This window comes from Nelumbo nucifera, chromosome 3, assembly GCF_055504915.1.
Source record: "Nelumbo nucifera cultivar China Antique chromosome 3, China Antique-T2T, whole genome shotgun sequence".
NCBI classification, from domain to species: Eukaryota; Viridiplantae; Streptophyta; class Magnoliopsida; order Proteales; family Nelumbonaceae; genus Nelumbo; species Nelumbo nucifera.
The window spans coordinates 20682661-20754749 of NC_142651.1; the positions used below are offsets into that span (position 1 = coordinate 20682661).

General features: G+C 40.3%; 2 protein-coding genes and 1 long non-coding RNA gene across 4 annotated transcripts; 1 reads left to right on the top strand and 2 right to left on the bottom strand.

The window, feature by feature from the left end:
* Positions 1–3468: 3468 nt before the first annotated feature.
* LOC104600911 (putative isoprenylcysteine alpha-carbonyl methylesterase ICMEL1) lies at positions 3469–29158 on the top strand. 2 transcript variants are annotated; one of them, XM_088901565.1, is made up of 12 exons: positions 3927–4065; positions 6437–6691; positions 7369–7440; positions 7627–7696; positions 7827–7907; positions 9245–9319; positions 17118–17219; positions 17300–17440; positions 25785–25850; positions 25939–26082; positions 27412–27502; positions 28654–29158. In XM_088901565.1, exons 2-12 carry the CDS (start codon positions 6649–6651, stop codon positions 28813–28815), a joined length of 1047 nt encoding a protein of 348 aa, XP_088757691.1. In that variant the 5' UTR covers positions 3927–4065; positions 6437–6648; the 3' UTR covers positions 28816–29158. The 2 variants fall into 2 exon arrangements, with proteins under 2 accessions (XP_010262382.1, XP_088757691.1); XM_010264080.3 differs by lacking the exon at positions 6437–6691 and having other exon boundaries at positions 3469–4065; positions 7364–7440.
* Positions 29159–37521: 8363 nt separating this feature from the next.
* LOC104600928 (uncharacterized) lies at positions 37522–39879 on the bottom strand. The gene is made up of 2 exons (XR_735794.3): positions 39681–39879; positions 37522–37759 (listed from the first exon to the last, which is right to left on the bottom strand). It is a non-coding gene; the product is annotated as an uncharacterized LOC104600928 (long non-coding RNA).
* A 3130-nt stretch (positions 39880–43009) lies between these two features.
* LOC104600934 (ABC transporter G family member 21-like) lies at positions 43010–47809 on the bottom strand. Its single transcript, XM_010264108.3, has 5 exons — positions 47463–47809; positions 46569–47370; positions 45717–45908; positions 44535–44713; positions 43010–43879 (listed from the first exon to the last, which is right to left on the bottom strand). The coding sequence occupies exons 1-5, from the start codon at positions 47694–47696 to the stop codon at positions 43229–43231; spliced, it is 2058 nt and encodes a 685-aa protein (XP_010262410.1). The 5' UTR covers positions 47697–47809; the 3' UTR covers positions 43010–43228.
* Between the last annotated feature and the right edge of the window lie 24280 nt (positions 47810–72089).

Sequence of the window (72089 nt, forward strand, 5' to 3'; positions counted from 1 at the left end):
TTACAGACAGCTCGCCACCCAAACAGCTTAGCACTTACAGGCAACACGCCACCATGTAGCACTTACAGGTAGCTCGCCACCAGGCAGCTCGCTTCTTAGTCAGACCGACCACTGCATGACAACCCCGAGGAGCTCACCACCGTACCCCGCATTTTACGGGATTGACTTGTAACAGCTATATTAGCTCACCCACTCCCCAATTCAGGCGGAGATGGGCAACCTTACCGGTTGGTGGCATTATCCCCACCTAACACGAAAGCGGATCCCATCACAGCGAGGATCTAGGAATTGCTCCACCAAACCCGCAAGGACTCTAGTATATAAAGACCTCACCCCTAGGGGCGAAGGTATGATGGGTGGGTAATCTTTGCTCTCTAGCTCTCTAATTCTCTGATATCATCATCAAGCTCTCTACTGCGTGCTAACTTAAGCATCGAAGTGTCCTTGCCGGGTAAGCCACCCTGGGTTCTCTGATTTAGTTCTTGCAGGCAACCAGTTCCCGCTGTCTACAAAGATGAGCCGATCATCTCCTGTAGGGAGGATGGGTTCCTCAGTTCCCGCCGTCTACAAAGATGAGTAGATCATCTCCTGTAGGGAGCAACTGGGTTGCACTACACTAGGGAGCTCCACTTTAGCCTCTGAGTCATCAGCCATCTGGGAGCAGATGGGATGATGAGGTACTTAGCCCAAAAAGTAAATGATACGTGACCAGAAATCATTACATCAGATGTGATGAGATCCACTCAACTCACTCAGGGGGTGTTACAAGTATATAACTTTATTAAATTTACAGGGTGTGTGGCTATATATGTAGGCAGTCAATTGGAATGAATTTGCTACAATTCAATCCAATCCAATTCAATTATATGGACCAGGTCCAATCTAATCTGATGAATACTCTGAACCATTTTGGACTAGTCCAATTCAATATCTGGACCGTCCAGTCTATTCAGATTGGTTTTAATATAGGTTGGTTCCTACCCAAACCTAGTCCATTGATTAGTTTAATCCAATGCAATCCAATATAAATCCATTACCGATGAACTGGGTCCAACCAATCAAATAAATACTTTGAACCATTAAGTTTAGATTAGTCCAATTTGATGTCTTATTGGTCTATCCAATCCATCCGAATTGAATTTGACTTGGATGGTGCCCAACCCAAAACTTTGGGTCCATTGATACCCCTCAAGTCTCTAACTATATGAAATTATGAATTGGGCTTTTATGGTAAAAAGTGTAAGACAAACAACTTTGCCCGCACTCTAGCATTTGGCATAGAGCTCGGGCCGGGCTTTTACTCATCATTAATGGAAATACGCTAGGCCCGATTCCGAGCCCGGCCCGACCAATGGGCCTATAACTTGGACCCGAGCCCGGCCCTGATAAAAAGCCCGAAGCCCGAAGCCTGACCTAATAAAAAAAATTATATTTTTCCCTATTCAAATTAGAATTAAAAACTCAGATGGTTTTTTTCCTATTTAAATGAACAATGGGCCTACAAGATGGTTTTTTTCCCTTTCTTTTACGTTTTAAAACACAATTTTACATTCTTAAATCAAAAAGTTTATTCAAATGGACATAATCACATAACCCTTTTTAAGTCTAATTTTAGGTCAGGCCGGGCTAGACTCGGGCTAGGCTATTTTGACAAAACCCGAGCCCAGCTCAAATTTATTGTGGGCCAAGCTTTTTGGCCCGAGTTTAAGCCCGCGGGCCTAAAAACATGTTCAAGCCCGTCAGGGTCTAATTTGGCATAATGCCATGTAGAAATCTTATCCTCGTTTTTTTTTTGCCTTTTATCCTCAGTGTGATTTTAATATCATATTTTGTTGAAAGAGTCTTAATTTTATATATTAAATTATATCTTTTCGTAGAAGTAAGAGAAAACTATAGACTGTGGGAAAGATTTAAGAAAGTGACATATACCTAAACAGAAAAAAAAAGATTAATGTTGTAGAGAATGTTTGTGGAAGAAGGTTTACGTGATTTAATTATGAAAATATTAAATCTGAAAGACAGAAAGAGATTGTCATTATTGTATATCGGGCTGGTCTCTTATGAGTTTTATGTATGGAGAACATTGGCACGATTAGTTATGACTTATGTAGTCCATTTTATGAGTTCACATCTGTACCCCACAAGGGGGCGCCCCACAATGCCCCATAGAACATCTCCACCTTGTATTGAGAATATTTTCCGATAATAAATAGGGAGATGATGAGACATCATTGGAAGATGTGTTGTGGGGCATAAATGTGAACTCCCATTTTATACCTTTGTATTCACAGCAGATTGGTGATAGGAGATGCAATGGGAGTTCACATCATGTAGGGCACCCCACAATGCCCTACAACACATCTCCTGTACTTGTCATTGGAAGATGTTCCCAGTACAAGGTCGGGATATGCTGTAAGACGCTGATGTGAACTCATGCAATGGTTCCCTACGATCTCTCATGACACATTGGGATCCTTAGGAACACAAATGTGTGAATCAGATTACGTGACTAATTACAAGTGAACACAAATGTGTGAATCAGGTTACGTGAGTAATCACAAGTGAACACAAACGCGTGAACCACGCTACATTGACTAACCACAAGTGAACACCTAGTGTTTTAACACGCAAGCATTTGCAGGAGATCTATGCCTATCCATAGGGCAGGATTGTTCCAACATGATCTGTGTTACGGGACTGGATCTGCTCTTCACACCTGGCACCTCACACGTACATCCTATCATGCATTGGAAATATCTTCTGTACTTATTAGTTATTATTCACGAGAGATGTTCTAAATGTACGGTGAATGTGCCTGTGAGACGCCCATTTGTGAGAAGCAGATCCCGTACTAACCTCTTGGTGAGATGTGTGGACACAGGTGTTGTTGGTACACTTTTTTATTGGTGTGAGCAGATCCCACTCCCTATCCATGTCTCATGACAATTCCGTCCCCTTGAAACAGCAACATTTAACTGAATAAACCGGTACAGTTACAGTTCACAACTTCTCATGGATTGTATGTGTGTATTTATGGATATGATTAACACACGTGTGGGAGAAGATCTCAGTGCTTTTAGGGTCGTGCAGGGTTTTGTGGGGGAGGGAATATGGGCTCATGCTTAATGAGTTATGGCCCCAAAATCCTTGTACCAAAAAAATAAAAATAAAACGTGGGGCCACGTACATTCACACAGATTCATAGAACCAATGAGAAAATTTACAACGCATATTTCTATAATTCTGGCCAAAAACTCTAAAAAATTTTCCATTTTCTCTGAAAAAGAAAAGAGAAGCTAAAGCTGGCTAACAGGTGGCACCAAATGGATGGATCACTTGGTCCTCCCCATGGCCAATCAAGTGCTCCAATTCCCCTCTCTTTCTCTCTCTCATTGACATTGACTCTCCAATCAAATTCAAAGAAATGGATATGTCAGCCAATTTGACAATTAGTTGTTGTAATCTTGTACGATGTCATAGTTGCCCAGTTCTCTCTTTGATCAGTATTCTCCAATGTTAGTATATGCTCAAACGATCACACCCACGAAACAAGGAGGAAGCAAATACTGTCGAACAAGCAAAGCAACAGAACAACGAAACAAACTTTGCCTTCCTTCTGATCAACTACTTATACCCACCTCCTCTATCCGTCCTCACCCCTCTTTATCTCCCTATGCAATCTCAGATCCTTCCTGTATTTCATTCCTCCTCCTCCTCTTCTTCTCCAGTTTCTCCAACTATGCCAGCGACGGCGACGACGGCAACAATGGTTTTAAGAGGAGAGGATGATCCAAGCCGTTTCCATTTCTCCTCGTCTCCCTCATTTGAAAATGGCAAAGATGTTGACAAGAGACACTTTCTTCCTCGGGTTTCTACCTATACAGGTAATAGCATCAATAGCCAACAAAAGCAACAGCAACAAAGGAGGCGTAGAAGTGCCAGCGAAACATCTCTTCCTTTTCTTTTAACCGAGCGACAACAGTCGTTCAGGGAGGACGTCAGCCAAGCTGCTTCCAATACTTTCTTGCTCACTCGCCTTAGTTTCAAGCTCTTGCGTTATTTGGGGTACTACTGCTTTCTCTTATTCGTTACTCTGATATGTTTATCTTTAATTCCCCCGCCTCCGCCCTTTTTCTTTGATAAAATTTTGATTTCGATATTGAATACCCATGTTTTTTTTTAATTACTGAATCTAATAGGAATTATTTTTCGATTTGTGTACATTTTTTTCTTGATGATTGTCGTATTGGGTCGCTGGAGAGAGCATAATTTTAAATCCACATCTTGTCTAATGCTCTAGATGGTCTCCTCAGAAAAGCATGTTAATTTATACCTTTGATTGATTGGAAGATTGGTTTTCATTAAATGGAATAGTGGGTATACACCTGATTTACGATTGGGATAGGCAAATCAAATTTATAACTGGAGTCGTGATTATGTTTGTTGCATTGGCTTGCTTCCTGAGAAATGTGTCGTACTTTGCCTGTTGGTTCAAGAATTCCAGGCTATAGGAATCTTCATTCAGTGTTTCAAGTTAGATGCCGTTGATGAAATACTTGGTGAATCAGTTTGGGGATTGATTTAGCGGTTTGGATAATATGGACGGAAAGAAACAAAAGACTGTTTGAAAATAAGTTTGTTGCAGAGGAAAATTTATGTAAAGGATTTTGGGGTAGGAACACATAGACTATTCAGGAATAGACCATATAGCTCTTTTTGTATCTATGCACACAGGGTATACATTTTAGAAGATGTACAGTTTTTGATTGGGCACTGCACAGCTCCTTGTTGTGCAGATCTGGATTGCGTTTTGTCTAATATAATACTTTACCTTTCTCTGACAAGATCTGTCCTTGTGCTGGATACAAGTAATATATTGTTAGTGCGGGTTAACATGAGCTCCTCATCTTTTAGTGAGTTGAGAGCACTGTGGGTTCTCCTAAGTCCTAAGGCATGGGTGTCAGAAAGTGGCACTCCTAAGGTAATAACTTCCAACCTAAGGATTATCATGAATTCAATTAGTCATTTCTTATACCTCCAACTCTACACCCTTGTAGGATTCATTAAAGAAAACAATGCTTGCTTGCTACTGGAAGGAAGAATGTCATAGAGATATACCATACACAGTTGGAAGGGGTAAATAGGTTATCAACTGGCATTCATTCTCAATGAATGAAACCTTTTCTTTTGATCAATAACAAGTAATCAATTATAAAAATATATAGTAAGATGCACAGTTCTGTGCCAAATACCCCTCAAAGGTGAGCAAGGTTTAGCTGAATGCTTTGGCTGTTCAGCGGGCTGTGGAACCAATGATAAGGTTCCACGCTAGTAATAAAATACATGGGCCCGAACCTTTCACAGTGGGGCCCATGAATTTATTACTGGTGTGAAACCTCATCATTGGTTCCACAGCCCGCTGAACAGCCAAAGCGTTCAGCTAATCCAAATTCCTCAAAGGTAGCTAGCATTGGTTAGTTGCATTACCAATATCTTGCTTTAAGTTACAGGTTCCCACCCTGTGGAATTGAACCTTAATACATTTGGCTTCTAGTTGCTCCTTGTTTTGCAAGTCCATCTGCAACCACTATTATCTGATCTTGGAGGCTTTCTAAAATAAAAATTGTTCTCAAAAACACCGCTAGCTAGCTAGCTAGCTTTACTTATTGAAAAAGATCTACCGCAGCACTGCTTGCTTTGGGATTTCCCTTAAAATATTATCTATACTTCAGTGAACTACTTCGTTATTTTTTTAACCAGCATTATGGTTACTTGTGAATCCCCTTCAACAAAAATGTCCATGTAGTGCAGTGATTAATCAGCTTTAACCCATGTAGAACAGTCCATATCTTCAGGACCTAATAGCATCACCAACACCAGCCTGGCCTGTGTATCAAGCTAGGATGTTTCCCTCCTAGTTTCTCAAAACATTGCCATCTCCTGAGATTCCTGGATTCCCTAATCAGAAGTTCAACTTGGTCATATTTGGGATTGGGAGGAGTCGAAGGTGATAACTGAGGACTCCTTAATGAACATGAGCCAGCCAATTGTTGCCAATTTCTTAATAATGCCATCCCTTGTAAAGGCCGCAAGTCTTAGCCCAATCAGCCACCTTGATCATGAAATTCTCTATAGTGGCCTCTATGTTTTGATACTTGTCCTTAAAGCGTCCAGCATTCTTCTCTTCCCAAATACACCATAAGATTTTTTTTTTTGAATTTTGATAGATGGTAAATAAATTTATTAAAAGAGAGGGAAGGATTCCCTAAAAAAGTCTGTACAGAGAATATACAAAAAGAAGTATTGTTTTTACAACCAAAGCAGCAGACTGTAATATCAAGGATCCTGTATAGTGCAAAACTTTGCATATTTGCATTTTTATTCCTAAATCTTGATTTCCACTTTACATATTTGTATTTGTACTCTTCCCAAACAGGCCCAATTTACCAAATGATTCTCTGCTCTAGATACTATTTTCTCCCTGGGGCTGCTTTTCCTTTCAAAAATCTGCAGTTTCTCTCCCACCAAAGTCTCCACCAGATAGCAAATGCACCATAAGATTTCTGCCCTTCTTTAATCAATAAATGACGCTTCCTCCTGGCAAAGTTGACAATGCAGTGACATGGCCATGAACTTGGAGAGGCCTATATGTGGCATCATTTGCAGTTCTCAACTTGGAATTCTTTTCTAGGTATTTATGTCCTTTTGGGACAGTATTATGGAAAAAACTGAGTTTGAACAAGAATTTAATATTTGATGTCATCGTGGAATATCTCTCCCTTGGATGTTGAATTGTAAGATAAATTGTTTCTTGATTCCTCTTGGACATAACTCTGATAATTGGAACTAATTTCAGGACCCTGTGGAGGTATTGCTGATCTGTAACATTAACATTGCCGATTTGCAGATCTCCTTGTGATTTCTTTCATTTCATATTCTTTTCCAAGTTTACTGGGACTTGTGACCTAAGGGAAGAATTTAGTAGTTTGTTATTTGGCCATGAATCCCAGTTACTTTTTTGTTCCAACTTTGTCTTGATAGTCGATAAATTTTCTTACCAATGAGAAAACCTTGAAATGGAATTATTGTCTGCTCATCATATGGGAGCATGACCAATCCTGCCTGTTCGCAATGCACTATTTAGTGGTAACTAAGATAATTAAATCTCTCCAGATGTACTTTAGAGAGTAGATAATAAGAGATTGACTTTTTAGGGATTTGATTTCTTGAAAGAGAGAAAATCTCTGAAATATATTATAGTGTTTTTTTCACCAACATAAAGTAGTTTTCTAATTTCTATAACTTGAAATTCTGTTTAAGTTGTGATTGTTGTTTGATATTCTGATCACTTATTTTTGTTCAGGGTAGGCTACCGGTGGATTGTAAGATTTCTTGCCCTTGGTTGTTATGCAATGCTACTTATTCCTGGTTTCATTCAAGGTGTGTTTTTTATGAGGCTCGGTTGCCTTGACATTTTTCATTCATCAGTGTTGGTCACTAGCAGCTTTTCTGGTCCCTATAATTGGTCATTGAATATTTTTTTTTTATGAAAATTAGACCTTATGTGGGTCATAGTTCTTGTGTAGGATTTGCCTTTGTATATCTAATGTGTTTAGTTGTTGGCAGTTGGATATTACTATTTCTTCTCAAGTCAGGTCCGTAGAGGTATTGTTTATGGAGATCAACCAAGAAATAGGTATCCTTTATTTCTCTGGTTTATGTTTATTTTCTGGTTTATTGGATGCAATAACTTATATGTGCTTTTATATTTAAAGGATCCTGTCATAGATTGCTCACAAGTCATAATGCCGTTTCTTTTTCTGCAGGCTTGATCTGTATTTACCTAAAAATAGCAATGGGCCAAAACCAGTTGTGGCATTTGTAACAGGTGGAGCCTGGATTATTGGGTTAGTGCTTTTTAAAGCATGTATACCCTCTCTCTCTCTTTTTTTTTTGGTTTTTAGGAGGTATTAGGGTAGCAATTATCAAAGATTTATTGAGCAGTTAATGACTAAATCCTAGAATGGAGTCAGAGCATGGAGTGAAACGGAATGATTGCAGTGCTAAGGTGGAAACGTCCAAAAACTTTGAGCATGAGTGGACTGTGTACCCATGTGTCTATGGATATATGCAACTTATTATTTATAACATGCAACTGATTGGTAAAATTTTAGAAGAAGAATAATGTCAATATTAAAATTATAATAATTTGGAAGTATATATTAGTCATCTAGCATTTTATTTTTGGTTTGCTATTTTATTTCTAGGCTTATCTTCATTTTAATTTGGTTTAGTGCTGGTGGTCCCTTGTTAATGATCCTTATCTTCCACAAGAGGATGGCTCCAGATGTAACTTGATCCGAAGAGAAAACCTTGTTAATTATGAGCTTAAGAATCAAGACCAGCAATCTTGTCTTGTTATACTCACTAATAGTGGGTTGAGCAATGCTGGGCCTTCAAGTCCCTAAAGGCTTCCAATTTCCAAATACAAGAGAGTTTAGATTATTTTATTCAGTGATAGAGTGTGATAATGGTAATGAATGCTAATTGCAAAGGGGGAATTGGTGATGCCATGAATTGGGCTCTCAACTGTAGAAACAATCAAGAAATTGGATATCAGGATTTTGTTTGTGTGATTTTTCATGAATAGTTTTAAAGTTTTAAACCCATGATTTGGATGTTCTACATGTCTTTCTTTACAAGGTCTCTTGAAGTTGAGACCTCTATCTCACTCAAGTAAAATGACGTATGTTCAAACAGGGGCACAATATTATATGCTGTTTCAACTTGGAGGTAGATAAGGTCTTACTGATGTGTTTAGTGTCAACTTTTTCTTTGCCAAAAGAACCATTTTCTGCCCTATTTTGTGCCCAACCAAATGAAACTGTATATCTAGTATACAGATCTTCCAAAATTGCAGTTCCTTTCATGCAATGAAATGATTTTAATGGGAAGGCGCATATTGATAGTCTTTAGACAATTGGTGAAAGTTTATTGAATATAGGCCTTTAAGAAATCCTACAAAATATATTTTAACTTGATAAGTTTTGAGTGATAGTTATAGGATGCAGCATAATTATACAAATCTGAGACAACTAATTCCAGAAGCTTCTATGTTGTCCACAAGGAACTTTCCAACTTAATATTTGATTATTTACTCGGTAGTTTGTATCATATCATTCTCTTGCATCATCTAAAGTTCATTTATTCCTTGTTAAATTGTTATGGCATTTCATTGGTGCAGGTATAAAGCATGGGGTTCTCTTTTAGGAAAACAGTTATCAGAAAGAGACATTATGGTGGCATGCATAGATTACAGGTAATTTGTTTTAATTGAAATGACAAAATTGAGTAACGACTTGTTGCATGTTAGCCACTTTTGGATGGATTACATATACTGGACACAGCACATTCACCAATATAGTAGCACAGATCTGGTGGAAACTGTAAATTATCATCTCTAGAAACATAATGGGAAAGCAGCAGAAAAAATCTCCCTGTTGGTTTGTTCCATACATCTAGTGTTAAAAGTCTGTTATTTTTTAAGTTTAGTACCACGGGGGTACTATTGTACTTTCCACTCTTTTATTTTGTTTTATGTCGCCCTAGTATAAATACAAAAAGCCGGTGCCGCCAGCGGTACCTTTTGACTCTAAATCTCTCCTCTCCTCTCTCCTCTCTCTTCCCTCTTCCTTTCCTCTTCTCTTCTGGATAACATGGTATCAGAGCGGGACTATCAGATCTGAAAGGAGAGATCGAGCAAGCTTTTTTCCTATCTTCTCTCTTCGTTAGCTACTGTTTGTTTTATTGAAGATCCAGAATACAACATCGAACTGAAGTAACTTCTCTCCCTTCCTCCTTTTTCTTTTTTTCTGGTCGTGTACCAGGACAGAACCTGTAGTAGGTTCACTTGTTTGATGTGAGGTGATCAGCACCTCTTTCTTTCCTTTTTTTGTGGGATCAGCCGATCCCTGTGATGTACCGTAGGTTGGTGATGACCTTTATATGCTGCGACAACAGCCTTGTGATGGATTTGTAGGTCAGGGGATGACAGCGGCCATATCTGATTTGTAGGTCAAGAGATAACCTGTATGTGCTGCGACAGCAGCCATATCTGATTTATTGCAGGCCAGTGATGACCTGTTAGTTCTGTAATAGCAACTGTTTTTTTCTTTCTTGTGTGATTGAAGAGCTGAGTTTCAAAAAGAAAAGGAGGGGAGTGGTTGTCACTAGTCTCCTGGTGCAAAATGTTTTTTTTTGGGGTGTTAGACTGCTCTTTTTTAAGGTTTTTTGTGCCTACTTTGAGTGTGATAAGAAGCTGTGATCATGAATGGTGAAGATTCTGCCACATCTGGTGTTTCCTCAATGCAGAATGGAATGAGTGGGGGTATGGATTTATCCTTCCCTATGGCTGTCATTGAACGGGATGGTAGAATCCATCGTATGGACGCCAAAAAGGTTGCGGAATGGGTGGGCGAATTTCAAAATTTTCTACCTACCTTCCAATTGGGAATCGCATTCCCTGTTTTAGAATCAAGATTCAAGGATCCTACTTGAACCAGAACCGAACCAGATCTGAACCAAAAGAGGAGGGAGTGATTATACCTGATCCAGAGAAATAATATCTCCCAAAGTTGGTGTTCACGCCCAAAGAAGATACCAAGATCTGCTCCTGCTGAAGATGATACAACAACTGTGGAACAGAACCAGCAGAGTGCGTTCTACACACTGAATCCTTCAGAAGAATCCCTTGGAAGACAATGAGCACCAAACTGAATCAGCCTTTCAGTAAAGACTAATATCAAGAACTCTTTCTTGATCTTTCTCTGACAGAGAAATCGAACTGCAGTAGATGGTGGCGGCTGCAACAGCAGGAAGCTAGAGAAGAAGGTGGCGAACTGCTTTTCTTCTCTAGGGTTTCTAAGATCCTGTCTCAAAACTGCAGGGTGTGTTGTGTGTTCCCTAGGGTTCGAATTCTTGTTATTCGAATAGGGTTTCCTCCAGTTGCTTATTGATTAAGAAAAATCTCCTGATCATATCAGGAGTTGCCCTTATCCAAATCTGTGTTTGGATTAGGACTCTTCTTAATCTTATCTACATATTAGATAAGCTTTTGGGCTCATCCTAATCTCAGATCCGCCCTCTAATAATGACTGATCAAATCAGCCCAGTTCGAAATGGGCTTTAGGCCCAATAAGAATCAAGTGCTCAAATGTCTTCCAAACTGTTGCCCAGTTGGGCTTCTTTGTATGGCGTGGGACCCAAGCATTGATCTACACACCAACCACATGGGTTCGGCCTAGCCTCTGTTACAAGGCCTGGCCGAATTCACTGGTGAGCCCAGTGAACCCCTTGAGCCCATCACATGGGCCCAACACTTACATTAAGTGGTCCCTGGGCCAAGCCATCTTATAAAAACCCAGGGACTGTGGGCAGGTGCAAGATTAGCCCATCAGGTATCATCCCAAATGGCCTTACACTTAACCTCTCAGCCCATAATGATCAAGCACTGCCCGACAAGAGAGGACCTCTCCCTCGGCTGCAAGGAACAGTGCTGCACTCTCTACTTACATGGATCCTGGGAATTAAAACCATTTGCAAATATTTGAAACCATACTTGGGTATATATCATATATATAAATTTTGCAAAACAAAATTCCAACGATTGAAATCAACTGCCGGTAGTTTGGTTTCCATCAGAGAGAGTGCATCCCCGATCATTACCTTTGTCCGACAAAGGGGCTGATCCCGTCACTATGATCACCCACTCAGATGAATTCTCAAACTGTCCCAACATATCCAGGTTTTGACCCCTGCTAAGGATCTCACTGATTGGCATATCAAAGACAGCCCAATCCGACACCTAGTGCAGTACCATAATCGGGTCTAGGGGTCAGGTGTAACTTTCCAGTTTTGCCCATCAATCTCCAAGGTCCAGGGCAATACTGGAAATCTGGTTCGGTTCAAGGGTTCAAGTACACTGCATGTGCCTTGGGTCTCACCCTGGCGGCTGAGACAAGCCACCCCAACAGTTGGCAGCACACCAGCGTCAGCCTTGGCAGGATAAATCTCCCCAGACTTATCCAACGGCTGTGAACATTTAAAACCAACACAAGTCTCATTAAGTGTCCAATTTTAGGGTCTTACACAGAAGTATACCACACAACATGAATCAAACATGTACTTCATTTATTTACATTAAATATCAAAAGTACATCAGAAATGATTGAAGCTAAGGGCATACAAAAACTGTCCAACAGTCATACCCCTGGATGGCTTAAATTATTTAAAATGGTCGAGAGGGATCAGGGATCTATAAATGGGAAAATTAAAGAACTTAATTTTGGGAGTGTTAAGTATGACAAATGGAACTAGGAAAACAACATGGTTATGTCATGGCTGTTAGTGTCTATGCAATCTCAGGTGATAAGGAACTTTATGTGGGCTGAAACGGCTTATGAGATTTGGGAATATGCAAAATCAACCTATTCTGAATTGTGCCACTATGCAAAAATCTATCAGTTACAAGCGGAATCATCCACTTGTAAACAGGGGGAGAGGAATCTTTCTATGTACTATTCAGACTTGACCTCCGTCCGGAAGGAGTTAGATCACTATTAGAGTGTGGACTTGAAGTGTGATGAAAATGCAAAAGTGTACAAGAAACTTGTTTCCCAACAACGAGTATTTGCATTTTTCCATGGCTTGAACACTGTCTGAATCCATCAGAGTCTAGATCCTAGGCAGCAAGGATCTTCCATCTGTCCGGGAGGTTTATGCATTAGTACAGTCAAAGGAAAGTAGAAGAAATTTGATGAATAGTTCTAGAGGGTATGCAGTTGTGTTGGCAGTGAAAGGGAATGTTGCTACTGGTGGGGGAAATCTCTTTAAGAAGGGGGACTTTCAAAAAAGGGTGGATGACAAAGACAAAATTTGGTGCACCCATTGCTAGAAACCTCGATACACCCGTTATACATGCTGGGAGCTTTATGGAAAGCCAAAATCGGCTCAGGAATTGAGTAAGAAGCAAGGTTCAGATCTGAATAAAAGTTAGGACAGCAAGGCCCAAGAAAGCTCACTATAGCAAACATGGATACTCAGGAGAATCAGCTCCCTACTACTACTATGACTCAAACACACACCTCTGGACCCAAGGGAGGATATTATTAATTCCTTCCGTGACCATTCGGAACTCTATGGTAGGGCAATTTGTCAGATGGATGCTCCTCCTCCCTCAACTTCATTTGTGTCCACATCAGGTAATCCTGCCACAACTTTTCACGTATCATCTCATTCCATTGACTCTCCTTGGATAATTGATTCTAGAGCATCAAGACATATGACTGGTAAGTCCACTTATTTTCAGACCTATCACCTCCTCTCTGGAAGAAACAAGGTGAGACTAGCCAATGGTTCATACTCTACCATAGTTGGTCAATGAACCATTTCTCTTCTCTTTGGTCTCACCCTGTCTAATGTTTTACATGTTTTAAAATTCCCTATTAGTTCTCTATTAGTAGTATCACTAATTCTCTAAACTGTTTAGTGACCTTTTTCCCTTCTTTTTGTGTGATCCAGGATTTGGCCTTGGGGAAGACGATTGGTAGAGGACGTGTGGTGGATGGGCTCTACATGCTGGAGAATAAGGCTGGTCTTACAGTCACAGAGTCTAAGATTCAGTCTAGTAAGAGTCAGGTCTATTTATGGCACAGTCATCTTGGTCATTTATCTTTTGAGTCCTTAAAAATGGTGTTTCCAGAGTTGTTTAAGTTAGTGTCAGTGTCAGAGTTTACATGTCAAATTTGTCCATTGAGTAAGCATTATAGAACCCATTTTTCTTCAGAGAATAATAAATCTGAATTTCCTTTCCATATTGTTCATTCTGATGTTTGGGGCCCTATTACTTTACCATCTAAGAGTGGCTACAAGTATTTTATTATCTTTGTTGATGATTACTCCAAATACACATGGGTGTATCCCATGCGAACCAAGGATGAAGTACCAAAAATTATCCAAGATTTCCACCAAATGATCTTCACCCAATTTCAAACTGAAATCCTAAGTTTTTCAATCCGATAATGCCAAAGAATATTTTCATAATGATCTCACAGAGTTCTTTTCTTTGTGTAGATCACTCCATTGTAGCCCATGTGCCTGAACACCACAACAAAATGGTGTTGTTGAAAGAAAGAACCGACACCTTCTTGAAGTGGCTCGAGGGTTACTACTTCATATGAATGTCCCGAAACGCTGTCCTTTGAGCTACTTATCTCATTAATCGTATGCCCTCTCGCTGGTTAGAGTGCAAAGCCCCACATCAACTTCTTTTTCCTAAGGCTCCTCTTCTTTCTATTCCTCCTCGTGTGTTTGGTTGCCATTGTTTTGTTCAAAACCTATCACCTACTCGTGGAAAATTGGATCCTCGTTCTATTCCTTGCATCTTCTTGGGGTACTCCACCACTCAGAAGGGATACCGATGCTTTGATCCCGTCTCTCGGAGGTATTATGTTTCTATGGATGTCTCTTTCTTTGAGAGTGAGCCTTTCCTCCCTGTTTCTCCTCAGGGGGAGTGTACGAATGAGGAAAAACCGGTTCAACTCCCTCCTCTTCCCGATCCTCCTCCCTTTCATATTTTCTTTTGTCGTCACAAAGGCTAGCCGTGTTCAAGAGTTGTGGAGCACCTAGAAGCTATACCACCAATGCCATCAGACTCTCCGGGGGTGGATCCTACCCAACTAAGTACCTTGGTTCCTATTGATGTTCCTGACCCTATTGCTAATGACCTTGACCTTCTTATTGCTCACTAGAAGGATGTTAGGTCTTGCACCACTAAACATCCCATTTTCCATTTTGTTTCCTATGAGAACATTTCACCTTCCTTTCGGGCCTTCCTTTCTTCCATTGACAGTGTTCCTATTCCTAAGAATGTGGTAGAAGCTCTATTGGTGCCTGAATGGACAGATTCTATGAAGGAAGAAATTAATGCTTTGCATAAAAATGGCACGTATGAATTGGTAGGTCTTCTTGAGGAGAAGGAACTAGTTGGATGTAAATGGATTTTCCTAGTAAAACATAGGACTGATGGCACTGTGGAACGGTATAAAGCTTGTTTAGTGGAAAAAGGGTTTACACAAGTGTATGGAGTGGATTATGCAGAAACTTTTGCACTTGTTGCTAAGATGAACTCCATTAGAGTCTTTGTTTTAGTTGCTAATCTTGATTGGGACCTCAACTAGATATCGAGAATGCCTTTCTACATGGTGACTTTAAAGAGGAAGTGTACATGGTACAACCCCCTGGTTTCTGAGCTCAAGGTAAATGAACAAAAAGTTTGCAGGTTAAAAAAATCATTATATGGTTTGAAACAATCACCAAGAGCCTGGTTTAGCAGTTTTCATGTAGCTGTTCAACAAAGAGGATACAATTAGTGTCAATCTGATCACACATTATTTGTGAAAAGAGGGGAAGGAAAAATTGCAGCCCTGATAGTATATGTTGATGATATAGTTATCACTGGTGATTGGAAAGATGAAATTCAAAAGCTGAAGAGATTTCTTGCTACCCAGTTTGAAGTGAAAGATCTAGGTCCTTTAAGGTACTTCCTTGGGATTGAAGTTGTCCACTCACAAAAGGGTATCTTCATTTCCTAGAGGAAGTATGTTCTAGATTTACTCCAAGATACAAGAAAATTGGGAGTGAAGCCTGTTGATTCTCCTATTGATCCTAATCACAAATTAGGTGACTGTCAAGGTGAATTCATCAAGGATGTGAAACAATTTCAAAGACTTGTAGGAAGATTGTTATATCTTTCTATGACCCAACCAGACATTGCTTATGCAGTGGGTGTTTTTAGCCAATTCATGCATGCCCCTAAGACTACTCACCTTGAAGCAATTAAAAGAGTTCCTCAGATATCTTAAGAAGTTTCCAGGTGCAGGTTTATTGTTTCAAAAGCATGGACATTTGAAGGTTGAAGTGTGTACCGATGCAGATTGGGCAGGATCCCTGAGTTATAGGAAGTCGACCAACGACTATTGTACCTTTGTAGGAGGGAACCTAGTTACCTGGAGAAGCAAAAAGTAGAATGTAGTGGCTAGGTCTAGTGCTGAAGCTGAATATAGGGCAATGTCTCATAGGGTGGCTGAAATTATGTGGCTAAAAAATTTGTTGAGTGAGTTGGGATTTACAGTTGATGGACCTATGACCCTATACTGTGATAACAAAGCAGCCATAAACATTGCTGCTAATCCAGTGCTGCATGATAGAACTAAACACATCGAAGTCGACAAACATTTTATAAGAGAAAAGGTTGTCACAGGTGAAGTGTGTACCCCCTATGTCAGTTTTGAAAACCAAATTGCAGACATTTTCACAAAAGTGTTACATCACTTGCGACATCATGATTTATGTGACAAGTTGGGCATAATTGACATCTATGTCCCAACTTGAGGGGGAGTGTTAAAAGTCTGTTAAAGCTGGTGTCGCCAGTAGTACCTGTTGACTCTCAATCTCTCTTCTCTCCTCTCTCTTCCCTCTTCCTTTCTTCTTCTCTTCTGGATAACATCTAGAATTCTATGTTCTACCAGTATTAGAAAACCCAAGAGTATCCACAATTTTCCAAATCCTGGAATTCTATATTCCACCACCTGATGACCATTTTGCATTGTGTGATCTGTATTTGTTTGATATACCTACAAATCATCAGTATTTTGATCACATGGGTGACTGTATGCTACTTCCAACCCCAAGAAAATGGTTTTGTTTTTTTTTGAACTTCAAGATGTATATAGGGAGCATCTTGGTCCTTATCTTTTGATAAGAGTAGGTCTGCTATGACAGCCTCCAATGGTGCTGCCTACAAAAGAGTAAATGCTGTACTTAAATTAAACGTGCTCATTCTATACACATGCAATTTCCTAAACATATTCACAAAACACAATGAAGAAAGAATGAATATAAGTCTTTATTGTATTTTATTTGGGTGGTGTCTTAAATACTTGTCCCTTTTCATTGTTAGTATCCATGCATATAACTGTGCAATGTTACAATTCTTATGCTGCATGTACATGACATCAACCTACCCATATCTAGAAATCTCATGGTTTCTATGTCCACAGAAATTTTCCTCAGGGGACTATTAGTGACATGGTGGCAGATGCTTCTCAAGGGATCTCATTTGTGTGCAATAATATTTCTGAATATGGAGGTGACCTCAATAGGTAAAACACTCTCATGCTTTATCATGTGAATTTCCTTCTCACTGAATGCCACATTATCTTATTTATGTGCTACCATGTAGGATTTATTTAATGGGGCAATCAGCTGGTGCACATATTGCTTCTTGTGCCCTCCTGGAGCAAGCAATAAAAGAAGCTGGTGAAGGAGAGAGCACATCCTGGAGTGTTTCGCAGATAAAAGCTTATTTCGGTTTGTCTGGAGGGTAAATATTCACTGATGTTCTTGCCATTAATCTCTGTGTTTGTCGGTGTTGGTTTTCTGATGCAAGTTACTTCCTAATTATTGTAAACTTGTAAGTCTCCCTTTGATCCATTTACCCCATTTTCTTTCTTTTTCTTTTCAAATCATTGAACAAAAACTGTACAACCTGAGTTGACAAAGTACAGACCTCTCATTTTGCACAAGGACCTGTATCAGACAGAACCAACATGGGTATGGGAACTCACATATGTCAAATTCACAAAATTTGTATCCCTTTTCCAATGTGGTTTTGATGTATTGGCTACATATCCACTTAATTGGATGTGCACCTAGTAGAAATTACCAATGGTTATCATTAAAGATATGGTTGCAATTAACAGTTGAAGCTTGAGCATGTTTCGATTACTGACAAGGAATTTCCTTTTAACATCATGTAGTGGATTTTCAGCCTGCTGTTTCATTTTAGGGTTTTAAATTGCCATGCTATAAGTTCATTTGTTGCATTTTTTTGGTTGTTTAGATTTCATTTTTTTCTTCTGATATCAATAATTGAATGTATCAAGTTGAACATAACTTGTGTGAATGATTGGAAATTAAATTCTTATTGTCCAGTGCATGATATGCCCAAAATTTCATACCAATTTTTAGACCAGATCAGGCTTATTTGAGTTCCCTTATAACAACGTTTTTGGGGTCATACTATCTGAATCCTAGTCACAATTCACATGCTCTCACCTGGCACTTGCACCAGAACTCATGCAACTTATCTTAAAAACGAATAATAGTTGTTGCTCTGTTCTTAAATTGTTTAGACAAACATTGAATGTGGCAAATAGGTGACTAGGATCATCAGACAAAAATTATTTGCAAACAATATCTCAACTAGAACCCATTTAATTGTAGATCTTGCTCCTGCGTGTTCTCCTGTATATGGTATATGACTGAAAGAATACTCAAATATCCCTTTGTATGCTGAACTCATGTAGAAGTATTTCTCTTTCATTCAGTAGACGATCAAGACTACAATCAGCTTTGAACCCTAATAGATTTCAGATTAGGAAAAATAGAAGAAAAGTAAGAGAAAGAAAGAAAAGAGAGGAGAAGAACTGGAGAACACAAAGGTTTGAAAGAAGGGACAGATTCTGATAGATCTGCCACCGCCACTCTCTTAGTATTTATAGGTTATGTTCAGTACATAGGGGAAAAGGACAGATCTGCCCTTAGTACTTACATGACAAATAAAGCAAATAAAACTGAAATAAATAACAACTAAAATAACAAACTGACACTACCATGACTGAAACAAATAATTACACATACTGTCCTACGAACACAGTGGGGACCACAGTTGTGGGGCCCACATCAGTGTTCTCTACACATTCAATAATTGAATTCTAGTTTGTGGGTTAGAGCATTTGAGAATGTTCTAATCTTTGCTTTTAATTTTGCTAAGGTTCAAAATATTGATACACTTGTCACCTAACACAACCATGCATATCGGGTGTTTCGGCTACATCAAAATATTTTTTTTTAATTTTTTCACTCTCATATTTTCAAAGGGAACCAAATTAATGTCATTTAACATTTGAAAACATAAGTTTTTTAAAATAAAAAAAACCTTAAAACATGCATGCCTGTGACTTGCCAATACAATATGATATGCCCCATATCAAGCATATCATATCAAAATTTTGAACCTTGGGTTTTGTTGCTTTGTTGACAATCACAGTCCAAAGACCTAACAATAATGCTTTGAAGTAGTCATATCCATTGGTATGTAATATTACCATAGTTTTCAAGGCGCCAAGGCGAGGCTGGGCGTCAGGGGGGTGCCTAGGCGATGAACTTTTTTATATAGAAAAAATAGATCCTAGGGTAGTTACCTAGGTACCATAGCCATATTTCCTTAATAATAATTTTCATAATAAAAGTATAGAGTTCATGTTAAAGTATAGAAAATCAACATATTCATGAGAAGAAAAAAAAAGAAGAAAAAGAAAATTCAAAAAATATAGGGTCTGAACCCTTATTTTTGTTATAGTAGTAGTAGTCAATCTAGACTACAATCAGTCTTGAATTAAAAGAGAAAAATGATGAAAAATTGAAGAGAAGAAGAAGAGAAGAGAGGAAGAAAAGAAGTACACGAAAAGAGTTTCAGAAAAGAGAGAGAAGGTCATAATTTCTGCCAACCCTCTCTTAGTATTTATAACTATTGGCTAACTGTAAAAGGGCTGAATTGCCCTTATTGCTTACAAGCTGCATGCTGGAAGTGATATACGAAAGACACACTTCTTGAGATGAAACCTTTTCTCTGACAAAATGTCGGTCTGCTTCAATATGCTTAGTTCTATCATGCTGTACCGGATTATGAGCTATATTAATAGCAGCCTGATTATCACAATACAGCATTAAGGGCTTCTCATAAGCAATACCCAACTCCTCAAATTGTGATTTCAACCATAGGATTTCAGCCACACTATTAGCCATGGACTTGTATTCAACTTTTGCACTAGAATGATAAACAACACTTTGCTTCTTACTCCTCCAGGAGACCAGGTTACCTCCTACAAAAGCACAATATCCAGAGGTAGACCTTCTATCATCAATACTCCCAGCCCAATCAACATCTGTATAAACCTCTATCTTCATGTGATTGTTATTCTTGAATAGTATACCTCTACCTGGGCACCTCTTCAAATATGCTAATATCCTCTCAACTGCAAGTAAGTGAGTAGTCCTTGGAGAGTGCATATACTGACTGGCAACGCTGACCGCATAACTGATGTCCGGTTGTGTGAGACAAAGATAAAGAAGTTTTCCAACTAACCGCTGGAACATAGCTTTTTCTTCAAGTGGCTCTTCACCCTTTGCATTGATCTTGTGATTCTGTTCAATAGGTGTATCTGCAGGCTTAACACCTAACTTTCCAGTTTCTTCCAACAAATCTAGAACATACTTTATTTGGGAAACAAAAATCCCATGTTTAGATCTAGCTACCTCAATACCCAAGAAGTATCGTAGCTCTCCCAGATCTTTCACCTCAAATTTTTGATGGAGTTGTTTGAGAGACTCAATCTCACCATTATCATTCCCTGTCACTACAATATCATCCACATATACAGCAAGCAAGGTCAAGGAAGAGTCCACTCTCTTAATGAACAATGTATGGTCTGACTGGGCCTGTACATAGCCGAACCTTTCAAGGGCTTGTCTGAATCTATCAAACCAAGATCTAGGGGACTGTTTGAGTCCATACAAAGCTTTATTCAACCGACAAACCTTCTTTCCTGTGTTTGCATCATAAAATCCAAGAAGCAACTGCATGTAGACTTCTTCCTGCAAGTCTCCATTGAGGAAGACATTTTTAACATCCATCTGGAAAAAGGGCCAAGAGTAACTAGCTGCAAGGGATAATAAAACTCTAATAGTGGTCATCTTTGCTATTGGAGCAAAAGTCTCCAAGTAGTCTATACCATAAGTCTGAGTAAATCCCTTTGCAACTAACCGAGCCTTATACCTTTCAATGGGACCATCAACATTATGTTTCACAGTAAATATCCATCTACATCCAACCGGTTTCTTCCCTTTAGGCTGGTCAACTAGCTCCTAAGTATTATTCCTCATAAGAGCATCCATTTCAACCTTCATTGCATCTTTCCACTCAGGAACTGACAAGGCCTCCTGCACTGTTTTGGGGATAGGAATATCAACAATAGATGTGAGGAAGGACCTGTAAGAGGGGGACAAGTGATCATAGGACAAGAATTGGGAAATGCAGTGGGCTGTGGATGTGGTGCAACGCCGTTTGCCTTTACGGACTGCAATGGGGAGGTCAAGGTCATCCAAAGGAGGTAAGGGCTCAACAGTGGAAGGTATCTCAGTGGAACCTGGATGTGATAAAGGAACTGTAGTACTTGGATCTGGATCCGCAAAAGGAACTGGGGCTGGCCTGGAATGCTGATGACCGAAATCAACCTGCCTCCACTGCCCGTGATAGACTCTCAAATCCCGGCACCTCTGGCACCCCTCCCCATTACATCTCTCATCACTCAATGGAACAGGTAAAGGAGCTTCTGATGAGTTAACCCCACACTCACTACTCTCCCCTTGAGGAAACCCTAGGATAGTAGAGTACATCCTCGAAGAAAGTAACATCCATAGAGACAAATCTTTTCCCAGAAGTGGGTTCATAGCAGCAATATCCCTTTTGAGTTTGTGCATAACTGAGAAAAATACATTTGGAGGCCTTAGGATCAAATTTGGAACAATGAGGTCCAAGGATCTGAACAAAGCAAATACAACCAAAGGTTTTAAGGGGAACAGTAAACAAGTCTTTATCAAGGTATAAGAGGGTAAATGGAGGCTTCATGTCAAGAACCCGTGAAGGAACTTGGTTAATGAGATACACTGCTGTAAGAATAGCATCTCCCCATAAACGAATAGACACATTGGAGTTAAACATGATGCTTCTAGCCACCTCCAATATGTGCCTATTCTTCCTCTCAACAACCTCATTCTGCTGTGGTGTATGAGGACAAGTACTTTGGTGGATAATCCCATGGTCAAGCAAATAGGAGGCTAATTGGTTGGCAAGTATTCTTTCGCATTATCGGATCTAAAGATTTTGATTTTGACCCCAAATTGGGTTAAAATCATCTGATGAAAGATCTGGGTCAAAGTAGGAACCTCATCTCGAGAACGCATAAGATAAACCCTATAGTCATCAACAAACAACAAGAAAGATCTGTACCCCCCCCCCCCCATAGCAGTGATGTGATAAGGACCTCAAACATCGATATGCACAATATCAAAAGGATTATTACTTCTTTTATTACTCAATGAATAAGATGTTCTACAATGTTTTGCAAGCTCACAACTCTCACATCTCAAATTGGACATCTGAACAGACTCAAATAAATCAGGAAACAAACTCTTCAAAGACCGAAAAGATAAATGGCCCAACCGATTATGCCAAAGCATAACGTGACTAATAGACTGAGAAACAAAAGACTTCCTATATTCACTATCTTCTCAATGTGAACTCTCTCCAAGCAGATAAATCCCATTCGTCTCACGGCCAGTCCCAATCACCTTCCTTGTCTCTAAGTCCTGAAAAACACATCGGTCAGGGAAAAATGTTACTGAACAATTCTGATGTTTTGTAATGCTACTGACTGAAAGCAAATTAGTATTAAGCTTAGGAACATGCAGAACTGAAGATAAGGATATGGCATTAGACAACTTGATGTCTCCCTTGCTAGAAATGGGAACAAGGGAACCATCAGCAATGGGCACCTTATCTCTGCCAGAAGATAAGTGATAGGTAGTGAACAGTGATGGAAAGCCAGTCATATGGTCAGATGCACCTAAGTCTATTACCCAACAATGTTCAGTGTTACCTGGAGTTGAAGCATGATAAGCTGAGGCCTGAGTACCTGAATGAGCAAAAGCTGATGTGGGAGTTGATGGTGGCTGAGATGATTGAGCTGAATTGCCAACTTCCTTTTCCAATTAAGTCAGGGCAGCCCGGACAGCAGCTAGGGTGTCTAAGGGTGTGCCTTTTGTACCTGATGAGGAGGCACAATCAGTATTAACGACCATATTAGCATTACCCCTTTTGTTCCTGAGTTTTGTTGAGACTAAATGAGGGTGCAACTTCCAACAGGTGTCTTTAGTATGCTTGGGTTTCTTGCAATGTTCACATACTAGATCCCGCTTGTCTTCCTTCTTTATATCCCTCTCCGTATCACCCCCAGACTTAGGTTTGACTGTTGCCAAGGCTGGTGGGAAGGGCTGATGTTGCATCATAACCTTTCTCCTAGTCTCTTCACTGTGCACTAAGGAGTAGGCTTGTGATAGTGTCACACTGTCTCTTGTTAGTAGTTGCTGTCTCACAATATCATACTCAGGATTCAGACCAGCTAGGAACTCAAAAACCCTATTAGTCTCAACCTGCTTTCTATGAGTCTGTGCATCCTTCTGGCTTTCCCACTCAAGTGTTTCTAGGTGGTCAATTTCACGCCACAAAGATTTCAGTGTAGAGAAGTAAACCGAGATTGGTTTCTCTCCTTGCTTAAGGTTGTTAACCTCACATTTCAGTTCACAAGCCATAGCAACATTAAGGGGTTGGGAGTAGGTCTCTTTCATGACATCCCAGATTTTCTTAGCTGTTTTCACCCACAAATAGTTCCGGCTGATATGTGGTTGCATAGAGTTGCACAACCAAGTCATAACCAGATAGTTCTCCTGAACCCATTTGGTATAGGTTTGGTCCTCCTTAGTTGGTTCTTTCACATCTCCCAACAAGTAGCTCAGTTTTCCCCTACCCCCAATGGCCATCATGGCCGATTGAGCCCATTCTAGGTAGTTTGATCCATCAAACTTAACTATTGTAATCTGAAAAGTATTCTCATATATGTTACAAGAATTGCTAGTTCCAAAAACACCTTCCTCTTGACTCTTGAACTCCATTCTTGATTAAGAATTAATAAAAAAACCTTTTTTTAATTACTGTAATAGGAGAAACAACACCCAAACAACTGATAACAGCTGGCCTAGGTCTTCCAAAGAACATAGAAAACGGAATTCTGAATGAAACCAGTTCAAATTCTGATCTGAAACAAATAACAATTCTGAATTTCAGGGTTTTCTCTCAAAACCCTAAAGAAAACACAAAAAATTCTGAAGTCGCACCTCTCAGACTAAACCAAGATGATCTTTTCTGAACAGAATCACAAGAAAAAGCTTACTTTATGAAAAAATCTTTGGCCGCCACCTTTTGGTTGATGCAAAACCCTAATCTTGAGGATCCGAAGCTTCTTCTGATTCTTCCTGACTACTGGAACTCTCCCCAGACTTCTACAATCTCTTTAGCAGCAGTCGCACACTAACAGTAACCTCCAAGAATAAGCCGATCCTCCTTCCTTGTTGAAAAACTTCCAAACCTAGGAGGTTCTCATGCAGTCGGCCTAATCAGATTAGCATAAGAGCTCCTAGGTTGGCTCTGATGCCAAGTAGTCGATCTAGACTACAATCAGTCTTGAATTAAAAGAGAAAAAAGATGAAAAATTGAAGAGAAGAAGAAGAGAAGAGAGGAAGAAAAGAAGTACACGAAGAGAGTTTCAGAAAAGAGAGAGGTCATAATTTCTACCAACCCTCTCTTAGTATTTATAACTATTGGCCAACTGTAAAAGGGATGAATTGCCCTTATTGCTTACATGGCAAATAGAATAAGAAAGAACTAACTGAAATAACTACCAACTAACACTGCCATATCTAACAGAGATGTTGCTGCCTTACGAACACTGTGGGGACCACATCAGTGTTCTTTACAGTAGTAGTAGAAAATGTGTTGATTAGCAAAGAACACTGATGTGGTTTCTCTCCTTGCTTAAGGTTGTTAACCTCACATTTCAGTTCACAAGCCATAGCAACACTGTGGGGACCTCACATTTGCGATGAACTTCGGACATCAGTGTTCTCTATTGTGATTCTATGGTTCTGTAATGGTTTTGGGTTCATCGCAACTCTATACGCGTCCGAAGTTCATCGCGGATCCGCACGCGTCTTTATAGATCATTGTAGATTCATGCATGTCTAAGCTCTATTGCAAGTTTATGTATGTCTAAGGTTTACGCGGATTCGCGCTAAACGATGTTCATCGCAACTAGTTTTGAGTATGAGTTCATCGTAATCACAAAAATGCGATGGGCTTACCGCAAATGTGCAATGGGTTATGGATTCATCGCAGGCATCCATGTAGCGTTGGTTTGACACCCTCTATACTTTGATGGTCTTAGCGACCACTATGTACCTACAACAACATTTAGCAATGTTTGTATTGATTAAATCCTAACAAATAAGAAAATAATAAAAACAAATTAGTATATAAACACACAAAATGAGTCTTTTAGTTTAATACTGCCTATTTTATAATTATAATGTCAAAAAATAAAGAATAAAAAGGTATTTTACAATACATAGTACAAAACTGCTAGGTGATTAGGCGAGGCGAGCCTCAAAGGGTACCTTGTCGCCTAGGCGTTGCCTTGACAACTATGAATATTACTAATGGTTCTAGTACATTACAAACAAATAATTGATCCTCAATTGTTCAAACATGCATGACATGTTTATGAGAGAATGCTACTTGGTGCATAAATCTGGATGATCTAAAGGGTGCCATGTTCTTGTAATGTAGTTCTTCTTCCTCAATATGTAATTCTAGATACACTTTTTGAATATTTGTCAACAACATTCAGTGCCCACTATTTTCTTAGTTATCATTTGTTTATAATCACTTATTATATTTATATTTTTTTTTTTCTTTTCATGTTTTTTAACAGCTATAATTTATTTGATCTTGTTGATCACTTCCATACACGAGGACTTTACCGTTCCATCTTCCTACGGTACTGACTTTCTATTTTTCTAGTTGATATTTGTGCAATTATGGTAAGCTGATCTCATAGAAATTATGGTTTTGAAATGCCATTACAGCATAATGGAAGGGGAACAATCCTTACGACGAGTTTCACCTGAAGTAATGGTGCAGGACCCAAGCCTTAAAACTGCAGTTTCTCTCCTTCCTTGTATTATCCTTTTCCATGGGACTGCAGATTATTCCATTCCATCAGATTCCAGGTTATTAATATCCTGAAATTAACTTCTTGATATTGTCAAAATAGTTTGATGTTAATTTCACATATGATTAACTGTTTATTCAGGTTTGTAGGTTACATGGCTGCTGTTCCCATGAATATGTTATTTCCTGTCATTCCTGTTGCTATTGATTAATACCCCTATTCTAAGTTTTTCTGACTTATTTCAACTTGAAGACTATTAAAGGGAAACTGAAGCATCTTTTTGAAGAATGAAAAAATACACTAGTTCATGTACAACAAGAAGCTATAGATATGGTAGATTGAACACGCAAAATGAAAACTGCTAAAACAAAAATAAAGATCACCCAAACATGAATAGAGCATGAAAAAGAAGTAAGATTTGGGTGTCATATCCCTGAATCTGTTAATCACAGATAGACAAGAATGCATTGTTCTGCTGCCTTCTAAGCGTCATCTTCTCTGAGAAATGTTCTCAAATATAGACACATTTTTTGCAGGCCAAATTGGTCATTTAATTGCAAAGGGAAGGATTCTCCAGTTAACCTTGCCTCTTTTACTTAAACAATTAATTTTGCCTTTCCTATAATGGATTGTGGATGGAGAGAAACCAACTAATATGTAGTGGATTCAAAAAAATATTATTTGAAAGTGGAGCTTAAAGGGAATTGCATAAATAGATGTTCTGATCAGAGAAGTTTCCATACCTTCTCAACAATTTGACTCTTGTAAGGTACTTAACCAAGACTGTTCTCCACACCATAAACAACACCTTAAAGAAACAGGATGCCCCCAAATCTCCTTGTGGAGAAAAGAATCAGAACCCAAAGAATTCAACTATTAGAAGAAAGGTATCAAGAAAAATTCTGATTTGTCCTACATCCATATTCTTGAATCAGCAGATCCTGGTGGAGGTGGGTAGTGGGCACCCTGTGCTTTTTATAGAAACTCATTATTGTTACTGATTTCCAGTCATTAGAAGTTTTGCCATGCATATAACCAATAAAATAGATAATGGTTTACTTTTGAGCCAATTGTCTTCCAATATTCTAGGTAGAGTTTAAGTTGATCGTGATTGCTTGGTGAATACAGCTTGCATGCTTTACCATTGGAATGTTCAATACATGTCCAACCAAAAAAGATAGTTCCAGCATGTCATTATGCATTTTAGAAGGAAAAAGTAATGTAATTGCCTCATATCTTAGTCTGTAACAGTAGGCATTTCGATGTTGACTGTTTTGAGTGGCATTTGGACATTAAAATAATTAGATATCTTTAGTTTTTCTTCATTTTGACAGACACAAAGTGATTCACATGCTAATACCAGATAATATCATGTTCCTCCATGCAGTAAATCCTTTGCAGAATCTCTTCGGAGAGCCGGATGTCAAGCTGAAGTAATTTTGTATGAAGGAAAAACACACACAGATGTGTTTCTTCAGGTCAGGATAAATACCAGTTTTTGCCCCTATATTGCTGAACTGAAATTTTAGTTTCAAAATGTTATTGGAGCACTCTTATATCTTGTGCTGCTTAAGGTGATTCTGTAACTTTGTAGATTAAATGATAGGAAGTTTTCTGACCTTAGTAGTTCATATTATAATAGGGCAAATAAATGTCATATGAGATAATCAAAGAGATACTCAATTTTGGTTTAAGCTTCATGAGAAATTAACTGCCAAAGAACTTAATGAGATAATCATAGGGGAAACATCTATGATCAAAGGAAGCTTCTGGCACTCAACCTGCCAAAGAGAATCAATTTTGGTTTAAGCTCCATGGGAAAATAACTGCATATATTGCAGAATGTTGCTTGGTGGAATGGTAAAATCTTGGGCTGACAAGCATGAGAGCGGGTTCATGTCTGAGAACAGGCACTTTGTGCAAGTAAATGATGAAGGTAAGGTCTTTATCCAAGGATCCTGGATAGTCAGGGCTAGCATTGGGTAATGACCCTTTGCATTGTCTTGTAGCATTCAAGTTTTTTCTCTTTTATCAACAAGTCAAGTGGCTTCAGTCTGAACTAAACTTGTACTATTAAAAACTTAATGGTATTAGCAGTGCATATCTTTGCAACATTTGCTTGCTACATTTCTCTCCTTCACATCAAGATTCAAGTGTCCAAAAGTTTCACCCAGCTTCTCTGAGTTAGGGAGTGAACCATATCATTAATTGAACTTGACCATAAAATTGGAAAGGGAAATCCCTGATGGATATAGTTTAAACAATCATACTAGATTGTTGTATTACTATTCTTCCAATAGTTTAAGGACTTGACTGAACTGCTAGCTGTTTCTGAATGGCTATAGTCCAGACTGTAGTATGGCAGAAGCACCCATTTCTGAAGGTGCAAAACATAATTGGGCTATTTCTCGAAGTCCGAGGGGATAACCAAATCAGCAGTGCTTTTCTTTGATTGTCCTATTTTGGCCGTGTGCTTGGTAGTAGCAGTCAGATACAAGTGAAAACCTCCATTTACAAGACGGGTGCACTAGAGTAGATACTTGCTATCATGAAGTTTCCATATTTCTTTTCATGCAAAAGGAAAAGATGTTTTGGTAAAATTAAGTTCCTTGAACTTGTGTGTATGCAGGATCCCATGAGAGGTGGTAAAGATCAATTACTTGAGGATGTAGTTGCTGTCATTCATGCAGGTGATGGAGAAGCCATCGCTAAAGATGCAGCTGCACCTCCAAGGAGACGCCTTGTTCCTGAATGCATGTTGCAGTTGGCTCGTAGGGTCAGCCCCTTCTAAGAATTTCAGTTTCAAGATTGATTGCAAAATTCTGACACATTGGCCCATAATTGTATTGTTCTACTTTTAGTTTCTCTCCATCTTTGTACATAGTGCTAGATGATTTATAGCGTCTACGGATATATTTATTCTTTGACTTATTACCATTTTGTCTGGTTACTCTTCATAAAAAATGTTATGTACAAGAAATGTGGAATTAGCTTAGGCTGGTCCTCACTACCTATTACCTAATCCCTTTACATTTCAAGCATTTTACAAATCTCCCCGATAGTGAGACCCCAAAACATTTGTTCTCTATGTCTTGCAAGTGAATCAGCAAAGGTGTTGGCTTTCTTGGTATCCATTTTACTCTAATATAACTTATCTCCCTTTCTATGATACTTAATTCTCTTAATATGTGACTGCAATGCCAAGTCCCTTCACTGTTTTCCTAATCCACCTTACAATGTTTTGAGAATCTCCTTCACCAATGTTATTCAATTCAAGTCTTGTATACAGCCTCAGCCCTAGTGGCTAGTAGAACTGCCAACATTGTCTGGTTACTTATTTTGTGGTTGACTGGTTATCACATGTGCAGAATGGGGTATGCTGTAGAGAGTGAGCTTGATTGAACCGATTAGGAACTTTTTTCTATTGCCAGGGAATAGACCCTTTAGTCTGGTCGTTTGGAAATTGCTAAATGACCTAAGAAAGATCAGCCCATGTGGCAACATTGTCAGAGGCCGAAGGGGCCCCACGTGTAGGGTTGTGTCAATGGACTGGATATTGGTCCAATCCAATCTGGTCCAGTACGAGTCTATTACAAATGGATCAAGTCCAATCTTACAATCCAATGCTTACTTTGGACCAATCAGGACTTGTCCAACTCAATGTCTGGACTGTCCAAACCGTTCAAATTGGTTTAGTTTAGATTGGGTCCAACCCAAACCTGGTCCATTAACACCCATACTCTTATCTTATGTCAATGAACCAAATATTGCTCCAATCCAACCCAGTCCAATATAAATCCATTACAAATGGACCAGGCCCAATCTAATCCAATAAATAATTTGGACCGTTAAATCTAGACTGGTCCAATTCAATATGTCTTATTGGTGGTCCCTTCAAATTGATTTTGATTGGCATGGGTCCAACCCAAACTCAGTCCATTGACACCCCTACCCAAGTATTTTACCTTGGACCTTACAAGGGCTATTCATCAGACAAGTTTCAGCCAAAAAATGGATTAAGGACCGTATTTTCCAACGTTGATAATGCTGCAACATCAGGTTCTTGGTTCTGTGGTGTGAAGAGTGCCGTCTACAATTGATGCGTTGATTTAGCCAAAATAAAAAATAATCCAAATATGCTATTTCGTCTCCTTTTCTTTTTTCTTGATAATTGATTTTTCATCTCTTAAAATTAAAAATTCCTCCTTTTCATGGTGGCTCTTTGCATTTGGTCTTCAACCCAGATGACTGTCCACACGAGATTCCGTAACGGTGTAGCCATATGCCATCATATTGATGCAGGTTCTTTGAAGTGTGGACAATGGCTATTTCCGAGGTCTTGTCTAAATATAAGAGGTCAACACTTAAGAGTTAAAGACCAAATCCATCACTTCTTATCCAGGATTTGTACATTAATTTGCTCAACAACTCACCGTCTCACCAGTCCCCCCCAACAACCAGCCATAAATGGGGAGATTGCATGAATCTTTTGGCTACCAAAGTTATAAGCAACGTGTGAAAGTAGGTTGATATGGACTCGGAATGAATGGCGTTTTCAGAGTCAACATGTCCTAGAGGATAGAGCTGACAAAAGCTCCAACCATAAATAGTGCTGAAGATTAATGGTTTTCTCATCTCACCAGCATTAATTTCTTAGTCCTTAGCTGTGAGAACTGATAGGAACAGGAAGAAGATGCTTCAGAAGGTTGCCATCACCATCTGCATTCTCTTATTTTCGCTTCTTTTAGTCCCCTCGGAGATAGCTGCTCGGGAATTAGCAGAAGCGCCCACAGTGACTAAAACTGAGCACAGTTCTTTTGTGGGTCATGCGTCCCTCCACTCCAGTGAGTAGCAGTCATCAACTCAAAATGGTTTGCTTAATTTTGATTGCTCGTCATACAGATATGGTAGTGTTTTTTGGTGAAAGTGGATCTTAATACACCCTCCATGTTTGGTGCAGAAGAGGAAAGACACAAACACAGGCATGCTGATCACAGCCACGGAACTACCCAAGCTGCTCCTCCAGTACCAGTAGTAATCTATGGCCCGGGTGATCCCGTTGGTCGCCGATGAAGACTGGGAGTTTTGAGTTATGGGGTTCATGAGAATGTGGCTGTTTTCGATCCCATGGATCAATTGGTTTGTATTTGAATAAGATGTAAAGCAACTATGATGATGTAGAAAGACTTTGTATTGACCATTAATAATATATGATGAGGTCAAGAGAAATTTCTAATGTGAAACGTTCAGGTTTGGAAGTATGTTCATCGTTCGGTGGGCTAGCTAATAAATACCAAACAGCATGACTACTGTGTGTTCAATTCTTGTATTCTTGGCTTAATTCATAAGACAGAAATTAAGTTGGATATATACATATATGTTCACAAGGGTTCCGCGTTATTGGGCGGAGAAAATTCAAGAGTTGCATGAAGGAAATGAAGAATACCAGTAAACCAAGTCTTTAGGCAACTCTCGCAACTTCTTCAAATGGAAGTCTTTTCGATCCACTGGTCCCGTCTTTCTTTGTCTACATTGAAACAATTCCAGGAGTTGCATATACACGTTGTTTACCAAATATTGTAGCGTATTGACCATAAAGCCCATAGTCGTATTGGTTCCCCCGAAATAGAAGAGATGGGCACTGCAGTAACTTTACTATTGGACAAGGACGTAAGTCTTCGGACTGTAGGTCATTATGGGCTAGAATTTGATCATTGGGCCCACTGAAGACTAAACCAACCAAACCCGTTTTCCTTTTACCAAGAAAGACACAATGAGAAATAACAAGCGAGTCAAGTTTGATCCATCACTGCGATTGAATAATCAAGGTTATATTTTATATTTGGCTTGAAAGTTGAGGGAAAGTTCTTCATGAAAATCCCTGATGTTTATTAATTATTTTAAAGACTGATACAAAGTTTCTGGACAACGTGAATGTGGGTTTTCAGTTTGATATATACTTGTCAATGAGTCTACCTGATTAACGAGGAGATGGAGTTGAAAGCATACCAAAGCACACAGTACACAAACAGACCCTCTAACCGTGTCTGTATAAATAGGGGTGATGGCTTTAACCCTCTTACCATCTCATCATCTTATTAACTTTCTCTGCAACAAAATGGTTCAGAAGGTTTCTCTTGTCATTTGCATCCTACTATTCTCTGCTGTTTTCATTCCATCCCAAGTAGCAGCAGCAGCTAGGGAATTGGCTGAAGCACCCACAGTCAAGAAAACTGAACACAGCACCCCTGTTGTAGTTCATGCATCTCCTTACTCCAGTGAGTATTAGTCATCACTTCAAATTTCTCAGTTTGAATTTAACATGCAATATGCAACTGCTGGTATAATGTTTTATATACTGATTCATTTGACAAACAACATTCTTAATATACTCATTCCATTATATATGTTGTTGCAGAAGAGAAGAGCCACAACCATGGACACGCCGATAACGGTCATCGAACGGTCGAAGCCCCTCCGGTCACGGTCTATTATCCGGGTGACCCCATTAGGGTTTAACCACTTCAGAAGGTAGAGAAGCTTGTAATGGAATAATGTACTTGGTGCCCGCAGGCATGGTCCTGGGCTTAGAATAATTGTTGATTTGGAGGGTATTATGAGGCTGCAATATGGTTTGTATTAATGCTGTGTAGAAAAAGTAGTACTACATGTTACTGAATATATGGATTTTTTATCATCAGTCAGCTTGTATTTGGAACAAGATGTGGAGTAAGAAGTTTGTGTTAATTTTTTATGAGCTAGACTGCTAGAGGCAGCGATCAAATATATAAATCTTCAATCAATTAATTTGAAACAGCGGATGAGAAACTTTGTTTTTTTTTTTGGGCAAAAGAGAGGATGAGAAACTTGATTCCCTACAATTGCATAGCGTATGGCATTGATTATTTAGTTCTGTTCGATCAGTTCAGCTGCAGTTACCAAACGGCCCCCTCAGCGGATTCCTAACTTTGCCTAGTCAAGGTTTTAAATATTGACAGGCACCATAAACATGTTTTGCCTATTGCGTGAAATATCCCTCTGATAGAGTTCTGTCAATTAGTTTTTCAAATATAACATTGAAGTCCTCTGTTTGTTCCAATAGATTCTTGTAGATATTCAAATGAAATGCTAGAGGTTTCTTTCTTTCTAATAGATATAGATTTATGGTTTCATTTGTTTTTTCTTGATTTATTAGAGAAAGGAATGGATATTTTTTATATTCTAAGATGAAGAAATACATTCATATCAGTGAAATATTAATGAATCAAGAGTTAAAAAAAAAAAAAAACTTTTTTTTCTATGCCGGTGGAATGGTTTTTGTTATTTTAGCTGGTTTTGTTTGGAGAAAATGGAGGTACTTCTTGTCAATTAGGGTCTAAGAGAAAAGGGCAATGACAAAAAAATAAGGAAAGTTCAAGTGGGTATTTTGATAATTTAATACATCCCATCGTCTGATTTAACGGTTAGGGGGTATTTGTTGCAAAGTGAAAGTTTAATGGGGTCTTTGTCACAAATGAACGTTCAATGGGGGTAGTTTTCACTGACCCTATAGTACAAGGGGGTATTTGTAATTTTCCCTTTCTAACTTTTTTAGCCTGATTTTCTTTTCTTCATGATAGACATGTTAGGAGGGGGTTCAACTATGATGCAAGAAAGACATGATACTGAAAAACTTATGACCAATCAACCAACACCGTAAAATTAGTAACCAATCAGATAGGTTTTCATCAGAATTCATAGGGGGTTTTCATTGTTCAAAGAGTGTCATGTCTTTCTGAGATTATAGGTTTTTTCTTACTTATTTGGCATAGTAATATTTATATATTTATGGAATTTACAATTACTTGATATTGAGGAGTATAAGTTTTTCCTCTTTGCAACAAAACCTCTTTCACAAATTGTGTTTTTTCTTTCTACACTTTATTTTTTGTCTCTATCTACATTTTTCTGTAATTTTGTCATAATTGTTGTATTTTTAGTGTTTCTGTATTTTTATAATTTTTGTCTTTTCTTCTTTGTTGTATTTTCTGCAATTTCCTCTTTTTATTTTATTTTATTTGTGTATTTTTCTTCATTTCTTTTCACTGTATTTCTTGCATTGTTTTCAAAATTAGACCGGACCGGACAGTCGAATCAGAAAAACCGGGAGTTCTGTTTTCCTCCAAAACCGCTTTTTCCCTCAAAACCATTGATTTTGGTCAGGAAACCGCTGAACCGGCTGGTTAACCGTTCAAACTGTTTTAACCGTTTTTCAATATTTTAATTTTTTTTTTGTCAGAATGGGCCGGCCATTCAGGTCAAACGGTCGGACCATTCGAACCGGTAACCGGACCCTTGGCTGATTCGGTCACCAATTCGTTTTTAAAAACCACGATTTCTTGTATTTCCTGCATGTTCCTACTTTTCCTTCAATTTTTGTTTTTTTTATCAAATTTCTATAAAATGGTCTTATAAAATGATATAAGGGGATTTTATGGCTTTAGAAATATTCAAACATACACATAGCAGTCACATAAGAATCTTTTCTAAAGTTAATTGACACAATGCCAATGGTGGGGGCAAAGTGCTGAAATTTAAAAGTTCAAGGTGGGTCTCTATTGCAACCACTAAAGTCGGAGGAGGCAGTCTGTAATTCATCCAAAATTTTATTATTTATTATTTAATAAGTATTTATTTGTTATTGACTTGACTCGGTTGACCCAAGGAGTCAAGTCTTTTTTTGATTTCCTCGTGGATTCAGCATTCTGTCCACGATGCTGCCTTTGTTGAAAACCTTCATTGGCCATCAAGTAGGATTTGAAATGTGTCATTGGCTATTAGTATGATTTGGAAATGACTAGAAAAGGTTCAAATAGGCGGGTCACATCTTATCTGGTGGAGGTCCTCTTGCCATCAGATTGGAATCTAGCAGCACATCCACACTCCACTTTGTATTATCATATAACATGCCTCAACTAATGACACTAGCCATAAGTTCATCTCCATGGTTGGGGACCCTGGTCAAATATGGGGGATAGAACTTTGAAAGCTTGTAAGGCACCAAGTAAAGACTGAAATCTATCTATATATCTTGATGATAGAATTAATATATCATCATTCAATTTCCTAACTTAATTACCACCAGTCCCACCACCACCCTAGCTCTCATCTCTATATAAATTAACCAGTCACAGAACCATAACAATATGGCTATCAAAGGCAAAGCTTCTCTTACCATTTTCTTCCTCTTGCTTTCCATTGTTTTCGTTCCCATGGAGGTCGCCGCCGCCGCCGCCGCTCGGAAATTAGCCGAGACTGCTAACACCGGCAGTGAGTCGTCTACTCTCTGGCCTATATTTTCTGGTTGTTTTTTGGTTACAAAGTGGGGTCTGTGGTTCAGTACTGGAGAGCCCAGTTTTGTTCAGAATTTGATTATTAATCTGTAAGTTTTATGAAGAGGAATTAAAGAAGATAAAAGTAGAAAGTTTGTCATCGTTGTTAAAGAGAAGATTCAGAGGCTGTACAGCACAGTGAATGGCGCATCGATCAATTTAAGCTGATCTACGTGAAGCTAGTTTGGTGAATCTGTACCAAACCAGATGATTAACAGATTCATGCAGCTAAAGCTCGATGGAAGAAATTTCCATTATCTTATGCGAGTCAAATGTATGCCAATTTGTGGAAGCTACCCAATTAATTTTGATTTTTAGTCAATCTCTATACAATTCTAACGTGTGAATGACAAATTTTGGAAGCTAGCCACCCAATTTTGATTTAGTCAAATTGCTTCTGAAATATGTACAGATTCACAATTTTCATTGCTTTTCTTTCTTTGAATTGAATCTTAAGGTGGTTATCCAGGGAGAGAGAGAGAGGGGTTGGGAGGGGAAAGTATCTGATGCGACTGTGGTCGCATGCTACCCACAACGAAGTGAATTCAAAATTAAAGCACCACCCTTGGAAAGTAAATTCAAGACCAACTGGGCAACTGACTTTAACCTTTGTGGATTTGTGTACCCTTAACTTTGCACATTGAAGAGAAAGAAAGAACTTGGCACAGAAAAATAAATAATAAGAGTAGAGACCATCCAGAAGATCTATGTAGACCCTTAAAATGTAAAATTGAAGTTAACAAGAAATGATCGAATCCCCCCCCCCCCCTTTTTTTTTCTTTTTCTTGATTTTTTGCTTTCTTAATATTTTGATTTTTTTCCTTATTTTATTTTTTCATCATCATCTCGTTTTTCTGTTCTCTTAGCTTTTACTGTTCTGACTCTTTTATCTTGTCATGCTCTTTAGGCACTAGATAGTTACATAGAAATTGTACAAGTAATAATAAATATATAATTTAAATCTTGTTAATAAGCTATTTCTAATAAATAAATGCAATTTTCAATATCTAAAAAGAAATCATTTGATAACAAAACAAAGCAAATAAATCAATTTATAATTTGATAGTTTAATAAAATCAAGATTACTATAAATTAGTTTGAGTGAATTTCATATCTTAATTAGTTTTAAAGGGGAGTCTTCATTAACTACTTACATACTTTTCTTTGGTCCAGGTTATATCAGGTTTGAGATGTAGTTAGATCCACCCATCTAGGGTTTAAAACAGATCGGATCTTGATCAACTCGAATTAGAATCTGATCCTATTTTGCTAGATTTGATCTCTATTAGATTTTTGGATCGGATTGAATCGATATATATATATCTGTGTGTGTGTGTATTTTTATAAATTAATTTTGTAATATAAATATATTTATATTTAATTTATAATTTGATTTGTAAAAAAGCATGCATATTCCCATTTTTCTGCTTAATTATAAATAATGTTTGTTTTTTTTCCTTTATATAAACTCTTTTTTTTCATGTTAATAATTTGTTAAATTTTACAGACCTATTGGTAATTATATCAGATTGGATCAGATTCAGATATCTAATGTCCTAAAAGAATTCAAATTTGAATTAGCCTTTTGTAAGATCCATCAGATCATCGGATAGATCCGGATCGAATATAGGATTTTGGATTTACATTGTGAGATCGGATTCAGATATATCCCGTTTTGAATTCAATTAATCCAATCCATTTTCATCCCTACCCATCTACACTTAGGGATGGGTTGGGTTTGGGCTGGGTTGGCCGCTCTAAACCTGACCCAACCAGCAACTTCCCACTACTCCCCATACAAGAGTGATCAAATATTTAGGGTGTCAACGGTCGGGTTCGGTATGTGTTTAGCTTAATCCAAACCTGACCGGATGCAACTTCAACCCAAACCCGACCCAACCTGTTTCACATATAGTAGAGTTGTACTCAACCAAGCCCATATAAACAAAGATTTCAAGGCTGCAATATGAAAATGGCTCGGGTCCAGCGCTGGTCCACTCTGACCCAAATCCCGAATAATTCAACCCTAACCTGATAAGATCGGGCTAATGCGGATTTACCACTTAACCCGACCCACTATTTGACATTATTAGATGAATTCAGTAATAGCAGGTAGAAATTAGAAATGTCCAAATAATAGCTCACTCTTTAAGTATATGCTTCTTTTTTTATTTCATTAGGCTGAGCCTAATAAGCAAAGTACATGGAAATACAGGATCCAACTTTCACACTAATATATTTAATAAGGAGGGACGGCCATAACTCCTCATTTGGTGATGAACACTCTTCATATTCAGCACTCTAGCCATTCTTATAAGTTCATCCCTCTAGTTAATTCTTTGCTGCAGGTTTGGCACTTTTTGCCTACAAAATCATCAAATAGCAAAGCCATAAATATGTAAACAGGATCATCCAAAAAAAAAAAAATGTAGACAGGGTCTTGTGAGAAGGGATAATTCTTAACATGATCCACCAACCCGGCCCAGTTTTCTGTTCTCAAGTTTGGGTTCTTAGAGTCTTGTGTACTGGACTATCCAAACTGGTTCCAAATTCAGCCTTTGTTCAACTTCAATCCTGGGCTGATTGACCCGCTATGGACTATGGAGCTGAACCAACACATTTTGCCAATACACAGACTCCATAACTTTTGGGTAAGAGCTGTAAAGGGGTTGGATTTGGAGTACAAATAATATTTCATTTGTGAAACATGGTGTCAAATCACAGATGAAAACATATTCTTCAAGCTAGAAAAATAATACTTTTTTTTTTTATTTTCAGTTTTAGAAAAACAATACTTTTTTTTTTTTAATTTTCAGTTTTGAGAACCGATTTGTTTTTAAACAGGATAATTTTGATTTGCCTTTTCTTTTTGAAAACCCACAACAAGAAAGACAATTCAGGAGAACACCCCCACCCTCAAAGTTTTCACTGTAAAATAGGTGAAAATAATGGCAGAAATATTTTGCCTGAAAATTTTAAGTCCACCTTATTGAGGAACAAACAGACCCTAGCTAGAACCCATCAAAAAACAGAGCCCTAGTGAAAAATACAATACTTGAAATAACATTTCTAGCAAACATATGTTAATTAGTTTCAAATAAAACCAACATATGCTAGTTATAAGATCCGATTGTAAAAATATATCGTGTTTTTGAGATCCAAATCTTGGATCGGATTATAGATTCATAATTAGACTAATAAAGTTTCTAAGGAGGTTTAGAGAGCACTTCCCTCAAAGGGTATGTTTGTTTCTAAAGAAATTAAAGAGAAAAACAGAAAGTTGAGGGAAAGTTCTTAACAAGATTTGTGAAATTCCTCATGTTCTAAGCAAGATTTGTGAAATTTCTCATGTTCTTAACAAGATTTGTGAAATTCCTCATGTACTTTTAGAGGTATAAATCAGGTCATGCCATCCAGACATGATTTTGAACCGGCCTAGCATGACCTTGACACAATGGATTGTGAGTCATGTCAGGCATGACATGATCATTTGGGCCGTGCTCAGCCTAGGATTTCAGATCCATGGGCCGGTACGGTATGACATGACTGAACAGGCCATGTCACCCGCGGCCCGCATGCCAGCATGGCCTATATAAATATTTATATATTATATATTATATATATAATATGTATATGTATATATTATATAATAGATTAATATATATATTATTTTCAATTTTATTGTATTATTTCATTTTATTATTATATATATAAACAATTGTATATATCAAAATTCATATAAAATAAAATTTTAAGATCATTTTTTTGTATATATTTTTTATTTGTTAAAATTTTTATTATTTTTTTAAAAAATTAAAAAACATGGCTTGGCCCGGTCTGGCCCAAGGCTCGGCCCACAAACCAGCCCGGCCCATGGCACGGAACGGGCCCACATGAGCTCAGGCCGTGGTCCATGCCGGGCTGATTCCCCAAAATATGCCAAGGGAGAAAAGCACGGCCTGACTCAGCCCGCGGGTCGTAACGTACTGCCCAGCACAGCCCAATTTACACCTCTAGGTACTTTCCTCAACTTCCTGTTTCTCTCTTCCTGTCAAACCAAACACAACCCAAGTAACGACTGGAACTATAAAGACCAGAACCATCCCAGACTCCCAGTTTGAACCAGATGACCTAAGCTGCTATTACAGTCTTCTGTCTCAAGTCTCAAAAAGAAGTTAGCGTAGATTAACAGCAAAACAAAGAAAAAGAATACAACTACATCAGCAATCTGAAGACTAAAGTCACAACCATCATAGCCATGCATTGCATGCACGTATGTATATACCTTCTTCTTAGGCTCCCGAGGCTTCTGCTCTGCCTTCTTCGGGGCCGGCTTGGAGGCCGGAGCTTTGGGTGCACCCTCATTAGTCTTTACAGGAGGTCTCTCAGCCTTCATCGATGCCATTCTTCTCAAGGGTCAAGCGCACAACACACTCTTACACAATCAGGAGTGGAGAAGGTTGGCTACCTTGTTGGCCTCGAGTATTGCCTTCTCCAGGCCAAGCTCTATTTATGGTTGCCTACACCGTTATGACATGGAATTAGAATCTCTAACAAGAAAGATGATTAGAAAAGGATGGGACGAAAGAGAATGGAATAATATGAAATGGAGGGAAGATGAATGGTATGGTATAAGATGCTCCATTCACATCTCCTCAGAAAGCCAATCTTAACTCTTAAGGCATCTATAGTGATGTCTGTGTAGATAGATATCTCTACGGATAGATCTTCCTGCGAGAATGCATTAATTGCAGGATCTGTTTATTCGAGTCCAAAGCTGGACCATGCATCAGAAGACCCACAATCAATCAATGGCATGCTTATCCTGAATATTTACTAAATAATTACACCTGCAATCAATCAATGGAGAATCTAAACAATATGCTCAACCAGGTCTAACCTCAGTTTGATTTACTTAAACCTTACACTACTCAAGTCTTCCAGGTAAGGTTAGCAGAGGCTATACTGGATGATTATATCAGAAGACCCACAATAAAGTTAAGCAAATAAACTTGCTTAGTCATCTAGGAATTCCCGAAAGCCCAAATAAAACTCTGAAAATTTAAGCCCATTTTCATCATGATTAACAACCATTGGAGTTATTATTGTAGTTTTGACATGAAAGTACTTTGATTGAAGGTGAAAGATCAAGTCTTGTAAATACAGGTTATTTACTCTGTTTCTAGGATTCTATTATGTAATAGTTAATCATTTCAAAGTGAAACAGGAAATGACTGAATTCATATTCTGTTACATACTCATACATGATGTTAACTTCTGAAGTCGGCCAAAGTTTTAGTTAATTCACCTAGAGAATTAGCTTACACACACACACACACACAACACACAATAATAGAGTTAGGCTGACCAAATTGAGTTTAATTCCTGCCTTATGGGTTTGCACTGATGAAGGGAAAGGGGAGTAAAAACCTAAAGCTGGACCATGCATTCCTTTCCTCGGAATTTAGCATTACCTTCCCCAAGAGAGGGACCTCTACCAGTCAAAATTTTCAAATGTTTGAGTGTCATCGCCCACTGTTTACACTTGGTCATGAAGTTGATATGTTAAAACATTATTCTTGAACTGAATATCTCTTTCCACAAATCTAAATCCACCACAGCAGATGTATTAACACTGGGAGCCCAAGACTCATCCAATTGGTAAAAAACCAATATTTCATTCCAAGATATGGTTAAAGAGAACCAAAATTGATTGACAAAATGGATAAGCCTATAGCATCTCAGGCCAGGGCAGCTCATTCCTTCCGTGTGATGATAATGCTCTATTAAAGAAGAAAGGAAGACCTTTCATTTCCAACTGGGGAGGTCCAATGCATGAGATGCAACAACTGGCCAACAGGACAATTGATTAAGTACTGATTCAAAGGCGAGAGACACCACTTAACTATTTTTTTTCTCTTTTGATAAGAATTTTTGGATTAACAGTTTGAAGAGATTTTTGAATGAAGTTCCATGGTGAATGTCACTAATCAAAATGAGGATTGGTACAATATGCAACCCTGACATGTGCATCAGTGCATCATCTTTGGAAGTACCAAAACAGTTTCAGAATTTTAGACAGCAATTTACAGCCTAAAAGTCATAAGGAACCTCATATATATGTAATAGCAAATTAACAGCTAGTCCAAGCTAGGACTCTATTATCAGTTCCAATTTGTAAACAAACCCAGCCTGTAATCTTTGGAGGAATGAAAAGCATGAGGCTGTTCGGATTTCAGGATCAAGATCTAAACAAGCTTGGGGAGGTTAAAGCATATCATACACAGATGAAGGATAATGGAAGAAAGAGGTACTACAAACCCAAACTAGTTATGGTTAACAATTAAGATTGATTACTAGTGTATTATGAGCTCATAAATTTACAAGTGTTTTTGAATCTATTGATTTCATTCTGGCAATGCACTATAAAAGGAAATAAGAGAGTAATATTTCTCATTTTATTTTGTGAACATGATTTAAAGAAATATCTTTTGATGCTCCCATATTTGTATAATAACATTGAATTTTAGTAATTATTCATGTTACCATATTATGAATCACATGGAATTATTTATAAATTGAAATGAAAAATAAGGCCTGTTTACTTATGGATAAATAATGGGATTTAGTGAGTTTCTTTCTGCACACACCCAAAAAAATGGAACAATTGCAAACTATGTTATCTAAACCATCCCTTAGCAGGATTCTCCAACATTCTTCAAACATACTTTAACTAGTTGGGTAATCACTAATCAGTTACCTTTTTCTTGATTGTGGTATTTCCTTATTTTAACTTGAAATCGCCTATGGTCTTCCTCTTCTAAGAGTCAGCATTTCGGTTTTATAAAAGCATCTATTTGATAACTTGATATGAGTTCAGCTTCGGTTAGTGCAACGCCTATTCAAACAGCCTCTTGAAACCTTGCATTGGGAAAATTCCCCCATGAAATAAAGCACATAAGTATGGAGATATTCCCAAATGCAAGGATGTAAAGGCCGTTACGGGCATTGCACTGACCGAAGCCGAACTCACTTGATATATGGGAAAAAGAACTATTGAGGTTAATTTCTATTCCTTTAACAATCTCCAGTTGAGCATGATTAACCTTCTTCGAACACATTGTTACACCTTATAAATATGAAATGATATACTTTTGTGCGTCCAAGTCACACCATGGAAGAGGAGAGCTGAGAAGGGTATTAATGTTATAACATAAATTTTCTTTTGGTTCATATCACTTGAATTTATGGTTGTACCAGGAATTTTGAAAGTTAACCGCTTCACCTGACAAATAAAGCAATATCTGGGTTGGTTGAAAATTAAAGGGAGGCAGTTCTTCAATCCAAGCCAATACTTTTTTTTAATATCTTTCTCTGTATGGATTCTCTTCTCTAAGCCAGTACTTTTACATCACAAAAGTGTGATTAACAGTAAAGAAAGAGAATCTTGGTGATTCTTTGATAAAATGGATAACTATCATCTTTTCCTAATTAAGATTTATTTTATATTTTTACTTTATTATTAACCTTTTCATTCTTGTCTTTAGTAGAAAAGGAAAAGCTTCACAGACAAAACAAAATGACATCAATAAAGAGGCTTAAGGAAGAAAGAAGAGTCCCAAAACAGATCTTAAATGACATTAAAGGCAACATCACAAAACATATTTTTCCCAACTTGATAGAAATTATGTTTGTCATGATTTGTCAGCTTCCATGAACATGAATCTCACTCAGCCTTAGAACTCATGACATTCTAGTCAATTTTTTGGAACATTTTGTTTCATTTTCGGTAGCATCAAGTTCACCTTCAGTCCCTTATCCTGGTTATCATGATCAATGAGGTTGTCCAATTCTCAGGGCTACATAAGCCATAAGCCTATATCCCACCAGCATCACTGTTAGAGCAGCCACATCCAGTCTCTTGTTATCAAGACCTAAACTCTTTACAGAAGGAAAGTCCATTATCTTGCAATGGACCCCGGTTCCACAGTTGTAGTAATCATCTTCTGTGTATTGTGCTCCGACTAGAAGCTTGTAACAGTAGTGGCTAAAGGAAGAATACTTCAACCAAGCTATGAATGGTGGAATGTGTTGAATGTAATACCCACCAGCTAGGAGGAACACAAGCATAGTAACTGAAGCTAAGGTTGTTGCCTGCTTCACTTCCATTACAATGGCCCCAAGGGCAAGGCCTAGTCCTTGAGAAACTAGCACATTGTAAAGAATTATTAAGAGGGTTAGCATAAAGTTGACAGGGGAAGGCCTGAGACCACCCATCCAGTATGTCACAGCAACAAAGATGGTTGGGAGCACAAGCTCCATTGGTAAATCCCCAGCCATTCGCGCAAAGTAGTAGGATGATAAACGGTACATTCCCGAGGAGCGTTCCTTGATCAGCATCGGTCGCTCTTGAGGGAAAGTGAATATGGCATTGAACATGGGAAAGAAACCCCAAAATATGGAAAAGAAGAACAGGAGTCCCACCTGCCATTGAAAAGAAGCTTGATGACCATGGAGCTTGGTTGAATTAGTATCCTATATATATTGACTTGACAAGTAGAACAAATTTGTAGCTAAAAAGACAACTGAATGGCTCTCAATGTATTACATAGATGAGATGCAATGTGAGGAAATGAAAATAAAAGATAACTTAATTAAGTAATTCAGCAGGGCTTAGCTCTGTACCAAACACCAAAGATGGTCTGTCTCTTCCATATATGAGGAATTAAATTGCACTTTTTCTAGTTCAAAATACAAATATCCTTGTTGTGATTTGTATTTCTTTCTAAAGAAAATATTGGGAAATTTGAGAAAGATGAAGTTAGCAAACGGCAGTGAAACAACTTCATAGTTAAGACATGGGTCACCCTGGTTCTGTTGAAAGGGGGAGGGGGTAGGGTTGAGGTTGATCAGGTCAACCAGGTCTAGTCAGGTTCAAATTGCATTGAGAATGGCCAACCCAAGCTCAAAATGGGCTGGTTGGTGGAGCGGGTCAAGAATTGGCACCCTGTGTCAAATATACAACCCATAAGCTCATGATTTAAAAATAAAAAAAAAGAATAATTTTAGCAAATTAAATTCTGGATTAGTCTTGAAAGAAGAGGAACTCTGCAACTTTTCTGAAATTTCAAAAGAATACCTGATCCTGAACGTGTGAGATATCAGAATGCCACCACAGCAGACCCGAAAGAATTGAAACGGACATGACCTGAAAAATCCTCAGCCCCGAGTAGGATTCATGTTTTCTCTCCTTCAGACTTCTACTCAACAGCACCCTGAATTGCTCCCACCAACTCGTCATCCACTGTTCCTCAGGACCTGAGAGAACTCCCACTTGGTTAGAATTAAGGTTTTTTTTTTTTTTTTCTTTTGAATATAAAACCATTTTTTTCAAGCCTCGGTTCTACAAGGCTACAATCATTGGGTATCTGGATCAAAACCAAGGCGGCAAGGCCCAATTGAATTTAGATTCTGCAGTTAGAATAGAAACTATTCTTTTATCTCATCTCTGTCAAAGTGGGCCTAATGGGCCCTTTTGTCATACCGACAGAAGTTTTATTCTTGTAAAAAGGAAGGATGAAAGAGTGGTTTCTTTACAAGCATGCTTGTTGGTTTGACTTTGTCATATTTTGCATCAGTTCCTCGTCAAACAACGCCTTATGGTAAAATCTTGGGTTGCGTGGCCCACAATTTGCCACGTGTTGTATATTCAGAGGATCGCGAGCCACAATTCAATCGGCCCATCATGGATATTTATTGGGAAGAAAATTAGAGGGAAGCATCATCAAAAGATTCAAAACTACATGTTTTTGGTTCATATTTTTGGATAGCAAGAGAAGTTACTACTAATTATTAAAACACTAAGAAAATTAAGTAAAATTGATTAATCATACGGTTGAAAGCTAATCTCGTTGGCGGGACCCATCCAAGGACGAATCCTGATCTTCTGTATACAGCACATGGCAATATAGGAGTGCACATGACCTAAATTGTTTTAGACGCCTTAGTGGGGAATCAGCTTGAGCCTTGCTTGGCCCAAATCCAACTACGTGGGCTTGTTCTCCTTAGGTCCAAATTCTATCCAACTGAGACAAAAACGAGATTATTCTAAGATGGCAGCGGTTATACACCACAGAGTAAGTAGTGTGATCCTTGTACATGTCGGAATGAGCAGAGTAGAAGTGGGGACGCTCAGATACAGGCCTTGTTCTGCATTATGTGGAATTTAGCCCATGAGCGTAACAAAGGTCAAATGGCCCATGGGCCATGATGGACTGGGCAGAGTATGTTTTAGAGAGAGAGAGAGAGAGATTACACATACACCGGGAGGATGTTTTCCCTGCAACAAAAGCTTCTGGAGCCTGAGGAGTTTGGCACAGCTCAGCCTTTAATACATTGTATAGATTCCTTTTGTATGATGATATCAGATGCTGCTTCATAGAACTCTGATCCTCATGTTCCAACTGGCCATGATTATTCTGTTGATCACGTTGCCTTGTTTCAGGAGCCACGCCTGCATCTCCAACAGTAATCAGAATTGAAATATAAAATAAAAACAACACTTCAAACGAAGAATCAGATCAGTGATGCTACCATACACAAAAGCTCCCAATCCAACGGCTCACATTGTAGGCATTTTTACCAATGGGCCACGTAATAAGTACTGCTGAAGTGGATGAACTGAATTGAATGACTTATATAAATTCAGTTCAGCCAATCCAGCAGGACCCTACTCGAGTCAACAAGGTCTTCTTCCAACTATTGGGCCTGGTCGTACACTAAATTTTGACAGCCCAGTCCTCAGGAAATGGGCTTGAGAATGAAGGTCACGATCAGAATAACTAAAACAATAAATACACGACCGTATGGAAAGTTACGGTGAAGACCAGAAATTCATGCAAGTTTGGTAGAGAGTCATCTCATAATACATGATGTGAACTCTCTTCACACATCGCTCTTTCACAGCAGCCGTACATTTGCATGGATGATAAGAAAGAAGGACGAGAGATGTTCCCGATGTGCGGCTGAAAGCGCTGTCAGTTTGGCTGTCAGCTTGGTTTAAGGAGCGTACTTGTGAAGGCATTTTAGTCATTTTAAACCCCAAATTGATTGATTTTCGTTTTTTTATTTCTTTCCAATAAATGAAGAAGAGATAAGATTGTTATACTCGTACCAGTGGCTAGATCTAGCAGAAAATCAGCTGGATTGACGAGATTAACCCCCGGCATGTAACCAATAGAAACGAAATATTCGAGTGCCCGAGACGCGCTGCCGCTGTATATCGGGCACCCATCCGATAACACCACCAGCTTATCGAACATCCGGTACAGCCGACTCGATGGCTGATGTATCGTCGCCACCACCGTTCTTCCGCTTCTTGCGAGCCCTTGCAATGTTGTCACGATACGCTGAGCGGTGGTGGAGTCGAGCCCCGACGTGGGTTCATCCAGCAACAACAGACTCGGGTTCACCAGCATCTCCTGCCCGATACTGACCCGCTTGCGCTCACCACCCGATACGCCACGCAAAAGCGGTCCACCCACGACACTGTTACGACATCTGGTTAATCCAAGTTCCACGATGACTAGCTCAGCCTGCTCAACCTTCTCTTCTCTTGTAAGTTTGTTGGGTAACCTCAACAAAGCGGCGTAGGTTAGCGTTTCTAGTACGGTGAGGTGGGGATACAGTACGTCATCTTGTGACACAAACCCGATCTTGCGCTTTATGGAGCCAGAGAAGGTATGCCCATTGTAGGTGATGCTGCCGGAGAACTTCCCTGGAAGCCTGCCTGCCAGGGCCGTCAAGAGCGTCGTTTTCCCGCTGCCAGATGGGCCGAGCATTGCTAGGAGGTCGCCCGGTTGGACAACCCCAGTAACGCCGTTGAGTATGGTGCGCTCAGAAGGCTTGGGTTCCGGTGCAGAAAACCAACATCCGCCGGACTTTTTAATCTTTATACTGTAACTCACGTCTTCAAACTGCAAAGAACGAATGCATGTACGACGAAGTTAAAATTCAACGATCCATATTTAACTTGAGAGCATGAAGAGCATAAGCCTCATCTGATTACCTTGAGGGTGATAGGGCGCAACGACCCACGTAGTAGTGAGCACTGGCCGCCCATGGCTGCCTGCAGCTGCTCAGGCATCTGATCCTCCAAAGACGGGCTGACGTTACTGGACAAAGCAGGCAGCTCAGAGCGTGGCATGCCCATGATATTGTCCGAGCTGCGATTCACAGCGGGGACATTATTGTTAGACGCATTAGTACTGATTCCAAGCTCTTGCTCAGGGGGACGCATCATCTTGTCTAGAGTAGTCTACAGAGGTGACAGAGAAAACAAATTAAATGGGTTTTGAAGGCAAAGATGAAGTAAGGTTCCAACCCTTTATATATGCACACACAGAGAGAGAGAGAGAGAGAGAGAAAGAAGAGGAGGAGAGAGAAACCAAAACTTAAATGCTCAAATAGTAGAAATTAGAGAGATCACATGCACAAACAGAACATGTGATCCCGAAAGTGAACAAAGGCACGAGAAACAAATCATGTGTGACTCAAGTCATATAACAAAATTAAACCCAACAAGAGTTTTAGGAAATCAATGTCTTTTTTCCCATTTTCTTGGTAACATAACACTAACTAATGAATACAGTACTGATTTAACAAACCCGAATACCCGATTGATTTATTCGGGTTTTGGTGGTTAAACCAATTTACTTGAATGTATCAATCTTAGCCTTAGGTGGCCACCCAGCCGGACCCGGTGTACCTAGGAAGCATTTCAAGTGGGCATGTACTAGCTGGGCTGTAAAATGGAAGCTGGGTTCTGCCTTGCATCCATCCATGAACATGCATGTTCACATAAGACCCGACCCGGTCGGGCCACTCTTAGACCCTAGAAAGCTTAATGTTTATATATTTTGATTGGAGAGGTGGTATCTCCTTTCTGATGTGTCCAAAGTGAAAGTGCTGGTTCTCTCATATCCTTTCTACGTGTCGTGTGGAAATTCAATAGGGAGATAGTGGCCGAGATTGTGTCGTGTTTCCTGAAAAGGCTAGGTTGAAGGTGGTGTCAGCATCAAAGAAAGTTCATGCTCCAAAAGATATATTCGATCGTGGAATCATTAGGCACCTTGTGCTCGCTCCTTTGTAATTGTATGGAAGCCGGAATTATCCCCCCACCCCGCCCCTCGCGCCCCCGGTAAAACCATTAAGCTTGCTCTCAATTACTAGGTAAACTCAATTCCATGATGATGTTCATGCATGCATGGACATCACATCACATCACATCGCATGGTATCATATGTCCATTGCATCCAAAAGTGATCACCCAACAAAACGGGTAGAGTCCGACCCGACCCGGGTCCATCAGTGACCAGATGGTTCAGTCATAATCCCAGTTTTCATCAACCTACACAGTTAAATGCGCTACTGTTGAGTTGTATGACCTGACCTGTTCAATAGGTCATCTGAATTTTCGTGTCAGCCTTTAATTTTTTGTAATGATCACATCACAGATTTAACCCATTGACTCGGAGAGGAAAACTGTTCAATCTCTGGGCCGGATTTAATACACTGGACACAATACATTTCCAAGAGATTAAGCCATGTTAACTAACGGATTGTGTATGTAAAATTTAAGGTATGCAATTGATTGTGTCAGAGTAGTAAGGTCAGAGATTCGGGGGGTGCCTTAACAAATCGCTAATTTGATCAAATTAATAAAATTTGAATTTAATGTGTGAACTAAGTAATATCTAAGAATATGTCATGATAGTTCGGCGTCAAAAAAAAATGTCATGGTAGTTTGGATAATTTCTTGCTTTTCAGTTTTGGGATGTGAGAAACAAAATGAGCGGAAAGAGTGTTGTGGACGTTTGGTAAGAAGCAAAAAGTAACAAGTAAGAATTGCTTTTAAAAAACATAATAATCTAAGTGCCCATTTGGAAGAATTGAAGTGCGGTGGTTTTTAGCTTCTAAGGTGGGCACCACATGAGGCCATAAACAATGTATAGTGTAAAATTCAGAAAGCCCAAATCGAGCAGTTTAATTAAGGTCCCCTTTGCCATGTCTTTTTGTGCAGTCTGGTGGACCATGATTCGGTCTTTTTCAGTTTGGTTTACGATTATCTAGCCATCAAAAGTCGATGCATCGAAAAGACACAAGAAACTCAAATCGAGCGATTTTCGGAAAGCTCCAAACAGAGCTTTTACATTTTTTTTATTATTATTTGTCTTTGCATAGAAAGACGTGTGGAAAGACATGCTTTAACCAAATGGGCTTCAGGCTGCTCAAATCTTAATGCAAAAGTTCAATGCATCTTTTAACTGTTAGAGCTATTAGAAGATCTTTTCAAAAAGACTTGTCAAACGATACCTAAATTTTCAGTTCACCCTTCAAAATAAACCCTAAAATCAAAACACTTTTAAAGCTCCAAATCACAAATAGCTTATCCAAACGCATCCTTTATCTATGACGAGTCTTCTACAATATCACTTGACATGTGTGTCTGGTATTTGTTCGCCATCAAATTGGATTAATTGGCTTAGCACAAAAGCTAGGAAAGATCATAACTTAAGCACAAAATTGTACCCACTAATGGCTACATGGAACAATTACAACTGATTAAAGAAAAAAATATTTACAAAGAAGAACATCTCAAATTAAGAATGGGGGGTCCATCTTATAGAACCTGCCGACCATCTAAATTCTAAAGTGGGCATTTTGACGATCTTTTCCTTTTAAAGCAAAAAACCTTCTTCAATGTCAGGTTACAATGAACATTCAAACCCATCAATCTCTCTTTTTATTTTTTTTTTCACAAAACTTTTGACTTGATTAGCGATATGCTATATGATCTCCCTTTGGAATCTGCACTATGCTTTCCCGACCATTACCATCCAGAAGAAATAATATCATCATTTCTCTTTATCCCTAATAATGCTAATTCCTCCTTGGATGATTCTGATCGAGACTCCTTTATTTCAACTTCATAGCCAGTCATTTAGAAGGAAAAAACCATAACCTTATCAGGCAGCATGCAGATTGACCCATGAACCTATTAAACCAGTTTATACCAACCGTGGATGTTTGGTACCGATGATGTTTATTTTATAAACGTTTTCTATGATTTTGTCCTGAAAAATTAGACATGACACCTCAGCGCCATATAAGCCAAACATTAAAATACGGCCTTGAAAATGATAAACATTAGGGGATGTTTGGAACCATAACTGTTTTTCAAAAAAACGGTGTTACGTCGGATCCACATAGGTGTTTCGACAAACGTCCATGTATTTCATGGTTTGGTTCAACCGATTATTAAAAAATCGGGCATGCCTCAAAAATCGGGACCCAATCGATGCATGAAACGCCAAATTTGGTGTTTCATGCATCGGTAAACCATTTCCCCCAACGATTGACTGATGTGTACCCTATGTGGTACTTATCTATCAACACATACATGAAAAACGATGATGAAAATCACCTTACCAAACAGCGTAGTGTTGCTCACTACCTACATAGCAGAAGCGTTTTTTTTTGTGAAAAATGGATCTTAGAAGCATAGGCATTTTTCTTGAAAATCGGTCCCAAAAAGCGCCCACGCTTCCAAATACCATGTAGATTTGGCGCTTTTTGGTAAACGACTCTCACGAAAATCAAGAGACATGTTTATCCGATAAACTAGTGAATGACCCCTTACTAAGTACGCGGAGTATGGGGAATTGGTAATGTTAAATTTACATTATGGAATCATTAATGTTAAGTTTACTAGCAACTTTTCAAAAAAATGCCACGTGTCTAGCTTTCCAGAAATCTCTGGACACCCCGAGGTATAGACACCTCAGGGCAGCCAGCTCGGTAAAACTTGCTACAGGCAGCTCCTCGCTCAAGGGACAACCCGGCGCAAGGTAATTCGTGGAAGGGTAGTTCAGTATACCACAGGAAGGCTTCCTGCTCGACCACCGCACCCGACAAATCTGGGACAGTCGCCATGTCCCTTGCTAGATAGTGTCGTGCCTGCCACCTCTAGAAGGTGTCTTGTGCCTGACAGGCACGTACCCTGCAGGGACGATCTCGCGCGTGCCACCTCAGCCCTGTCTGTAACGGTTGTGGCAGGTTGACAGTGGCGGTTGTACCTACCCAGTCAGAGGCTAGTGGGTCTAATGCAACGGAATTCTGTTATAAGCGGCCTATTATCAGAGAACAGGGGTATCTTGAAATCTCTTGCGCTACCTCACTCTTAGCTTTTATCTTGTCTTTGCTTCTTGCTCAGAATACTGACTTAATCGTCGGAGCGTTCCCGTCGGGCGAACCCCCCTAGGGATTCTTCTTCTTCCTCATCTCAGGTACCTCTCGGGAGCCACGCGAGTGCCAGTTAGGAGTGACCGGATTGTGCACCATCATTTGGCGCCGTCTGTGGGAAACGCTTCAAAAGGCCTTTCTCTAAAACTTCACAGTTCTTTCTTCCTTGAAAAAACTCAACACTCATGGCTTCCTCAAGCAACGTTGGACGAAGCATGGAGATGAATAACTCCAGGGAACAACCCCAGGTTCCCACGGTATGCATAGGGCAGTTCACCATTCCTTTCTTGGTGGACAGAATCCCCAGCCTGAACGTGTCGCGAGCAACGGTGCCTGTGGGTGCTCCCCTTCCTTCCTCTATAGAAACGACCTTTGCTGAACCAACTGTCGTTCCTCGAGCGGCCAGCCAGAGCCAGCTCGACGACCTGACACAATGCATGCGGGCCATGCAAGCCCAAGTGCAGCAGCTCCAGCAACACCAGCTCTATCAGCAGCAAGTGTTGCACCACATCTCCCAGTACCACAACCAGCAGTAGTTCCCCCAGCTGCCTCAACCTCAGCTTCAGCAGTCGTAGCTCCCACCTCGACACCCAGCCTCACAGTGAGCTAGGTCTCACCGCCAGGACAAACGCCCCTCTTGCCAAGGAGAAGCCCCTCAAAATCCTCCTAAAAGCCAGGCCTCCTCCCGTGGCAGACAAGAGAGACCGGCTACATCGGTCTCGTCGCGGACGGTCAGGTCGGGAGGACCATAGCTCGCCAGGTCTACATCACCTCGGCAGTCGAAGTATGAAACCCCGCTCCTTGAGAACCGGTTTGAGATCCTAGCAGCAGACTCCAAGCAGGATCCCTCTGTCCGCAGCCATCACCAGCGGCCTGAGCTACTTCCTGCACAAACCATTCCTAGACAGCACGGAGGTGAGCAACACAAACGCCGAGCCCGCCAAGAAACAAGGACGCTGCCGCCGAGCTCGCCGGTCTACCACCCACAGCCTACCCGAGCTCGAAGGCAAAGAAGAGGTAAGCTCGGGCGAAGTCAAAGCTCCCCTCCTTTCAGTTCCATCCCCCCTGTCTTCCAAACTCCTGGTAGTCCCAATGTCCAAAGACTTCAAGCTCCCCCCTCTTGACAAGTATGACGGGTTGTTTGACCCAAATGATTACGTAGACGCCTTCCAGCCGCAGATGCACCTGGCGGGAGCCAGTGAGCCGTGCATGTGCGTGGCCTTCTCCACCACTTTCAGAGGAGTAGCCCGTACAAGGTACTGGAACTTGGCACCTTGATCGATAAGAAGTTGAGCGCAGTTCGTGCAAGCCTTCGCGTCCCACTTCGTCACCAGCAAGCGGTGCCCGCGAACTGAAGAAAGCCTCCTCAACATAGTGCAGAGAGAGGGAGAGTCCATCCGGGGCTATATATAACAGTTCAACGATGCGTGCATGCCGATTACCGCGCCTGGACCCCGTCGTGCACCTCGCAGCAGCCAAGAAAGGTGTGACGCATAAAGAGTTCAAATGGCACATGGTCGTCAACCAACCGGTGACCATAACAAAGTTTCTTAAGCTCGCGGACAGGTTTATAGCCACGGAGGAAGAGATCAACCAGAAGGGCGAGGGCGCGCCCGAGAAGAGGAAAAGGGAAAGAGAGCCTTCCAGCCAAGGGGACAGTCAAAAGAAAAAAGATGTAGCTTGGGGGGCAAAGTCGGGTCAGTCATTCCGAGCTCCTATAGCAGACCGAACTAATTACACCCTATTGAACGTGAAGCGGGTCGAAATCCTGATGGCGATCAAGGACGCCCCGTACGTGAAGTGGCCACCCCGTCTGAGGGGGAATCCTAATGAGAGAAATAAGAATATGTATTGCAGTTTTCACAGAGATCACGATCACAATACCGAGAGTTGTAAAAACCTCCGCAACGAGATAGAGGAGCTCATCCGTCGCGGATATTTGAGAAACTTTGTACAAAATAATAATAATAATAGTAATAGTAATAAAACAGGTCGACAAGGGGAGCACGGTAGGGATGCTCCCGAGTCCAGCAGCAAGCCGACCGAACAGCCGCAGAGGCAGCCTCCAAAGGAGAGGCCGGTTCGGGGGACCATCCACATGATAGTGGGAGGTTCGATCGTTGCGGGTTGTACTTCAGCAGCAGTTCGGACGTCAGTTCGTGAGGCCGCCCGGAAAGAACAGAATCCTCCAAAGCAGTCGAGGACAGAGGAGCCAACTTTCTTCACAGAAGACGATGCGCGAGGGGTCCACTACCCCCACGATGATGCACTCATGGTAAAGCTGAGAATACACGACTTCGAGGTCAGGCGCATACTCGTTGACTCGGGCAGTTCGGCCGACATCCTCTTCAAAGCTGCGCTCGACTAGCTTCAGTTGCAGAGAAGTGACTTGAAGCCCGCAGACACTCCTTTGGTGGGCTTCAGCGGAGAAGAAGTCCGGCCCCTTAGGAAAATAACAGTACCTGTGGAAGTCGACAAATGGCTTTGCGTAGCCAGATTCAACCACGACTTCCTGGTGGTCGCGACCCCCTCCCCATACAATGCCATAATAGGTTGGCCGATCACCCATGTCCTACAGGCAGTGGTTTCCACCTATCATTTGGCAATGAAGTTCCCAACAGACTTCGGTGTGGGAGTAGCGCGGGGCGACCAGCTCGAGTCCCGCAAGTGCTATGTTGCCGCCCTGAAGAGAAAGACCAAGGTGGCCGACGACCTCGAACTGGAGTGGCCTACGGAGCAAGGCGAAGAACGAGCCACGCCCACGGAAGAAACAGTCGCAGTCCCAACCTCAACAGCCGACCCATCTCGGACGCTTCAGATCAGTGCTTCCGTCCAGGAACCTCTACGATCCGAACCGGTAAGCTTCTTGCTTCAAAACTTAAATATTTTTACATGGTCTGCGGCAGAGATGCCCGGTATAGACCCCGACCTTATAACTCACAAGTTGAATACTGATCCTGTAGTTTGGCCCGTTATACAGAATAAACACAACCTAGCCCTAGAGCGGAGGAAAGTGGTCGACGAGGAGGTCGGGAAGCTCCTCGCAGCTGACTTCATAAGAGAAGTCCACTACCCTAGCTGGGCAGCCAACCCTGTCCTGGTAAAGAAGGCCAACAGCAACTGGCGCATGTGCATCGACTACACTGACCTAAACCGGGCTTGCCCGAAAGACTGCTTCCCGCTCCCCAGAATTGACCGCTTGGTGGGCGCGACCTCAGGGCACGAGTTTCTAAGTTTCTTGGACGCCTATTCGGGCTATAACCAAATCAAGATAGACCAGGCGGACGAAGAAAAGACTGCCTTCATCACGGAGTTTGGTCTATACTATTACAAGGTCATGCCCTTCGGGTTGAAAAACGCAGGGGCAACCTTTCAAAGACTTGTAAATAAGTTGTTTGCGCCCTTAATTGGCAAAAAAGTAGAATTTTATGTAGACGACATGGTCGTCAAAACTCAATTCTCACATGAATTAATACAAGATTTGCATTATGTTTTCGAAATTTTGCGTAAGTTTAGTATGAAACTGAACCCAAACAAGTGTGTATTCGGTGTGACCTCGGGCAAATTCCTAGGATACATCGTTAATCGGCACGGCATTGAAGTCAACTTGGATAAGATTAAGGCCATCTTAGAAATGAGAGCACCCCAGAAGTTGAAGGAGGTTCAGAGGTTGAATGACCGCATAGCTGCCCTAAGCCGCTTCATGTCCAAATCGGCGGACCGCTATCTGCCGTTCTTTAAGGCAGTCAAGAGCAAAGGGTTCGAATGGACCCAAGACTGTCAGCTCGCATTTGACGAGCTCAAGAATTACCTCGCTAGTGTGCCGATCTTAACCCAGCCCGAGGAGGGCGATATTTTGGAACTGTACCTCTCGGCAAGCGACAAAGTGGTCAGTTCGGTACTAATAAAAGAAGTAGATGGGGTTCAACGACCCATCTATTATGTTAGTAAAGTATTGTAGGGAGCAGAGACGAGATACTTGGAGATAGAAAAGCTAGCATACGCATTAGTAATTGCAGCTCGGAAGCTCCGCCCGTACTTCCAAGCTCACACTGTTATCGTTCTCACCGACAAACCTCTGAGGCAAGTCTTACTCAAGCCCGAGGTCCCTAGTCGGTTGACGAAGTAGGCCATTGAGCTCAGCGAGTACGACCTCCAGTACAAGCCGCGGACTGCCATTAAGGCCCAAGCCTTAGCAGATTTCATCATCGAGTTTACATTCAGCTCCGAAGTCCCCAGGCCAATTGAGCACGAGGCTCCCAGCTCGGGTGAGCCCGAAGCTCCCAGGTCGGTCGAGTCCGAGCCCCGTGAGGTAGAAGCCAGTGTAGCATCTCTCCTAGTTTGGCCAAGCACGAGCTGGGATGAGGAGCCCTAGATCCTTCACATAGATGGCTCCTCGAACCAACAGGGCAGCGAAGCCGGAATAGTTCTGCACGGCCCAAGTGGGACGAAACTGGAGTACACGCTATGCTTCGAATTCGTGACATCTAACAATGAAGCGGAGTACGAAGCATTGATAGCTGGACTAGCTCTAGCCAGAGAAGTAAAAGCCAAGCACATTGTTATCTACAGCGACTCTCAGCTCATGGTCAACCATGTCACTGGTGAGTATGAAGCTCGCGAGCCAACCATGATCGCCTACTTAGCCAAAGTCAGAGAGGCCCTGCTCAACTTCCAGTCACACTTTATCAAGCAAATCCCAAGGTCAGAGAACGCTGAGGTCGACGCCCTGTCTAGATTAGCCAACGCCAGCGACATCACCATGAGAACCGTGTACATAGAGGACTTGCCTCAGCCTAACATTCTCGGGGGGGCAGAGGAGGTCGCTCCCGTCGTTCAAGCAGAGCCGACCTGGATTGACACGCTCACGAGCTTCTTGCTACATGGGACCCTCCCTGTAGGTCGCAATGCAACCAGAAGGGTGCAGCGCCAGGCAGCCAAATACGTCATGATAGATGAACGGCTATACCGGAGATCCTACATGCTCCCCTACCTGCGTTGCTTGCGACCTACCGAAGCCAAGCTCGTACTCCGCGACACTCATGAGGGGTTGTGCGGCGGGCACTTGGGGGGCAGGGCCCTTGCCCAGAAGGCACTCCGACAGGGATATTATTGGCCAACAATGAAGATAGACGCTATTGCACTCGTTAAAAAATGTGACAAATGCCAAAGACATGATATTCACCACCAACCCGCTGTCAACCTCAAGTATCTCACCAGCCCGTGACCCTTTGCATAGTGGGGCATCGATCTACTCGGGTCATTCCCGCCAGCAATGGGTGGGAGGAAGTTCTAAGTAGTAGCAGTGGACTACTTCACCCAGTGGGCAGAAGCCGAACCCCTTGTAACAGTCACAGCCCAAAATGTTCAAAACTTCTTTTGGAAGAACATCGTGTGCCACTTCGGATTACCTCGGGTATTGATTTCTAACAATGACAAGTAGTTCAAGGACATCAAATTTCAAGACTGGTGCCAAGATATGGGAATCCGATAGAATTCTACTTCAGTCGCACACCCTCAAGCAAACGGCTAGGCAGAAGTCACGAACAGAGTCATCCTCCGTAGGCACGGCTGGACCGAGCTAAAGGATTATGGGCAGATGAACTACCCAGTGTTCTATGGGCCTACCGGACCACGGAGAAGACCGCCATGGGAGAAACACCCTTCAATCTCACCTACGGCACCGAAGCAATGATCCCTGCAGAGATCGAAGTACTTACGCTGCGACTAGAAGCATACAATGATCAGACAAACGAAGATGAGTTACGTACCAACCTCGATCTACTCGACAAAGTAAGGGACCACGCGTACATCAGGACCGCAGCCTACCAACAGAGAGTAGCTCGGTACTATAACGCCAGGGTCAAGAAGCGGAACCTCCGCGTAGGCGACCTGGTCCTTCGTAAAGTTATGGTACTGGAGCCCGGCGCTGGCAAGCTCGAGTCCAATTGGGAAGGTCCTTACCAAGTGAAATGAGTGCTCGGGGAAGGAACGTACGAGCTTGAGACCCTCGAAGGGAAACAAGTACCTCGGGCATGGAATATTGTCAACTTAAGACAATACTATCTGTAAGAATTGGGTAGGCCACGAGCCACTCCCAAAGCCTAAGGGCCAGAATACCGAGCTAACATGACCTTGGCACAACAGGACCCAATCGCCTCTATGGCATGGGCAGACTCCGAGAGTGGGCCACGAGCCACTCCTCCAGCCTAAGGGCTGAAACGCCGAGCTAATAAAGAAACCTCGGTAGCATACAAGACTTAGTCGTTCCATCAGCATGAACTAAGTACTTGCAGCACCCAAGGCGCAAGCGGCTCGGGCACGAACCTTGTAACGAATAGCCCGCCCTGGCATGCAACAAGTTGAAACCGTTAAAGACAACTGATGGCAACCTCCCCCGGGTGCAGACAGGTCAGGCATATACCCTACTATGTCACTCACCTCGGTGTACACAAGGCTACCCCTACTAAACAGTTCGGGACCACGATGGCAGTTAAGGAACACCCACTCCAGGAGTTCAACTCGGTAGGTTAACAGCTCGGGGTGAGACAACCATTTCGGCAAAAATAAATTGCACAAACACTTAGAAAAAAATATTTCTTCATTACATAAGTTTCATTAAAAAAGTCTTGATTACAAGAAAGAGAAAGGGAGAAGACTAAGTCTGTAAATACAGGGACCAAGCTATTTTGGAAGCCCGTTGTCTTTGCTAGGGGCCTCCTCGGGGGTAGTAACTGGGCCAGCATCCTCTGCTTCATCTTCAGCGCCGTTGTCCTCAGAATTTGGATCATCTTTTGACTGACACACGATGTCGTCAATGATCCGCGAAGTGGTGATGGCACTCGTATCCATGTCAGGGTAGAGATGCCTGATTAGCCACCAACTGAGCTTGAAGCCCCTGGGGTAGGCCTCGGTCATCACATCATCAAACCTTGAAGATCAGACATAGTCGGTGACGGCCTAAGCTTTGGCCTCCTTGAGAGCATCCTCGAAGATCACAGTCTTCTCTTTAATATATTCTTGGAGGTACTCCACCTCGTGCTCCAGCTTCCCCTTTGCCTCCTTGAGGCCCTGCATCTCAAGCTTCAGGGCGTCCTGCTCAGCCTTGAGGCTGTCCACCTCGAGCCCCAAGGCCTCTTGGCCAACCTTGAGTCCATTCACCTCGGCCCTCAACTTGTCCTTGTCTCGGGCCAGCTCGCCCTTCTCCGCCATTAGCACCTCGATGAAGCTCTTCTGAACCAAGGCGTCACTCTCCAGGTAGTGGACCTGACCGCGAATTGCCCTCAGTTCGGTATGGGCTGCACGGGATGACTTCTCAGCCTCCAGAGCCTGCCTCAGATGTCGATCTGATTGAAGGGTTAAGGCGCGAATGGCTGAGTTCACCTGCAAAAGGGAAACCAGTTAAAAAGAAAAAAAAAACTCACCACCATAGTATGGGTGGCAGCTCGGGCCTCGAGCTGACCAGGAGTGAGATCATCCTACTCGTTGACCTCCCCTGGGTATTCAGCCAGCTTGCTCTTCTTCAGGCTACACTGGGGATTCAAGACAGTTTGGCTCCCCTGACCCTCCAAGATGAACGCTGTCATCTCTACATCACGAGTGGACTCCTTAGAAGCCTCAGCGGCAGCTTCAGCAGGATGAGCCCTGGTAGCAGCCTCTATAGCACAAGCCTCAGCAACGCTCTCAGCAATAGGTGCGGTGGGCTTAGCAGAGGGCTCCGCTACCACCTCAGGCCCCTGAGCCACCATGTCTCCTTCCAGGTCGATGACAGGTGGAGTGCCTGGGAGCTCGGGCTCTGGAGCTGAAGCCTGCGGAGGTTGAGTCTCGGTTAAGGCTTGTGGAGACTCAACGCGTGCCTTCTTGGCTACGCGCTTCTTCCTCTTCATCTGGCGGAAGAGTCTTTGGTTTTCAATCTTCTCTCCCTCCATGGGACCTGTAGTGAAGTTCAACGTTAGCAATACCGAAGTAAACATACAAACAAAGGCCCGAAGTAAGGCAAAACCTACCCGAGCTCAAGTCGGCCTGGATGAGCTTCTCCTCGGATGTGAATTCCTTATAATTTAATCCGAGCTGAGCCAGCGACTAGAGCTCCTTCTTGGTCTTCCCATCTAGCATGACGTCGGGGTCTTGAACGGCCACCCTCCAGTCAGTAAGGAAGGGCCACCCCATGCTGCTCCGAACTACGAAGTAGTCCCGCTTCCAGGCTAGGACTTTAGTTGGGAGTCTGTGCATAACCTTGAAACCCAGGCGGGGAGACAGGTAATAAGACCGTCTGTGCCCGGGGAGAGTGCCCGAAGCACTCTTCTTTATGGCCAAAATGGTGCTAAGAACGTCCAGGTCGATAGGGAGGGATCAGTCAAAGCAAAGAGAAATGGTCCCAACTATATTCCGTATGGAATTCGGGTGAAGTTGGTCTAGAGTAATGTTGAAGTGCACCAGCACCTCGATAATCAAGTGGTGAAGAGGGAGTCGGAGTCCGGTTACTAACTGCTCCCTGAAGACCACGATCTCATCAGGACCGTGCTCCCATGGGAAGTTGCCGGTAGGGAGACTGTATGAGTACTCCCCGGGAAGGGGGAACCTCTGTATGAGGTCCTAGAGCCTCTCTAAGGTCACGATGGAAGGGTCGAACTGGTACGGTGCCCGACCTTGGTTGGAGGTGGATGCCAGATTACCCGAAGCCACCCGTGCATCGGATGGCAGAGCAGTCGAAGAGCCACCCTGGGCCGAGGTACCCACCTCGAGCTCATCGACTAAGCTACCTACGCTAGACGACATGACAGGCAGAAAGGAAAGCAACGAACTGGAGGGAAAAAGGAACCTCGGGAGAACTCACCAAAGAAACGCGACCAGACTGGGAGAACGGGACGAACTGGAAGACCCGAGCTAAGAGACCTCTGGCGCGAACTCAAACACTGACGTTGAAGACTTTGTGGCGAAGAAATGACTAAGGGTCCCCCCTATTTATAGCCACAGCTACGAGCTCCTTGAGGCGAAAACGGTTTAGCGCGTTTTTGACGTCCACGAAGTCCAAATCGCGTGAGGTCCACGCATAAACTAGACGCGACTCGGGTCTCTCTTGATCAAACCAGGCACTGGACCGGTCCAGCTGGACAGGGCACGCAACGGAGTGGCATAAGTGCCGACGCCAAATCCACCTAGCGCGTGATGACCTCCCCGCGCTAGGTCATCGCCGCCAACGCAGGGAGTGGGGGGCAATTGATGGAGGGTGATTTGGCCCGACCTCACAGCACGGGTACACGTGGGCATGACCTTGCTCAAACAGTGACTCAGCGTGACAGCGCAACGGATGCAACCACAACTCGGAGGGAAGGTCCCACCGAGTTTGGCTCGGCGACTGGGCGGATAAACTACTCGCCGGGAGCCGCCTTACCTGCACCTCCTCTCCGGGGGGTTAAGGCACTTCGGGGTACCCTGACCTCTCTTGATGCCCGAGCTCCTCTCAATGGAACTCGGGCCACTCCCAGACAGGAACACACCGATCCATCTCTGGACACCCCGAGGTATAGACACCTCGGGGCAGCTAGGTCGGCATAACTTGCTACAAGCAGCTCGTCACTCAAGGGACAGCCCGGCGCAAGGTAATTTGTGGAAGGGTAGTTCAGTATACCACAGGAAGGCTTCCTGCTCGACCACCATACCCGACAAATCTGGGACAACCGCCATGTCCCTTGCCAGATAGTGTCATGCCTGCCACCTCTAGAAGGTGTCTTGTGCCTGACAGGCACATACCCTGCAGTGACGATCCCGCGCGTGCCACCTCAGCCCTGTCTGTAACGGCTGCGGTAGGTTGACAGTGGCGGTTGTACCTGCCCTGTCAGAGGCCAGTGGGCCTGATGCAACGGAATTTTGTTATAAGGGGCCTTTTATCAGAGAACAGGGGTATCTTGAAATCTCTTGCGCTACCTCACTCTTAGCTTTTATCTTCTCTTTGCTTCTTGCTCAGAATACTGACTTAATCGTCGGAGCGTTCCCGCCGGATGAACCCCCCTAGGGATTCTTCTTCTTCCTCATCTCAGGTACCTCTCGGGAGCCACGCGAGTGCCAGTTAGGAGTGACCGGATTGCGCACCATCAAAACACATCTATGGTGTTGAGATGGCATTGGTGCTCCGAAAAACACCATCTTAATTGGGTAAGCCAAATCCAATCGAAATTAATAGTTGATAAGCTTAGATCAACGTCTAAGTTGGAATAGATGGACAATCCTACTTCAATGATTGGATGGAATACCCATTCATTATAATCATCTAAGCCTTGTCCCAACTACATGGGGTCAGCTAAATGAATCCTGTTTATGTAGTGTTATATCCATTATTAAATTATAAACACTTAAATCATTCCTTGCCACTTTCACCTAATGATCAGTCTGCCCCTAGCTAGCTCTTTTAGCTCCTCCAACTTGTTGTAATAGATTACAAGGTTTTAAAAACTGGATTGGACATGAAATTGTTTTGGCGACCGGTTCCTAGGTCAAATGATCTAACCATCCGGTTCAAATAGGTGGCCCATTTTGATTTAAAAAATAAAAAGATCAAAAATCATTGTCCAGGTCAACAGGTCGACAGTTCAACCACCTGGGTCAGCGGGTTGTTGATCAATTCAGTAGTTTTTGGCCCAAGAATGGTTTTAGGGTGAAACAGACTTAGTTGCCTAACTGGTTCCCGGGTCAACCAGTCTGACCATCAGGTTCAATCTGGTTTTCAAAACTATGATAGATTATAATTTCTTTCTATGTACTGATTAAACTATGGCAGTCTACTTTCTCTCATTTTATCACCTAATGAATACTAGAACGCCCATTAACATATTATATATAATAGATAATCTTCGGCAAATTGGCACTATTGACGGCCACCATGATACAAAAGTGGTATCTACTTCTAGGCCAATTTACCAAGACATATTAGGTTTAAGTCACTTGTATCAAACCAAAGTGAGTATATATGGGACATACCATGTGAAATAGCACCTAACAAAAGAAGCACCTAATTAGAAAGCCAAATATTAATTGTCAGCATTCATTTAAATTAAAGAAATCAAATGGGGTTTAAGAAAAGTAAAGCTTTGTTTAGCTTATTATGAACAGATCCAAACGGAAGAGAATTAATTTAGCACAAATTTGGGGAGACACAGCAATAAACTCTTGCACTCAATAACAAAAAAAAGAGATGGGGTGGTGGACCAATCCCATTTAGTGGATGATTGTTCTCCATTGCGCCACAGCCCTTCTTTTTCATTCAAGTAAACATAACTTCTTTTTCATTCAAATAAGCAAGATTCCATTAAGGTCCATATTAGTCTACAGTGAATCATCTTTTGTAGGAGTTGGGATTTCTTACTAACAATACACGTTCCAACACCCTACCATGATCTTGACATCGCACATCTCATACATAGTGTGTGGTAGGGTTCCAACACCCTACCATGATCTTGACATCGCACATCTCATACATAGTGTGTGGTAGGGTGTTCGAACGTATTTTGTAGGCAGGTGATCCAGATTCCTTTTATAACAGCCTATTCCCTCAAAAAAAAATTAAAGAAAGAAGAAAAAACTGTCTGGTTAATGAGAGAGTTAACTGAATTCTAAAGACTTAAACACTAGGGGTGAGCAAAAAAACCAAAAAACCGAATCAACTGATAAAACTGACCGAAATTGAACCAAAAAATCGGTTAACTGAGTCGATCGGTTTAGTTTCGGTTCAATGTTTTTAAAAAATCAAAGGTATCGGTTCGATTTTGATTAACCAATATAAAAAACCGACGATTAACCGAACTGATCGATATATATATATATATATTTTATATATTATAAATTAATAAATATGTATTATATATATATATATATAAATATATATTTATAATATATTATATATTATATATTATATATTATTTAAAATATATTAATTTGTTATTATATATATTATAAAAACCAAAAAACCGAGGAACTAAACCAATAATTAACTGACTGATTTCGATTCGATTCCGGTTACCCCTATTAAACACCATTAGAATATGATTCACTATACCCCATTTGTTGAGAATTGTTGAGGAGTGGGGTTTTATATGTCAGCATCGAGTCTTTGAATTTTACATTAGATGCACCCACCAACTTGGAACATTCTTCCAATGGGTCAACTTAAAATAATGAAGGAATGATAGGGACGCATGAGTGAGCCAGCAATATTCAAGAACAAATGTCTTAATTACCACATTGATTGGAAACCCAGAATTGGGGGTTTATGATTTATTCAAAGGGAGTCAGTCAAATGTAGTTGATCATTTGTATTGTATGTGTATGGGCAATCTCTTGATCAGTGGGGTACATTAACTGGTGGTCCTCATTTCTAAACGTGCGATATGTGGGGAAGCAAAGAGGACAACTGATTGCTCTTCACCACGGGTGGTGTAATTCACCCAGTTAGCCAAGCTCAACTTGATTCAAAATTTTGAAGTTCAAAACTAGATTAGAGTTTGATTTAGTTTCTGAATTTCCTACCTACTCAAACTTGACTCAATTATGAATAGATTAATTTATAATATATAGTACAAAAGTTTTAATATTTGTTTATGTTATAAATAAAAAGCATTAAAATTTTAATTATATTTTATGATTAGACTCGTAAACCACTCGAACTGATTTATCATATAGCTCATGAATAGGTTCAGCTGGATCATACCCCTACCTTCAATCAAAATTGCTTACAGTACTATAATTGGATACGGCTCCATGCCACCATGCCCAATTTGCATTCCAAATCAATTTGTACTGTTGTTTGTCTTTTGCCAAATTAATTATATCAATAAATAGAAAAAATAACAAAAATAAATAAAGCTCCTCTCCTGTTCATCCACGTCGATCGTGCTATTTGCAATTGAAAATTAAAAATAGGTTTAAAAAAATGCAATTCAAAAGCTGAAGTAGTACGGTCTACTTAAAAGAAGGGTTTGATGCACTTGTTTTTTGGTTCATGCAGCTATAGATCGAATTCGGATTTGCTCCTGCCTCACACCAACCTCATGATGGCTGCAATGCACTGTGAGATTGGTGTGAAACGCACAGCACACTCTGTGAGGATCAAATCCAATCTCCTACACATCTATTTGTACATTAATTTTCCTATTCTTATTTCAGTTGTATTTGTTAAATTTTGAATGGATCTGAACCTTTTTATTTATTAGTATAATAATTGTTTTTCTTTCATAAATCCCTGTTGCAATTTTTCTCTTGAAATAAATTGTGCATTAAATGATATTGCACTTTTTTTTTTGCTGCAATATTCAGGGGTGTTATAGAACTTGAATGCTTTTGTTTTCATTTGTTTTTGAAATTACCGCATCGACAAAAACACAAAAACATGTTCTTGAACCATGTTTCCGTTTTGAAAAACAAAAACAAGTTGATATTGTTTCATAAAACAATTCATGCTTTTAAAACCATCAAAATTATCCTTTTTGAAACAAAAACAAATTTTGGTGTATAAATATTATATGATTTATAAATATGATAAATGACCAAGACCAAAACAAAAAATGCGTGCAACCAAGAGCATGTTTTCTATGTTTTTTTTTTTTGTTCCAAGAACCAATTTGTTTTCAAATCAAATGGGTTTAATTTGCTTTGAAACTCACAACAAGAAAAGACAATTCACATGGAGGAACAACCCCTAAATAATGCTCTTCAAATTTACCATTTCTTATTTCTTTAATTAATTTTTGAAACTTCATCCTTTTTGCTTCGGTTTTTAATGATCAGTACATAAATTAAAAAGAAAAATAGAGACTAGCGGGCCCTCTATGTACATTGCACATGGAGAGATTAAAGCAGATAAATATACGGTATAATCTTTTTCCGTGCATGTATTCAATAAGACTCATTTTCAATCTAATAAGGGAGAAACAGAAAATTGAGAGAAAGTTTCTAAGATTTTGCTTAGATAACAGATTCTTACCCATTACCCATCTGGCCACATCTCTTTTTGTCTCATTGAAGGTAGGATAGTGTCAAGTCAGTTACTATAATGGTTAACCAATAAAATTTAGGGGTTTTTATTGTTCAATACATCTTAAAAATCTATGAATTCTGACCATGGATCGATAAACTTTAGGGGTTTAATTTAAAGTGGCTGCCCCAATTAATTTAGAGGTTCAAAAAAAAAAGTCAGTTATGTTTCTTAGGATGGCACTTTAGTCTTTTAAGACCTAAAAGGATCTTCACATTATAGGTGCACATTGGGATTGTTTCCCTTGTCATTCATGTGGGTAGGAGTATTTATCAAAAACCAAAAAACCAAACCCAAATAATGAAACCAAACTGAAAAATCTGATTTAACTTAACTAGTTGATTTGATTTTGATTCCATACTTTTGAAAAACCAAAGATACTTCAATTAATCAATATGAAAAATCGACAGTTAATCAAACTAACCAATAAAATATATATTATTTATCATTATCTATTTATAATATATATGTTTATATATTTATATAATATATAAGAAATTGAACTCCATAGAAAATAGGGAGAATGACCAATCAGCCCACATCAGAATTTTATAGTCCCATAGTATAGGGGGAATGCTTCCTGACCGTGAATTGATGTCAAATTCAGATTTACAGGGGGAGAGGGTTAATAGTAGGGGGGGCTGGAATTTAGAATTCTGTATCCATACTTCTCCGTAAAAAATATCCATAAATACTGTCCGTATGAGGTATCATACTTTCATCCTTTCATGTTAGAGACTCCATGCAGAGAAATTACAAAATATGTTTGGATGCTTCTGAAATCAAATCATGTCATTTCAGTTGTGTTGATATTTGATACCAGCAATGTCATCCAAAATGGAGTTACAATCATTTCCTTTGTTGTCAAGGAGTAAAAAAGAAATAGAAAATGGAAGGATTTAAGTATTGAACTGATTTAGGCTATGTTTGATTCGTGGGCATTTATGGAAAAAATGCCAGTATATCATCGCCATGTAAGCGTTGGTGTTGTATGGAACTATTGTTTTGTTTGGTTTCAATGTTTATCAAATAAACACTAGAAAATATAAATGCATGGACTTATGTGTATGATGCATTCGGAGAAATGTCAATTTTTTATTTTTCCCATTGCCCCAGCATTTGTTGAAATGAAATGCTTATGTGGGATACTTTATAGGGTGTTAATATGAGGTGTAAAAGTAACTTTATGGGGTATTACTTCAAATGCTCATGAAATGTCCAATCAAACAGCAAAAGCAATAAACATTAAAGTAACATTTTTCAAATAAATGTTTAAAGCAATAAACACCTCATCTATAAATGCCCACCAAATCAAACATATATTTAATTTTTCTCTCACCAAGTTAAAATGGGTCCATTTAGGGTTTTTAAGACCCTTAAGTTTACTTTGGGGGGTGTTCTTTTATTGGATTTTGAGAGGGCGAAAGTTGGTCAATAGGATTATTTTGGTTCCCATTGACCAAGAATCTCATATTCATTTTTCAGATTTATGTGGGAACCAGGGAAAGTTTAATGATACCCATTTTCCCACCTAGGGAAAAATTTGCTAACACTTGAATGGGACAAAAATGCCTCTTTTAATAATGGGTTTTTATGGATAAAATAATCATTACCTTATTTACCTAGGAAATAAAAGGACATGAATAAATGCACTTTCCATAAAAAAATTATGTAGACAATTGTATTTACTCGGATAAGTAACTTACCGGAAAACGAACAGGGCCTAGGTGGAGGGAGCACCAACCTAAATGGAGACATTTAGATGGAAACACTTAGGTTGTGTATAGTACCATTGTTATTTCTACCTGAAATGTTTTGGATTGATTAAAGTAAATTACTAAGAAATATATATTCACATTCCATAAGAGTCGCTTCAACTAGACAAAAGCATGTGTAGTACTGATCATTAGTGTTTATAGTTCAAATCTTAAATTGGCGTTTCAAGTAGAAAAAACAATTTTAATTGACGAACCCCAAACTCTCTGTCAGCATTTTATTCTTTTTATTGGATGGGAATGAATGAAGAAATACTAAATCGTTCCATATCAAATCTGGAACTTTGGTTCTTTTCGGAATTACTACAACTTTATGATACATATAAGATTAAACCATGGGGCATACCAATCAAATTACTTCTTTTAAATTGGAATAGAAACGAAAACGTTAGTGAAAATAAAAACATCAACGAAAAACAAAAAAAGGATTTTCGTATATCACGTATATCATCTAATGAAAAAAAATTCTTGAATTAGAAAATCGAAATCAAGAAGAAAAAGGACCGCCAGGCCAAGGGGATCTTGGACCAGATGCGCAAAACCAAGAGAATCTTGGATCAATTCTATCAAACCAACAAAACGATCTTAAAGAATATTATGCGGAATCAGACATTAAAAATCATAGAAAGAAAAAGCAATTCAAAAACAACATAGAAGTGGAACTCGATTTCTTCCTTAAAAAACATTTGCTTTTTCAATTGAGACCGGATTATCCTTTGAATAAAAAAAATGATCACAGTTTTGGTTTGTATATTCATAATGATACCATGAGCGCTTTAGGGCGTCCCCAAGATATGTTTTCAGATACCGCTATACAATTACAACCTGTCTTTGCTCAATGGGTACAAAACACCCATGCTTTAGCACCTGGTGCAACAGCTCCTGGTGCAACAACAAGCACCAGCTTGACTTGGGGGGGTGGTGATTTAGTAGCAGTAGGTGGCAAAGTCGCTTTGTTACCTATTCCATTAGGAACTGCAGATTTTTTGGTACATCACATTCATGCATTTACGATCCATGTGACGGTATTGATACTACTGAAAGGCGTTCTATTTGCTCGTAGCTCTCGTTTGATACCTGATAAAGCAAATCTTGGTTTTCGTTTCCCTTGTGACGGACTTGGAAGAGGGGGAACATGTCAAGTATCCGCCTGGGATCATGTCTTCTTAGGTCTATTCTGGATGTACAATGCAATTTCGGTAGTAATATTCCATTTCAGTTGGAAAATGCAGTCGGATGTTTGGGGTAGTATAAATGATCAAGGGGTGGTAACTCATATCACGGGCGGAAACTTTGCGCAGAGTTCCATTACTATTAATGGGTGGCTTCGTGATTTCTTATGGGCACAAGCATCCCAGGTAATTCAGTTTTATGGTTCTTCATTATCTGCATATGGCCTTTTCTTCCTAGGTGCGCATTTTGTCTGGGCTTTCAGTTTAATGTTTCTATTTAGCGGCCGTGGTTATTGGCAAGAACTTATTGAATCCATCGTTTGGGCTCATAACAAATTAAAAGTTGCTCCTGCTACTCAGCCTAGAGCCTTGAGCATTGTACAAGGACGCGCTGTAGGAGTAACCCATTACCTTCTGGGTGGAATTGCCATAACATGGGTGTTCTTCTTAGCAAGAATTATTGCAGTAGGATAATGGCTAGGAGGATTTGAAAAGCATTATGGCATTAAGATTTCCAAGGTTTAGCCAAGGCTTAGTTCAGGACCCCACTACTCGTCGTATTTGGTTTGGTATTGCTACCGCACATGATTTCGAGAGTCATGATGATATTATTGAGGAACGTCTTTATCAGAATATTTTTGCTTCTCACTTCGGGCAGTTAGCAATAATTTTTCTGTGGACTTCCGGAAATCTGTTTCATGTAGCTTGGCAAGGAAATTTTGAGTCATGGGTACAGGACCCCTTACATGTAAGAACTATTGTTCATGCAATTTGGGATCCTCATTTTGGTCAACCGGCTGTGGAAGCCTTTACTCGAGGGGGTGCTCTCGAACCAGTGAATATCGCTTATTCTGGTGTTTATCAGTGGTGGTATACAATTGGCTTACGCACTAATGAAGATCTTTATACTGGATCTCTTTTTCTATTATTTCTTTCCGCTTTATCCTTAATAGCGGGTTGGTTACATCTACAACCGAAATGGAAACCAAGCGTTTCGTGGTTCAAAAATGCCGAATCTCGTCTCAATCATCATTTGTCAGGACTCTTCGGAGTAAGTTCCTTGGCTTGGACAGGACATTTAGTTCATGTCGCTATTTCCGGATCCAGGGGGGAGTACGTTCGATGGAATAATTTCTTAGATGTATTACCGCATCCCCAAGGGTTAGGCCCACTTTTTACAGGGCAGTGGAATCTTTATGCCCAAAACCCCGATTCCAGTAGTCATTTATTTGGTACTTCCCAAGGGGTGGGAACTGCAATTCTAACCCTTCTCGGGGGATTTCTTCCACAAACGCAAAGTTTATGGCTGACCGATATTGCTCATCATCATTTAGCTATTGCATTGATTTTTCTCGTTGCTGGTCATATGTATAGAACGAACTTCGGGATTGGGCACAGTATGAAAGATCTTTTTTACGGATTTCTTTTATTCCAATAGATTTTTTTCGAATTGTTTGATCATTTGGATCGCCTGTAATCGCATCGAATAAAAATTTTAAATAGTTCGTTTGATTTTCTGAATCAATTGTTCCTTTTTCTTCAAATAACGAAAGTCTTTTCACTTTCAAATTGAAACTCGGCGTTGATTCCTCAACAAATTCAAGGATTGGGGTCAAAAAATGAAAAATGTCTGTTGATAATGATTTTTCATCAAATGTATCTATTTTTTGTTCAAATTCTCGGTAATTAATAGGAAGGATACCATGAATTTTGTTTATCCAAACCTTTTCTATTGAATCTTTTATCGAAGTAATTGAATAATTATTCATGATTGAACGTGAATACAAATTTTTGATTGTTCCACGATAGGGTCCGTTCAAAAGAGGATCATACATTTTAGGCAAGCATTTTTGTTCAGTTTCATCATTACACAATCGAGTCCTTTTTTCAAGTACATCCAAAACAAGAGATCCCTTGTCTAGGGCTTCGATTCGATTTCTAAACTCGTTATTTAAGTTATCCCTTTTTTTGTTCATTGATATAAACCCAATGATTATATAGTATGTCCAAAACAGCAACCTTACTAAACACAACCTTAATTTAAACAAGGTAAGCTCTCAAGTAAACTGCATGAATGATGAGATATATAACCTTCCCAAAAATTCTTCTCTAAGGAATCCACTAGCTTACTACTCTCCATGTTTGGCTCCACAAAAAAGAGCTACACAGAAACCAGAGAATAGCAGAATAAAATCTATGTAAAAGAAGTTGGGAGAGAAACATACTAACATGACTGAACCCTACTCCAGTCCACTGATTCTTGATTTGATGCACCATTGAATTACTAATCTATATGCTTGCCCAAAATATTTGTCCAATCAATGCAACACTTGGAATAAAGCCCAATGATTGCAATCAAGAGGCTGAAAACACTCAATGGTCAATCAGATTCTCTCTCGATATAACTTTGCTCACAGTGAATCCATTTAGAATTTAGAATTGTTCTAATATTCTTGGATTCTCTAAACAAATCTCTCAAGTCAACACTGCTGGTGGGTTCTCTCCAACGTGATACCCATCCAATTGTTTGAAAAGGTTTCATTTGATTCCTAGCCCAGTGATTGGTTCAACCGCCTCTTCCATGAACCAGTCCACTTCCCTGGTCCTTGGGTGGTCCAACCACCATGCATTAATTTCTGGTGGAGTGCCCATTTCTGCAATTTGCACTGCACAGTTGAAGCCATTGTAAGATCATTTTATTTAGATGGGATTGGCTATTTGGCTTTTAATTGGATTGGAGCTAGCTCTGATTGAAGTTAAGCAGAACCCAAGAAACGAAATTGAGGTGACTCTCCAATCAAGATACTTTTAGTTAAGTTCAAAGTATTAATATATATCGGGCCGTACCGGCCGTAACGGGGTTTTCCAATACCCCATATAAAGGGTGTTTTAAAAAAAAATAAAAATAAAACTAAGAAAAAAAAAAAAAAGCTAGCAATACTGCCGGATACGCCACTACTGACGTATCAAGCGTATTGATATGTTGAACCTTGCTTTTAGTACATATCTTAATGAGTCCCACCATTGTATTTTGAGTGCAGAGGTGAAGATTCAAAGAGTGAAGGCCACTGGCAAGAATGAAAGAAGATTTCATGCTCATCTACGAAACCTCAATTATAGCCTGTATCTAGACATGAACATCTGAAACCTTAAACACGGAACCATGACCCCTCCCCCCCCCCCAAATTTCTTTCATTCCCGTATCTGTAGGCAGAGCATCTCCTTTTAAGCAAAGATTGTCTCTTACATTCATGTAGAAGGAAACAATGTGTCAGACAAGCTTGCAGTGCCTTGGGTATCCCTGCATGGTGGAGCAAAAAGAGAATATACTATTTGCATGCAATTGGACTTGGGAAGAAAACATAGGGCCTCTTGTTCTATGCTAATATTCTAGAAGGTTTAGAACCATATTCTAGAAG

Bases quoted from the DNA above. Each gene is read 5' to 3' on its own strand.
- LOC104600911 (XM_010264080.3), top strand. From the start codon at position 3,524: ATGCTCAAACGATCACACCCACGAAACAAGGAGGAAGCAAATACTGTC. The intron at 7,908-9,244 runs GTTAGTGCTTTT...TCATTGGTGCAG, and splicing joins GGTGGAGCCTGGATTATTGG to GTATAAAGCATGGGGTTCTC. The intron at 17,441-25,784 runs GTAAATATTCAC...GTTTTTTAACAG, and splicing joins TATTTCGGTTTGTCTGGAGG to CTATAATTTATTTGATCTTG.
- LOC104600934 (XM_010264108.3), bottom strand. From the start codon at position 47,696: ATGATGCGTCCCCCTGAGCAAGAGCTTGGAATCAGTACTAATGCGTCT. The intron at 45,909-46,568 runs GTACGAGTATAA...TTGGAGATGCAG, and splicing joins TCTGCTAGATCTAGCCACTG to GCGTGGCTCCTGAAACAAGG. The intron at 43,880-44,534 runs GTATTCTTTTGA...TTTCAATGGCAG, and splicing joins TCTCACACGTTCAGGATCAG to GTGGGACTCCTGTTCTTCTT.